At 36.0% G+C, this 72089-nt stretch overlaps 3 protein-coding genes, 1 long non-coding RNA gene and 1 pseudogene across 5 annotated transcripts in view; 3 read left to right on the top strand and 2 right to left on the bottom strand.

Annotated features, from left to right (window-relative positions):
• Positions 1–3754: 3754 nt before the first annotated feature.
• LOC106881189 (ARL14 effector protein) lies at positions 3755–25910 on the top strand. Of its 2 annotated transcripts, XM_014931477.3 has the most exons (3): positions 3755–5000; positions 19167–19288; positions 22347–25910. In XM_014931477.3, the coding sequence occupies exons 1-3, from the start codon at positions 4584–4586 to the stop codon at positions 22567–22569; spliced, it is 762 nt and encodes a 253-aa protein (XP_014786963.1). In that variant the 5' UTR covers positions 3755–4583; the 3' UTR covers positions 22570–25910. The 2 variants fall into 2 exon arrangements, with proteins under 2 accessions (XP_014786963.1, XP_052827727.1); XM_052971767.2 differs by lacking the exons at positions 19167–19288; positions 22347–25910 and adding an exon at positions 9986–10995.
• A 5953-nt stretch (positions 25911–31863) lies between these two features.
• Positions 31864–32420, bottom strand: LOC106881188 (histone H2B, gonadal pseudogene; annotated as a pseudogene).
• A 26-nt stretch (positions 32421–32446) lies between these two features.
• LOC149133278 (uncharacterized) lies at positions 32447–40531 on the top strand. The gene is made up of 2 exons (XR_016243657.1): positions 32447–32584; positions 40466–40531. It is a non-coding gene; the product is annotated as an uncharacterized LOC149133278 (long non-coding RNA).
• Positions 35993–39114, top strand: LOC149133279 (uncharacterized). Its single transcript, XM_089359943.1, has 2 exons — positions 35993–36357; positions 38500–39114. The coding sequence occupies exons 1-2, from the start codon at positions 35993–35995 to the stop codon at positions 38990–38992; spliced, it is 858 nt and encodes a 285-aa protein (XP_089216069.1). The 3' UTR covers positions 38993–39114.
• A 28650-nt stretch (positions 40532–69181) lies between the features above and the next one.
• Positions 69182–72089, bottom strand: part of LOC106881186 (deubiquitinase DESI2) — a 59191-nt gene continuing 56283 nt past the window's right edge. Inside the window, exon 5 of the mRNA XM_089359931.1 lies at positions 69182–70374. Within this exon, the coding sequence (XP_089216057.1) occupies positions 70213–70374 (162 nt within the window). The 3' untranslated portion in view covers positions 69182–70212. The remainder of the gene's footprint in view (positions 70375–72089) is intronic.

The following is a 72089-nucleotide window of genomic DNA, read 5'->3' on the forward strand; positions in this document are numbered from 1 at the left end:
CCACATATATATACATATATATGTATATACATGTAAGCATGTATGCATGTATGTATGTATGTATGTATGTATTTATGTATAGCTTATTGCTCAGGGGATGTTTATATTTTCTAGAATTACTCATTTCAAAGTTCAACTCTATCAGAGTTATACTTACAAATAGTATGAAATCTTATGGGTGAAGTTTAAATACTTGATACTCATTCTCCAATCACATACATTTTATTTATTTATTTATCTGTCTGTCTGTCTGTGAGTGGGGCAAAGGGAAGAGAGGGCGGAAGCATTCAACTTGGAAGTTATTGGCCATGTCTAAAAACATGATAGTTCTGAAAAAACACCTCCACATTTGCTACCCACTTTGCATTCAACTCTACAATACATACACTAGTTAAATCTCCTCCGAAACTTTTCCTTTCCACTTCATCAGGCTCAATACTGAAAGCATCATCTGTCATTTCAAACCACCAAAGCCACTGACCCTAATAATGTTTTCAAACCATGCAACCAAGAGCTTGACTAAATTCTCTCTCTCTCTCATCTATCTATCTCGAGCTATCCTAATGTTTTGAAGTGTGTGGTGTATCCTATTCCCCAAAAGAATAAACCCTCTGACTCCACCAACTATTGTTGTATTGCTCTCATTTCCAACATTTGAAAGGTGATGGAAATAGTCATTAATAACCATCTTGTCCAATACTTTGAATCCCTCTTTCTCTTAATGTCCACCAGTATGGCTTTCATAAAATCAAACCCTCCTGTATCACTCACCAGGAGGTCCTCAGCTGAGAAAAATTTGGTGAAAACAGTGTTTATTGCACGTCAGTAAAGCATTTGACCATATCTGACCCATGAATCTTCAAACTAAACTTCCTGTTTATGGGCTTCCTCTATCTCTCAGTTCTTGATCAGAAGCTTCCTGTCAGATCACAGCACCATAACATGTGCTGATGGAACTCTCTCTCTCTTCAATCTACACTTAGTCAACTCTAGTGTGCTTCAAGGTTGTTTCGAAATCCACATCAATCTTCATATTCATCTATAAATTACATACCCATACCATTACATCTACCTACACCCACCCTATGCAAATGACACTAGTCTTTATTCTTCCTTAATCTTCCATGCTTGGGCATCATCCACATGTGTCTAGACACTCAATGTCAAACTTACACTAACACCATGAACAGAGACCATAAAAATATTCTCTAATGAGGCTGTTCCAATCTTCTCTTTTTCAACAGCACAAAAACACAATTACTACATTTAAAAATAAAAAGTAATTGCTCCCTATCTTCAGGGCCAGTCCTACAATGTTCATCCCTTTCCTCCAGTCCTACAACATGTGTCCCCTTCTCCCAGGCCTACAATCTACTCGCTTTCTTGCAGCTCTTAAATGTGCTGCCTCTTCTCCCAGTCCTACAACAGGAGCTTTCTTCTCCCAGCCTTACAACATGAGCCCTCTTCTCCCAGCCCTATGACATGAGACCTCTTCTCCCAGCCCTATGACATGAGCCCTCTTATCCCAGCCCTTCAATATGAGCTTTCTTCTCCCAGCCCTACAATGTGAGCCCTCTTCTCCAAGCCCTAAAATGTGAGCCCTCTTCTCCAAGCCCTAAAATATGAGCCCTCTTCTCCAAGCCCTAAAATGTGAGCCCTCTTCTCCAAGCCCTAAAATGTGAGCCCTCTTCTCCAAGCCCTAAAATATGAGCCCTCTTCTCCAAGCCCTAAAATGTGAGCCCTCTTCTCCAAGCCCTAAAATGTGAGCCCTCTTCTCCAAGCCCTAAAATGTGAGCCCTCTTCTCCCAGCCCTACAATGTAAGCCCTTTTCTCCCACCCCTACAACATGTGCCTTCTTCTCCCAACCCTACAACATGAGTCCTCTTCTCCCAACCCTACAATGTGAACTTTCTTCTCCCAGCTCTACAATGAGCTCTTTCTTCCAGCCCTACAACATGAGCCCTCTTTTCCTAGCCTTACAGTATACACCTGCTTCTCTCAACCCTATAATTCACTTGCCTTTGCAGTATTCCCCTTTCTCCCAGTCTTGCATTGTGTGCTCCCTTTAAGAATTTTTTCTTCAAATTCCTCCAGTCATCACTCTTTTTTTAGGTCAGCTGAAAAATGCAGTCAAAAAATTTTAATTAACTTGCAAACCAGAAATCTGTTGTTTTATGATTATACATATCACTGAATAAATCTGTTATCTGGCAAAATTTTAAATGTCTCATTCCAAATTATTCGACAAGTCATAACATCACATGATCCTTTCATCTTCCCAACTCTATCCCACATTTTCATCTCTACCAGGGTTCACTTCATCTGTTCTTTTACTGAGATTTCATGTTTTTACCTGAATTACAAAGTTTTGTTTAACTTGTTCAGAATTTGTGTGGTACCTCCAGATTTTAGCACAATAAATAATCACCTAATTTTCCTAGGGTGTAGTGCCAGCCCTGCCCATCCCTAACTAAGCATTAACATGTAAATAGAACCCTCAGTGTCACTACAAATGCTAGGCCTCACCATCATTGAGGATCTCTCTTGATGAATGCACATCTATAACATAGCAAAGACCTGCCTTCCAACTCAGAGTCAGAAAATACTTAAGTCCCCAACAACTACCAAGCCTTTACAAAGCTCATACATTACAAAATTGGCATGAGTTCAAGGGATAAGCTTGCAGATGTGATTCTGATATTAATGTAAAGTACATGCTACTTGTTGATCTGGACTGTCGTATGGAGATTCTTTAAGTCTATCTTAACCACAAAACCTTAATTTATATGTTCTTTTGTCAAAGTAATAATATATTGCTAATTTTTTTTTTTTTTTTATAGGGAAAATTATGATCAACTTGTTCCAAATTACTTGTGCTAACAAATAAATCCTCCTTATCATTGCTATCATCATCAAAACTACTATCACTATCAATATCTTTATCATAAAGTGAATTTGCCAAGTCATTATGCCACAGTTGATACTTTAAGCATTGCAGACTCTTTTCAAATCTCTCTTGGTTTGGTTGTAGTTTTCATTCTTCTAGGATCAGAGAAATTGAAAACAGTAATATAAGGGACTCCATTCAATCTATTAAAAAAAAAACACTTGTACTTAAAGGAATGATTAGTAGTTACATATGATCATAAAGTCAGTGATTTGTTGCCCTCGTCAGTATAACAACCAATATAGCTTTTGTAGCCGCTTTAAAATGTACAAGTGCATATGTTTCGAAGACAAAATATAGTTCTTCAACGAAATAATGAAGACTCCTTTGCGTAGTAATAGCAAAATGCGATAGCCTTAACTCAACCAGTCAACCATAGCTAAAACGCAGAAATAATCGATCCAGAATGGTTTTATTCTGACAATATTTTTCACATTACTATATCTGCTTCGACTGCCTCGTGACTGGCGAAAATTTGGAAAGAAGACATTAATTTTCTCATAAGTGAGAAGATGATTCATATCTATACTGGTTCGCCGCCTAATGTATCACATGGCTAGCCGTGCAATAAAACTAGAACATCGGGAAGTCTGAACATTTGTATATAAATAAAGACGATTCACAAAATTTTACACTTTAATACCAATAATAAATCAAAATTAATCGAATAGTTTCTTTTTCTCTTCATCTATAACACATATATATGAATATAGTTAAAAGATTCTATTAATGTATAGATATTGACGTCTGCTTCCATTCTCTGGAATTCCTATCTCTCTACGCATGCGTACTTGCTAAAGAACTTCCGTTGGCAAATTTGGAATATTGAATTAGGTAGAGCGATTTACTTGAGTTTATTTTATCTTTCGTTTTTATATTTATTTTTATCAACAGAATCATTGCTTAGTATTTCTTGAATTTTGTGAATTAGAACAGGAGTTTTTGTTTAACATGATTAGTTAATATGCTTTGTTGTTCAGCGCCATTTTCAAAGTCTCGCTTAGCAGCATGCATTCTGAGCGATCAAAACAAAATGAGTGGAACTTACAATTTTGCCAAATGTTTACTACTGACAAATTTATGTCTACTCACTGGTCTAGAAAATTGTTTCGGATTCATTCATTAATTCATTCATTTAATGCAAACCAACCATAACAATCGTTGATACTTGGGGTCTTTTTTATCCCCTGTGTGTGTGTATTTTTTTAAAAAATAAATATTAAACGAATATAGATGATTCTGTGTAAATCACAAGCGAAAGAATTATAATGCTCCTACTGTCTTACTTGCGTGTATTTAAACGCCAGAACAATAGAGGAGCCATCGACTTGCAAAGAGTAGCTCAGAAGCAATGAATGAATACTTAGAGACAACAGATGAAGCGACTAAAATGAGATCGAACTGAAAAATTGAATCTGTAACCAAGTAATGTTGATGAAACAAAGGAATTAGCCTCGGAACTTTTTCCATTCTTTGATTTTTCAGTCATTCTTCTATTAACAATGGAATCACTGCTAATATCACTTTTAAATAGGCTTTTAGCCTCCTCGGTTAGATTGCGAAAAGCTTGCAAAGAAGAAAACTGTAAAATGGAACAGACAAAGTAACTATAAGACGAAGACACTCAGTTTCTGAAATGCTTGAAGACGAAGGACAAAAAACAACGATGGATAAGACCAATAACATATCCAAAAGTTCGAATGATCATAGTGTTCCTGTTTCCCCGAAATCTGATCACTCCAATAGTAATGATATTGACAAACAGTGCCAGACAGAAGAGAACACTTTAAGTGTGTCCTCAGACAGTTCGATCGCGAGTGTTAAAGTAACCCCTCCGAAAAAAACCGGTCGCCAGCTTACAAAAGTGCAAGAAATGGACAGAGAATTAACTGGGTGGATAAATGGTATTCATGCCGACGGTAAACTCAACGAGCTGACTCGTGAAATGATCATTGAAAAGGGCCGGCTTATTGCCAAAATGAAAAAGATCTTGGATTTTGCTGGAACAACGAATTGGTACACAAGATTTTTAAGGCGGAATTTCTCCGAGACTGTAAGTATCATCTTTCTAGATTGTTTTTCATATACTTCAGAAGAATCACTTATTTAAAATTCATTCATCTGCTCCGTTTTATTTATTCTTTTCTTCCATATCTCGATGGCTGTAAGATCGCTTTGTCATGACAATTTTAAAGTTTATTAGAATTCTTTATATGCTTGTACTTAAATTTAAGACAAAATGTGTTGGCTGTTACATAGGAGTAGAGAAAGAACGAGAAAAACCATAGAAGTTATCATTGAGCTGAGATCAAACATTTTCATCAGCCACTTTTGCCAGTTACATGTAAATACACATCTTGTTAACACATTGGACTAAATATCTTTCTAAATGATAATTAAGTTATTGTTAACATATTTAAATCTAATAAGCTAAAAAATAAATTTAATTAAGAAATACTTAAGCATGGAAGCAAAGGTGATAGCTCAAGTAGGGGAGACAAATCTAGACAGGTTTCGCGTTATTACACCTCCTCTGCAAAGCATAAACTTTGCCATATTTTCCACAATAGTGATGAGAACCACTAAACAGACATGAAAAGATTTTTTTTTTTTACTCAGATATGTCAGAAAGCAATAGTTTGAAGTTGGTGTTAATGTGTTGACACTAACTTCATAAGTTAGTGTTACTGCAGTGAGCATCAAAAGTCTAATGAGAAATATTTTACTCGTAGTGGGAAGGAAAAGACAACATTAGCTCCATTACTGATACTATTTTAATCATTTCAGTAAGCACAAGACAACTGTTAGATATTTTTTTTCTGCCCATGTTTACACAAACCAAAATATCAAAGTAATTAACATCAGTTATATTCACATATAGTTCTAAAACTTCTTTATTCTCTATTTCTAGACATATGTTAAAATAAAAAGATTTTTTCCATTCATTTTAACTATGTAGTAATAATAAATCAGTGATCAAATCTTTATATATTTAGCTATCATATGTACCATCTGTTTAACTGACAGTAGATTATATATAGAGACTACAGTAAAATAGGAAACAAATAAAACTACTGTATATATTTTAGTAACACACTCTCAACATATGTTCTCTGTTCATGATGATCTCTCAACCATATCTTGACACCTTCAGTGATGTGTCCTTTAAATTCAAATGAACACAGGAAAGAACTTTTTTTTAACCTCCATTTTTATTTTCCTATTTTTAATAATCCATATTCATTTTTCCATACACAATTTATGTTGGATGGTTTTGCAAAATTTGATGGCATGAGGCATTACACAACAAAGAGTAGTAGTGATGAAGTAGGAGGACATATCTAAGAATTTTGAGTACAACTTGAGATGACTGAATAGTGAGACACATTAAAAGATGCATCTTTTAATGCATTCTCACACTTGTCTTCAGTTCTTCAGACAGCTTTTTAATGAACTAATTCTGTCTGTGATAAAGGTCAATGAAATATAATGCAAGTCTTTGGCAATGGGTTGATAGAATTGTTAGAGCAAAAGGAAAAATGCTTTGTTGTGTTTGTCCCAGCTCTTTGCTCTTAGTACCCAGGTAGATGTGTCAAATTTGTATCCCACTGACAAGATAGTGTTTTGTTTTTAAAAAAAATCTGTAGAAAGAGAACTTGAAACTACATTTCTATTTTTACATGAAAACTCCATGACATCAGATAGTGCTTGTTGTGGAAGTCACTTGATGTTGTTCACAATGTGATGTCATAGAAAAGAAAGGTTGGTCTAACACACCACCCAGTTTAACACAATTACTGGTTTAGAGTGTTTAACAGCTTAACACTGTCATGGGTTTTGACTCCCATTTTACTCCACATCTATGTTTTTGATGGAACCATTCTGGTTTGATATGTGATCTGGATCCTATTAGGATAGGTTTAGCAATTCATCTTTTGATGCAGAGCAGCATGTCATTACCTGGATATTACAGTAGGAAAACTCGTAACTATGAGGTTAAAATTATCAAAAAATTTGTTTAAAGAAATTGTTTTGTTGCTATTAGATTTTCCTGATGCCATGTAAAAACTCTGGTGATGGTGCCATGTAAAAAACACCCTGTATACTCTGTAAAGTGTTTGACATTAGGAAGGACATCTAGCTGTAGAAATGAAGCCAAAACAAATTATGAAACCTGGTACAGCCCCTGTCCCTGCTAGTTCCTATCAAGCCATCCTAACCATGCCAGCAAGGAAAACACATGTTAAATGTTGATGATGATATTGGGGTTGATGTAATCAATTATTAGTTTTTACTCTAAATTTGTTGCTTTCTGTTAATGTGACCAAAACATAATTATTATTTTCATGGACCTCTGAAGTTTGCTAGAGGGAATGTATAACTCCAGTTTTCAGTCTGCTCAGCAGGTGTGTTTTCTCATGGACATAATGCAATCTCTGCAAGCCAGTAAATAAAAACACTTGTCTATTTATAATAATATTGTTGTTATTTAGCTCTAGATCAGTTTTGATTCAACAGGCCTATGATCAAAGTCATTCCAACCATGATCGTCCATTGTTTTTGTATTCCTAAAACTAGATGTTTCCATCATTTTGTAAGAGGAAATATAGTTGTTATTTGTAACAGGTTGAGTAACCTTTTTGGCTCATTACAATACTGTTGTTTATAGCAGTGAATTATGCCACCTTGTTGTATCCACTTGCTTTATTTTTTTATCTAAATTTCTTTCTGCCACTCCTAAATTCTTAACTTTTATAAAAACATCTGCAACATAAGCTAATGAGAGTGTCACTGTTTGGTTACTTGACATAGTAGGCAAATCGCCCTCAAATCACCACACTCTGTCATCTTAAGTAAGGAAGGGAGACATTAAATAATCTTGTCCTACACACCACTAAAAAGAGTGGGTGGCCATGACTAGAATGCTATTGACCATAGGCCTGCTTAATCAAAATTGATTTGAATCTAAACAACAACACCTGCAACAGTTAAGTTTTTGAATAGGAGCAACCAGTTGAATCATGGATGTAAATGCATGCCTTTTTTGAGATGCAAGGTATTGTGCATGTAGGAAATGATTTTCAGTGGAAACTTCAAAGAAAAAATAAATTGCTGTTGAAAGGGGGAAAAAAACCCTTTAAAGAGTTATTTGCTGTTGTGGGTGGTCATATTGATGGCAGAGGCGGGTGAGCATCAATGAAGATGGTTATGGTGAATGGTGTTTGTAAATAGTTAAGTGTTGGTAGTGGATATGGTTGTTGTTCTTTGGTGATGTTAACACAAAATAGCAATTAGAGCTGCAAGTAGTTATGTAGGTAATAACCATGAAAATATGATTGTTTGATGTAGCTGGAACTTATTAGAGTGATAATATCTCTGAAGGCTAGAAGCAATAGATATTAAACATGTAATCTCTCTCTCTCTCTCTCTCTCTCATATGTGGTGTTAATATAATGGATATGTGGCTAGAGTGCACTAAATGACAGACTGTAATTTGTAAAGATAATATAGATTAAAAAAGAAATTGATTTAAAATAAAGCGCTTTAATAAGTTTAGAGAAAATATATAATTTTCAGTTTTTAAGTAAGATCTTTTTATCAAATAATTTATCCTGGAGTTTTCTTAAATGTTTTAATTGGGATTATTTGGTACATCTTTAAGATTAATAATTTTACTATACTGCATTCACCCCATTAATTTCAGCACACTAACTTTAAAAGCAAATATTGCATATGCGTGTATTAGGAACAGCTTCTCATTTAGATATGTGCTATTCAAAACAAACTTGTTTTAGTTTTTATTGCTGCTTTTTTTTAATAACTGTACTTGTATGACCACTTACTACTTGTATGCATGTATAGGAATTTTTAGTGGTTAAAAGAATGTATATTGATACCAATTTATTGTTCCTTGTTCCTACATTTATGATTAAGAATGGAGCAGTCATTTCACCTGGGTCATTACCTAAACTATGTTGGATAGTAAAATTGAGAATAAAATTATTTCTAAATCTTTTAACTTCCTAGAGAAGACATGCAGGACAATTCACATATCTATAAAGGTGGAGGGTGTGTTAGACTTTTCTTCATAAAAGTAATATTGCACAAAGCAATTAATAGGATTAAATGGATCATTAATGTCTGAAATAGACATTTTAATAATTTAGTAGAGGAATAATATGCAAATAAATTTTAACAACAGACACAACATCTATTAAAAATAAAAAAGAATCACACAAAGTAAATATATAGCAGCTAAGCAATTGAATAGCTGAATAGATCATTGAAAAGCCTTTTAAGTTGAACAGGATACAATATGCATTACACTTAATCATAAAGTAATATCAAAAGCTGGAACATTAGAAATCTCCCATCAACAACAAACAGCAAACCTGTTAATAAACTATAAATGGCTTGTCTTCCAGAACAAAAGACAAGTTGCTCAATACAGCAAACCCAGTTGGTAAAATAAAGGCTGTAGGTTCAATCTCTGAAAAACAAGAGAATACCAACTGATACATTCAGTCAGCAATACATCGAAGATGAGAAAAGTAGTTTGAGAAACAAACATTTATAAATCTAATTGTGACAGTAAAACACTATATGAAAACACAAGCATCTTATTTAAAATATCACTACTACCACTACAAAAAAAGAAAAGAAAAAAAAAACAAAAAGGAATAGAAGTTAGTTATAGAATCAGTATCTTAATAGCAGTATGTAACTCAAAACGTAACGCTTATATAATACACAATTATAACTGAGACTTTTATACTGGTCAAAAATTCAAAAGCCTGAAGATGGCTAGTCAGACACATAAAGAGTATTTCCATGGGTCTCCTAAACATGACAAAAAAAATGTAATACCAACTGCCAGTACAGAAGTTCTCATCCAGAAGGTAACACAGAAGTGTTAAAATGGATCTTTGAACAACAACAACATTATTATTATTATCATCATCATCATCATCATCATCATCATCATCATCATCATCATCATCATCATCATTATTATTATCATTATTATTATACTTCCAGTTAGAAGGCTAGAACATTGGTGGAAGCTTGACAGGTATTTTTGTTATCAAAACTACTGTCTTCATTGATATTATTGTTTAAAAGGGAGTATAAGACAATAGGCTTTGTCCCCAGAAAAAAAGAACTAAATAACATTTGGGCCTTGTGCCCAGATATTGGTATTTGCGAAATGTTTACACGTTTGCAAGTGAAAAGTGGCGTGGAGGGGTGTAACTTTCTAATCCAAAACAAACCAGTTTGTGACAGCAGGAAAAGTCATGAAAATGTAATTTTCACTGACACTAGTAATAATTTCGAGGACAAAATTGATAACGAATCCAAAAGCACCACAGAATCTATGGACAGCGATAAAATTAACTGCAAAGAACAAAGAAGTATTACGACAGAGAAAAGCAACACAATGGAGAACACACAATCACTCGATAGTCGAATAGACAACAAAATTGTAACTGCCTACTCCTCCAACAGAAATAATGTGGAAAATACCATGATAACTGATATCAACACAGAAAATAACAACTCCAACAACATGGAACAGAGAAGCTTAACAAAAAACAATAACAAAACGAATAACGACAACAAAAACATTGATGAGAACACAACCAATGCCAATTTCAACACCAGCAACAAAGAGGCAGGTGTATTTGGAAGTAACAATAGTAGTAACAACGTGAACTATTCCACCACCACCATCAACAGGGAGAGCAGAATAAGTACATTTACAGCAGCAGCTGCGAAATGCCAACAAAAGTACTATGAGATAGACATCTTCAACAAAAAAGCGATGTCAGCCCTGGCCCACAAACTCATAAAAAGAGAAAAAAACCCAGGCAACCCTCGCAATCCCAGCCAAAATGGAGGTAGAAATTGAGAAGAGGACAGTAAAGTATAGGTGCGTCTCGGCAGAGATGGCACTGAGATCAATCAGAGAGGATGTTGAATTCATTCAAAGAGACTGAAGTTTTGGTACCGTTTTGGTCCTTTTTAAAACAGAAGAGCTGGCCATGAAGCATTCGGTGGGAGCCTGTAAAAGTAACCAGCTTATAATGTACATGGGCAGAAGAACAATAAAAGTTTGAGTCCACGGAATAAACACCAGGTATCAACATATGGTGGCTCATGGGATGCGCGATTGCAGAGGGCAGCGACACTCTCCTCCTAGAAGTCCAACGGATGCAAAAAGAAGACTGGGTTGGGATGGATAAAAACACAAGACTTGGAGAACATCCCAGACCATGTCTGCCTCAAGGACGGGACGAAATTACCCTTGATCACTGAGGGCAGAAAGCCTCATTGCTTTGCTTGTGGTGAAGCAATACACCTACAAGCACACTGTCCTCAGCGAAAAGGTACAAGTGTCTGTAGACTTGCGTTGACACCAATACCAGGGCTGGGAAAACAAAAAAACAGCACCAGCTGTAGACCACCAACAACAGGGAAAGCAGCAAAAATAGCAATAATGGTGGCAGCAGTGGGAGGCATAGCAACAACACCAGCAGGAAAACTGTTGGAGAGGTCAACCACGAAAACCAACTCCTTGCAACCAAGCTCAACAACCCCACCTCTCACGAACAAACATGCAGAAAAAGATACACATAAAACACAAATTCACTTCCACACAGAGAGGAGGAGGTTGCAACATACACTGGTTCTACCACATTAAAAAGTGATGATGAGGGGAAACAGAGTAAATCCAAAAAACTGAAAAGAAGTCACAGAGGTGAGACATCTTGTCCTGCACCAAAACAAGATAACAAAGAAACTACACATACACCCACAACAAATGCAGACACTCAGACAACTCCCGCAGCACCACAAACACCAAAACTCCCACTGCAGACAGAAAAGAATCCCAAAAGGAAACTCACACTACAAATGCAACAAGAACAGCAAAAAGCAATGACGCAGGCAGCTAACTTTATGTTAGTAAGGAGGGCCAACAAAAAACTGATAGCCCTCTTATCAGGAAGGAAGTACATTGAAAAAGATGGGGGGAAATCTTGGACTAGCACATGCAATGTGTCAAAGGATTTAATGATGGTGAGGATGGATTTGGACACTTACCAAACAATGAGGGATGCCTTTCCAGACAATGTAGGGATCCTTCAAGTAAAGGTCAATGGAAGGCTTCTACAAGGGTTCCCAAAGGAGCCCAATGAAGAAATGGAGGTAGGACCACCTGATCTCCAATGGCACCAAGATGGTAAGTAACACTCCTCATCTTTCTTGCCTTCCTTTTAGGCCAATTTGGCTGTGCTAAGAGTAGGCTGCATAAATGCACATGGCCTGGTGTCGTCCTGGAAGCAAGGTCGCTTGCTCAATGACTTCAGGTGGCTGAATTTGGATATAATAGCCATCAGTGAGACCAGGATCGCAGACACATGCACCTTAGCATCCATTTTTGACGATTTTGAGATCTTTGCATCTCTTAGTCGACCAGGGATGGGGGTGGGGTGACAGTGATGTTCAGAAAAGGTCAGGATTTTGAGATATAGTTGGTCTTCCTGGACCCAGAAGGTTAGTCAGTGGTCCTGGATATGAATGATAATAAAGGCAGTACTTTTAGACTGGTTGCTATGTATGCTCCAACTGGATCGGGCAGCCGGATTTCTTCAGACATTTGGAGGTCTTTCTAGTGTTATTGGGCGACTAGAACGCCATCTTGGATGCATGTGTAGATTGGGTGGGGCTAGCAGATAGAAAAGTGGAGTGTGCAAGCCTGCTCAGTCGTTTCCAACTGGCTGACAGGTTGAGACTGGATTACCTGAATGCCCCAGTGTGGACATGGGCAACAGCATCAGGTCATCCAGATCTTATCTCGATAGGATATTTTATTGGCCAGCAGATAGGGATAGCATAGGTTGCCCACAATTCGAACTCATCAGCTATACAGACCACAAGTTTGTGAACTGTACGGTTGACCTAGATAGGCTTCATAAGCAGGCTCCTGGATACTGGAAGCTGAATGCATCCTTCCCGGCGCATCGAGCTTTCGGAGAACAACTTAGCAAGTTGACAGGTGCAGTCAACAACCGATGGTGGGTAGCCCCCAAATGAGAGATTAGAGTAGAAGCTGTAAAATTTAGCAGAGAACTAGTGATACAGAAGACTAGAGTAGAGGGAGACCTAGTTAGGAAATTAGAAGAGGCACTCAGTAGAGGCATAGCAACCAACGTGCTGACAGCGAGATTGGTTCTGAACAAATTCTTCCACACCAAGTATGGAGGTTGCATTGTCAGAGCTAGGGCACGTGTTCTAAAACAGGAGGGAACAAAAGCCGTTTGATGGGCTCGGGTGGCCGAGGCGCAACATGGTAATAAAACTACAATTCGGTCTTTAGGGGAGGGGTCAGGACAGGCACATGCTACATGGGTCCAAGCAGATTTGTGTGGAATTTCAGCGGCACTTTGCTGAACTGTACAGGGCACATGGTGGTCTGGAGGTGGTGATGAACCTCACTTCTTACCTTGATGGTCTGCTGTGGCTTTCAGCCAGGGATGTGGAGTTCTGCCAAATGCTGATAACAGTTGAAGATATATATGACGCGTTGGCTAGTTGCACAAGGGGGGAAATCTCCAGGATTGGATGGTCTGTCCTTCAAGCTTTATATTCATATGTCAGGCTTGTTCAGTGAGCTTTTGCAGAGTGTTTTCTGCAACTGGCAGCAGAACAGGAAAATCCCCAGATCTGTGAGCCATGATGTGGTGGCGCTTCTGAGAAAGGATCTGAACAAGGAGTACATTGTTGATAACTGTAGACCTGTAACTCTGCTAAATGCAGATTACAAAATTTTGGCCAAGGTGTTAGCAAAGAGGTTGGCGCTTGCCGTAGACAGACTGGTGGGTGATGAACAGACTTGCACTATCCTCATCCAATCTATCCACGACAATCTCTACTTCATGCGATACATCATAGAGAGGGTTGGTAAAGAACCTGGCATGGGTGGGGCCCTGATCAATTTGGATCAATCGAAAGCTTTCAATAGGATTGACCATCAGTATTTGGAGGATGTCCTTAAGGTAGCTGGTTTCGGTCCTGTTTTCAGAGGTTGGATCACTGCAATATACAGCGACATCTGTTCGTTGGTCAAAGTAAATAGCTACCTGTCGGAATCGTTTAGCATCGCACGTTCAGTCCATCGAGGATGCCCACTCTCATCTTTTCTCTATGTACTGGTATTGAAGCCATTACTACAGAAGCTGAATGTTTTGAGGGGCATCCCAAGTGAACTAAGATGTGGAAGGTTTGTGTCGGCATATGTGGACGAAGTCACAATGATAGTGTCGGACGTCTCGGAAATTGAGATGGTTGGCACTACCCTAAGGGAATACGAAGTGGTGACAGGAGCAATGATTATCCAGAAGTCAGTGGGTCTGCAGCTTGGCCCCTGGAGAGGCAGGTCCTTGCCAACCAACAGCTTTGTGGTGCGCTGGACGGAAGGACTGGTTAAGTTGCTCAGGATCTGGTTAAGTTGCTCAGGATCTGGTTCAGTCTGGACCTCCAAGTGGACAAGAACTGGGGTGAGATGACAAACAGGGTGGCTAGTCTCATCTAGAAATGGGCCGCGAGGAAGCTGTCCTTGAAAGGTCAGGTGGATGTGGCGAATGCGTACATTGCATCCATCATGTACTACCGCCTGACTGTTGTCTCTTGCCTCACTTCATGGCTGAACAGGCTAGTGTGCTTGCTCTTCTGCTTCCTGTGGAAGGGACAGGTACCGCTTGTCAGACAGTCCATTTGCTGTCAGTACTCATTGCGTGGAGGACTGGGCATGCCATGGCTGATGATGCACAGACATGCACTGAGGCTGCAACATCTCCGGTAATACCTTAACGGTAAGCAAGTATGGTTACTGTTTGTTGAATGCGCTTTTCCATAGCTCATCTCCTTGATGTGTCTACAGTTCTGGATCAGGCATAGACCAAGGCAGGGTGCTTGGCACCTAGAGTGTCTCCAAGTGCTCACAGCCCTTGGCCAGTCAGGCAGTGTGGTCGGTGGAAGTTCCACCTTGAAGTTCTATAGAGGATTAGTGGCAGACAAGAGTGATGACATTCTCAGAGAGGTTCTGGCGTCGGGAGGGATCAACTGGCTGGTCTCTTCCAAAGCACTTTCGGGCTGGGGCCTGTGGATAACTTTCAGAAATCCCTGGCTTGGAAGTGCTACTGGGGGGCTCTGCCAGTTCGCAATAAGCTCTACAGGCACAGGTGTGCAGTCAGACGGGCTTGTCTGAGATGCACGCGGAATAATGAAACTGTTCTGCATGCTCTCATACAATGTCCACACATTGCTGCTTGGTGGAGCTTTGTTGAACAGTTATTCTCACGTATAGGATGGATCCAGCTATCGTCCAACTCCATTGTGAAGATCACCCTGCCTCCTTCCTTTGGCTGGGAAGGACAAGCAGCTTTTCTCTATTTGGTGGCTATGGCAAAAGTGGTTGTGTGGTGGACATGATTGAAAGGGTTGAAGATGGTACCTTCCTCTTCGGCAAAGGCCTCATTGACTTTTTCAGGTTCCACCTGAAAAGGAAAGTGAGGCTGGAGAAGGAGGTGCTGTCACCCAGTAAGTTTGTTGAAAGGTGGGTGAATGTGACAAGAATGGTCCATGTGAATGGGCCTACTCTGTGTGCCTGTAGGCCAGATGGAATGAGGAAGAGAGGGGTGCCTACCTTAGGTGCCTTTGGTGTTAAGGGGTCGAAAGTGTGTGAAAGTATTATTATTATTCAAAATGAAACCTAACACTAATAAGATATTGTGATAAAACAAATTGAATTTGGATGGTAGCAGTGTTTTCAGACAAGACATACAGTTAAGCATATCCCTTCCTGGATATGTCTTAATATCATGAAATTGTCATGTTCATTGCTTTCTTATACAAAGTTTTGAGGGATAAGATACTTAGGTTCTAAACAGAATTCTGATATTTGTATCTTAACTAAAGGTCCTAGCAATATAAGCAAGATGAAAAATAAAATCAGGAGAGTTAGGAGTTCAAAAGTGGATTATGACTTAGCATGATAGCAGTAACCATTCTACTTTCTAAAACTGACTGTGATGCCATTTTGTTTTGGCATATATACATTTCCCAAGGATACTAACATTGTAAATGAAATGAGACACTTTTTTTTATTATATTGCAGACTCACTTAACCAAATGTAACTACTGCACTTCAGCAACTGTACCTTATCTGAAAAATTTTAAAACTACACCATTTTAACTGTGTGTCAAGCTAAATTTTCAACATGAAGAATGAATGTTACCAGACCATGCTTCCAAGTTCAAAAAGTAAAAATTAATAAATTAGTTCTGTACAGAGGAAGGTGTGACTGTATGGGTAAGAAATTCTCTTCCCAACCTGATTTAGGGATTCAGTCCCACTCTTTAGCATTTTGGGTGTCTTCTACTATAGCTCCTGGTTGGCCAAAGCCCCCAAAGCCTTATGAGTGTATTTGGTAGACAGAAACTGAAAGAGAACTGTCATATATACATATCTATAAAATGTGTGCGTGTCTGTTTACATTTTGCTCACTTCTATGAAAGTTGTTACATATGTGCAATGTTGTTGTCAGTTCTCTTGTCAGCACATCATCTGCTTGCTTTACTCTTTTGAAGCCATGTGGAATAAAAGATCCCTTGCTTGAAAAACAGGTAAGGATTAGTAACAGGAAGGACATTTGACTGTAAAGCAGTGCCTCAAAAACAAATTCATCTAACCCATGCATGCATAGACAAATGGATGTAAAAACGAATGATAAAAATAAATGAACAATTCAAATTAAACAATATTAATCAATGTCCTCTCTCTGTTTTTAGTACTAATGCTACTATAATTCTCTCTATGCAGCTCTATCTAAATACTGCCTGTGTCCCTAGCTTTCTTCAATCATCCTTACTGTAGCCATAGGGGATGTAATAGTTACTATATGGAGTATTTTCTTCTAGAGGGATTGATCAGTGAAGTTAACCCAAACAGGATTTGAACTCAAAGGAACAAAGGTAGTTACTGCAAGGTTCAATGCTTTCCCATATCTACTTACCACTCTTCTATGTAGGTGCAATGTCAACTCCAGTAAATAATGATTTGTTCGTATTTTATGAATATGAATCATTTGACTCGCACTGAATTTGAACTTAAAAGTAGAGATGACATCGGCAGAAGAATAATAGCTAAGTTAGTGTGAGCTTTATTTCAGGCTTTCTGAACCTCATCAGTAAAGTGTAAATTTCTCTATACTTGTTAAAGTAGCGATAAGACAATTACTAAATAGATGTACAATATTATACTTGTATTCATTTGTTTTACATCCCTATTCCATGCTAGCATGGGTTAGACATGTTCAGCATCCAACAGTTGGATGCTATTTCTGTTGTTAACCTTTGCCTGTTTTTCAAGTAAAGGATCTCTTATTTCACATATCTTTGAAGGTGTGAAGTGAGTGGGAAATTTGTTGTCAGTAGAAGTAACAGCAGCAACACTGCTTGTAGCAAGTATCATTTATAAAGCACAAATATAAACAAACACACACGCACACACATATAATGTTTCTGTCTACCAAATTCACTCAAGACTTTGGTTTGTCTGGGTACAAAACACTTATCCAAGGTGCTGCACTGTGGGACTGAACATGAAACCATATGGTTGTGAAGCTAATTTCTAAGCCATACAGCTATGCCAACACTTTGAGAGAAAATTAGCACTTTTATTCAGGAACACCATCAGTATTAAAAATAGTTAAGTTAATGATCACTGCTTTGACAAGTTTATGCTTTGCTGAGCAGGTATAATAAGACCAAAGCATGTCTAGGGTTGTCTCCTGTACATAGTAGAATAATATACTATAAGATAGTATATAATTATTATTATTGGTGGTGGTGGTAGCATCAATAATGATAACTGTCAAGAATTGCCATGGGGGTAGTAAGCTCCTGGCAAACTATATGATGCGAGTCAGCTTTGATTCTTGTCTTAGGTATTGCACCTATTCTACTAATACTTATGAGAAAAGGCACAAACATCACAACTACAATCCTTTCACTCTGTACAACAATAGTGCTGATCTTTTATCACAAACACATAAACATCAGGCAGTTAACTTAATGCGGAATAAATATTTTATCTTTTATAGTTGTAGTGGCATAAAATCTTGTAGTTTATTTAAATCATTAAACAGTATAAAAATAGGAAGGTAATCGAAGTCGCCTAACAATGCCAAGTTGGAGAAAAATGATCTGTTCAATATTTCATTATCATCATTATTTTAATGCCCACTTTTCCATGTTTGGATGGATCAGATAGAATTTGTTGAAGTAAATTTTGTACTACTGGATGCCCTCCTTGTCACCAACTTTCACTTGTTCCCAAATAAGATATTTTCTCTATGGTTAGACGTGTTATACGAAAGATTAGAAACAAATAAGTTTTTATGATAGTGTTGCTTGTTGACAACTATTGTGCAATGTCTAGACAAGGAGATACTAGCACTCCTACACACACACACACACACTGTCTGCTGGATCTACTCACAAAATTTTGGTAAGCTTTTTGCTAAGACACTTACCAAAGGTGCCATGTTGTAGAACAGAACCTGAATCACATGGTTAAGAAACAAACTTCTTTACCACAAATTTAATATTCTAGCTTCTTTTTCTTTAAAAAAACAAAAGACCCTAATCACTAACTAGAAGTTTTTCATTGGGAGCTAAAGTGTTTACAATACTACACATGTCAAAGAGGCACAAAGATGAGTAGATAGCAATATTAATACAATAAACTATTAATAAATAGTCAAGATGATGGTGACTGTTAATCAGTGATTAATCTTTTAGGCAAGTCTGTCATATTTCTGAGCTCTAATGAATATAAGAAATGTGTAAAATGTTGCAGCCTATGTAAAACATGTTGCATTTTTTGCTATCTTTTATAGTTGAGGTAGCATAAGATTTTGTTTATTTCAATAGAGCATGCTATAAACTCTAAAGTGCTTAGTTGTTTGCCACTGTGTGCCCAAGGTGCCATACAGTGGGGCTGAACGAGCTTCTTATCCATACTGCCATGACTATTTTTTTTTTACACCAAAATTATATATATATATATATATATATATATATATATATATATATATATATATACACACATACATACAGACGAGAAATTATTGTTATGTTGTATTCTTTTAAATAGGATGTTGGCAAGCATTTGAAAATGCTTTCTCCTATCAATTCTGTCAAATTTATGGAAGATTTTGATCCAGAAAAAAGTAGCAGGGAAATGCGTAAAATGAACCGAAGAATTTATCGAGAGAAGTACGTTTTCTGTATTTTCCATTCTTGAATGTATTTCATTTCTCAATATTGTGGCCTATAATTAAATTTGTTTTTGTGACTTTATTTCTGTAGAATAGACTGACTATAATTTAGTGATGTATCTATAACTTTATATATTGGTATTATGTTGTGTTGAAGTTGACCAATGAAAATCTCACATTATCATTCTTGTTTTAAGATTTTAATTTAAATATGAGCACTTGGAGGCACACAGTCTTATGTGGGTTGATATTAAAAGGGCTAAACAGTTTTTGTTCAGTTTGAGTTTTAGGAAACATCTTTGTAGTGTCACTGTAACTTGGTGGGAGTTTAAGAAGGATGCTTTTAGTTTTTTTAACATCCCACAAACTTCTGTTAGCATTTCTTTGTGTTTATTTTTTTTTATGGTCTGACAGCATATTTTAAAAATAGAGAAAACAAAACACTCTTTAATACAAATAACATCTTTTCCTTTCTATCCATATTCATTACCAGAAAATGTTGCTGTGTGGTGGGACTTATCCTAGCTTTTATAACATTGAAGAGTTGAGAGACATACCTCTCGTTTTAGGACTCTTGAGGGCTAAGACTCTTACCAAGTAGGATGTTAATGAAGATTATCTGGTACCCAGGGAGATGTAAACTGAAAAGTGTATTGTCCAAATACATATAAAATCTCAATATTAAATATTAAGTGTATAAATATCTGAAATAAATTATTGTTAGTAGGTTTCAATTTTTTTCATGTGGTAAGAAGTTTGCTTTTGCACCATATAGTTCTGGGTTCAGTCCCACTGCATAGCCCCTTGGGCCAAGTCCCTTCAACTCTAACCCTGGGCCAACCAAAGTCTTGTAAGTGAATTTGATAGACAGAAATAAAAGAAGCTTTTCATGTGTGTCCCCCCACGTCATCATTTGACAACCAGTGTTGATTTATTTTTGTCCTTATAGCTTGGTAGTTCTACAAACGAGATTAGAATAAGTTCCAGGTTTTAAAAACAAAGTATTGGGTCAACTCATTCAAAGTGGAGCCTCCACATGGCCACAGTAGAATGATTGAAACAAGTAAAAGATAGAAGAGATTAACCTTGTATTTAGAGATGAAATTTTTTTTATTTTTTACTTATATGATGTTCCATTCAGGGTGATTGCTTGTCATCTTGGGAGTGCAAATTAGTACCAGACTGAATTTGAAGCAAACCATTTGAAATATGATGAAGATGTGAATATTAAAATTGCTTTCATATCTAAAGATAAGGTTAATATTGTGTGTATAATATAATGTATATACAAAAGTGAAACAACACTAGCTGTAATATTTTGTTTCAGTGAAACTGCTTAAAGAGATTTATGTGTTAAAAATATAGGGCTTTGTTCAGAATGTTAGTGGATCACCAGATTCACTGTTTCAACCTGATTTGATCTCCTCAGTAACAGATACTACAGATGTTCTGAGCCAATCCAAAAATGCTTGTTCTGTTATAGAAATTTACAAGCAAAGCATTTACTGATTTGTGCAAAAGCTGGCCAGGCTAGAACTAAATTAATATATGCACTTGAAACAGTTACAGGTTCAAATGTCTGTGTGTATAACATTTATAATGTTTATACAAATGTGGAACAGAACTAGCTATATTATTTTATCTTAGAGAATTATTTTAAAATTTATAAACCTATTCTATGAAATAAGTTGATATATTCTATCTAATAAGTACGTTGTTCTTTTAAACATTTGAGATATAAATAGATAATTGGTAAGTAGCTTATCTGATATTTTTACCTTCTGAAATCAAGTATACACTAAAATTCGGTTAAAGAAATCCGAGATTAGGTTGCAAACAATATGATACAGAGTAATAGGATATTACGTATAACCTTTCAGTTATACACCTTGTCTACTGTGTACTCTTGAAACAGTAATCTTTGCCTATACACACACACACGCACACATACAGGATGCGTTGAATATATTATCTAAATTACGCTAAAATGAAAATAACTCTGACATCTCATTTTAACATATATTTACCAAAATTACATAAAAATATCTTGAGATACTATAGAGTAAATTTATTCAATAAAATCACCATTGACTTCAACCACAGCCTCCAGACGATTTCGGAATCTCCTGCAACTCTTTTGGACAGTCTCCTTGTTTAAGTTGGTGAATACTGCTATAATCCTTGCCTTCAGTTCATCTTTGGTGTTACAAGGAGTTTTCTTGGTTTTTCTCTCAACTGTGCCCCACACATAATAATCAAAGGAGTTGCTGTCTGGGGAGTTAGGTGGCCAGATGTTAAGAGTGGTGTGGTCGCTGGAATTGTCTGACAGCCATGACTGGGTTCTTCTGTTTGTATGGCATAGTGCAGAGTCCTGTTGCCAGACATAGGGTCTTCCAGCAGCCACCCTCTTGACCCAGGGCAGCACTACCTCCTCCAGGTGCTTGATGTAGGCCTCTGTATTGAGTCTGAGGCTATGTGGGAAGATGAATGAGGGCATAACGCCACCATCACTAGTGATCACTTCAAACTCCATGATGTTGGCTACATGTTTGATTTTTATCACTCTTGGTACATGTTTTGGGGACACGGCAAGCCAAAGGTTGTTTTGTGTATTCACCATCTGTTCGTACTGGAGCTTCCAGTGTGAATGCCCAGCAGTACAGCATGTCGTTTACAAATTTCTGGCAGAGTGAATTGTGTCTGTTTTCTCACAGACAGTGCACAACTGGCCCTACCATACTGTGTAGTTGACAAAATCAAAAACAAGCAATGCATAGAATTAAAAATATAAAATGGCGACAATTTACCCATCGCACCCTGTATTTATGCATATACATAAATACATACATACACACACATATATACTTACATATATTCATATACATATATATATAAAGAGAGAGAGTGCAATACAACAAATATGTTTGAATATATTGTAATTTTATTCATCTCAAGTTTCAATTACCAAAATATATTTCTGTAAAATATTTTTCTTGAAAGCTAATCAAATTTGATTTGAAATAACTTTTTTATTATTTTTTCATTTTTAATATCAGCATGAAAACCAACCAAATGTATGACGAAACTGGTCGACTTCTTGACAACAGCAAAGATGTTTGTGATTGTTTGGATGAGGACTGTCCAGGATGCCATTTTCCATGTAACAAATGTGGTTCTGAAAAGTGTGGCACTGAGTGTCGATGTAATCGGAAGTGGGTATATGAAGTTGTGGAAATTGAAGGCTCAAACCTAGTGATTAGAAATGTTTCTGTAGCATAAAATCTTCATCTAGTGAATTCGGGGAGAATAGTCCATTCAAATTTTCTCCTGCACACAAAGATTGTCAATTTGCCTTTCATATCCTTTACTTTTTGTTCTACTTCTGCTTTACATATCACATAATCTGCCACATATAATAAAAACTCATTACATTTTCTTCCATTTCATTGCAAACCAATGACCATTGATCAACTAACATCAATCAACATCCGCCCTGAACTTCATTTCATTTCACATTACAATATGGACTAATGTTGTTATACTTGCCAGTATTGTCATTGTTGTTGTTGCTGTTAGTTAGCTACAGTTATGTGTGATAGAGAAGATTCATGGCAATAAAAGAACCAACTGATTAATTAAGTTAGTATGGGACAAATTCAACGTGTCAGGTATGCAGTTCTATTGTCCCTTGTTCCTAGTAAATTACAAGTAACTATGGTAACTATTTTATGACCCTGCCATACATACAGAAGAAGAAACAGCTTATTCAATTGTAGCAAGATATGAACTTACCAGAAAGTTTCTAAACAGCTTATTAGTTTACATTATTATAATCACAACTTTAAATTCTGTGAGTTGGATTGTTTGATATTGTTACTGTGGTTTGTTTGCTACCATACCTTCCTCTTCATAACAGTATTGGTAAAATGAGAAATTTTTACGCTTTTTAATTTTTTTTTTATTTTACAATGATAGCACCACTACCTCAGTCATATTTCGATCTGTGCCACTCAATTTTACATTTTATTTATTTATTTTCATTTTATCAAATTTTGAAGTGCATTGTTATGGTATGTGTGACAATTGTTCATCTTTCCAAAAAGTACCTGTGGGAAAAGTTCAGAGCTCCACAATACCCTGATTGAAAATCACGAGATAAGATATTTAATGGAATAATATTGTCTGATAAATAGTATTGTAAATGCTTTCAAATGTAACACTAAATACCTTTGTTTTGTCATTTATCTTCAAACTAGTTGACTGAATTGGTAAGGCGTTAAATTTATAACATCATACTATAAAATGATTCAGTTTTCTGGGAGGCTAGAGTTAATAGGAAAAGAACCAGTAATATGTGGCAGTATGGTACTAAAGCAAATATTTTCTGAATCCCTCAGTTCAATTGGGCTTGCGTTTAAATCAAGTTGCTAGAATATGAAGCAGATGAGAAATATAAATAACACTATTGGATAAAATTCTGAGCTATGACAAATAGCTCTATTCATGGAAATATTTTAGCTCAACACTGCATAGCCAATGAAACACTCATTAATTTGATTATACTGATGCTACTTATAGAATTGGGTAGCTAAATTGAGACAATTTTCAAAATGTTATATCTGTATAAGTACCTTAGCATATATCAAGTCTAAGATATTAATTTAATGCTTTAAATAATAGATTATGATAGAATTGTAGAATCACTGCAACAAAATACTATTGGTGAAATGAGCTGCACCTGATGTAGCTCTCATTCATCATTACCAATAACAGATTCTGTAAAAGCAACAGTTTAACATACTCTAGCTAAGCTAAGACTACATGAGATGTTCTCCATTCATTTGATGATACCTGTTGCAATCACAAATATGCCAACACCATTCCTTTTGGTTGATTTAAAGTAAAGCCATCACCAGCTTAACCAAGCTTGCTAAAAATCATGGTGTGGGTAGGAAGACAATAGCTAGGATTGTTAATAATTACTTAGGTATAAAGTCATATATTTGTAGATGGCAAAGTATTCTCACAGCCTAATCTAAAGCTATTAAGGCTTAGATGGCCCCAAAATTTCTCAGCTATCTAATGTAAATGATGGGAAAGTTAGAATCTGTTAATGAAAAGACTTTTATTGTTGACCACATCATCAATTGTCACAACTGCATGGTTATTGCATTCAAACCTTCCAATGTTCCTGCTGTCATGCAAAGTAAGAATCCAACCTTGATTATGATGTTTGAAGCTCTTGCAAAGGACAGACATGTAGTTCAACCTCATGTCAGCAAAGTAGGTTTTAACAACACAGCTGGGTATTGAAACATCCTTGATAAATTTCTGATGCCATGGATTATTAAACATTATGATTCAAATGAGATTAACACCAGCACTGGGTTCAAAATTATTTCAAGATGAAACTTCCACTGTTTATTCCTAAAGAAATTGAACCTTCTAACTCATCAAATCTGAATCCATTTGACTTTTGGATCTGATGGGGAAGAGATATCATTAACACATTAACTGCCATTGCCTGTTACTGGAACTTACTGGCAATGCCACGTATTTTATGCAGTCACACTGCATACTGTTTAATTACAAGGAAATGTATTTTTTTGCATTTTTACAATATTTCATAATTAAACTTTAATATTTAGCTTGCATGTTATTTAAATACCTGTGAAACAATGTCAATATACAGAAAATATTTTCTCAAATTATGAAGATGTACCACCAGTGATGCATATGGCAGTTGTGTGAAGTTTGCAATGAACTATCAGTGGTACCTATGGCAGTTAATGTTTTAAGGACAAGTCCAATATAACACCTCTTTATGCTGAAGTCTGCTTTTACAAGGCGTTCAGGTTTTTAAATGTGGATCAAACAAAGAGACTTCTGCATCCATTTCCAATCAGTTATAACTGTTAATGGTGGATTTAGTAATATCTTGTCTTATATTATGACAAACATACAAAGTTTCATGCTTTAATCTTTTCATTTATCTTAGTTACAGGCTTTGAAACCTCTCAAGATAAAGTCTTGCTTCAGCTGCCCAATCCTCTGTATTACCCTAGAGGTAGATGGACTCAGACATTGAAAGCTGTTTTGATTATTTCAGTGCTGGTCACAGGATATGAATTACTGATTTCTTAGTTGTCCAGTGCCCTATCACCTAAGCTATTTGTTTTATTGATTATGCATAAATGAAAAGCAAAATATATCTTATGTAGGATTTAAATGGCCTTTACCATTGAAGTGTCGTACCATCTAATTTGGTTCATTGCTTCTAAACTATTGTCTTGTTAATATATAAATTTTGTCCTTGTGCATATCCTTGTCCATCTCTTTCCATATATACAGCTATACATTTGGAAATAATTTAGTAGTACAAACTTAGTCTATGATGCTTCTGTTTTCAAATTAGTGTATGTAAAAGCTGAAGTAACTGAATTCTCATCACTGTTTTTATGGCAAACATTCAACTCTCACATCATCAGCATACACTAACAGTGACTTTGTAACTGCTGCATTTTATATACAAATCATGAGACTTGTTTCAGTCTTCATTCCTACCTCTAAGTCTTGTATGAAGTATTAATAAACATAAACCCAATCTTTTTCATATCTCAGTTTTGTCTTAAGGATTTCATAAATTTGACTTACCAGCATTTTGGAAATATATGTAAAATCTGTTTCATTGATGTGGATGAGAGAAAGAATAAGAAATATTCCTGTTAATCTCTTCAAAATAAAATAGTTTCACTTGAGAATATAAATTGCTGGGTGGGAGTGCAGGGAGCTAACAACTTCCTGTTGAGGCAAATGTCACAGTCTTCTTTATAATCACTATGATGTTGATTCATTTTGATTAGGCCTAAGTCAGATTTTTACAAGAGAAAACTAGTGGATGGAATCAGCATCAGTATCATACAGGTATTGTCATGGTCTTTATAGATTGGAAAGGAAAATCATTTTGCCATGGATTGGCTGCAGAAGCTTGAAGAATCAAAGTTGATTCTATAAGCTGTCTAAACTATCTGTGATAAATTATTCTTCCAACAATAATAGCTCGTAAGACCTATGAAGAGTCCATGGTTTATAATGTTAAAGATTTCAATTATGTTTTTAACTTTATTCTATACTTATTAAAGGCATAACACTCAAATCCGTTGCAACAAGTGGAATAATAAATATAATCAGCTCTAACTTAAACTCAAGGTTAAACATTTTACAGGAAGTATGTACTTGGTTTAATCAAATGTTAGCATTAACTTTATTTGTTTTTCCTTGGAAGGATGAAAGAGAAGGTCAATTCCAGTAAGATTTGAACTTGCAATGTAAAGGGATGTAATTAACACTGTAAGGCATTTAATCCAACATTGTTAGGTTTTTATTATGCTGTGGCTTTAATATTTATAATAGTAATAATAGGGATAAGATTCCAGTTTGCAGAATTTTATTCGCAATTGTAACCATTTTACTCCTGTCCTTTAAAATTTGAAAACATCACCATTTCATGTTCACCTTCCATACTTTCTCCAGACCAAATCATTAAAAAGAAACTGCTTTATTTAATGTGTTCCAACTCCTTTTGTTTTGAGACAAAAGGGTATGATTTGAAGCTGATTTTGCTGCTATTTCCATGTATTTATTATTACTATTATTTTTAATGACTTGGTTTGGAGGAAGTGATGTGCTCATGATCATTGAAAGCTCTCTATTTGACATGGAAAATAACTGATAAAGAAAAAGTCTCAATTTCGAACAATTCTCTTGTTGAATCAAAATCTCCCTCTCTCCCTTTTTCTTTTTAAGCCATATGTGTCTGTATTTTAGAAGTGCAATGAAGATGAATTTTTTTTGTAATCTAAAAATTCTGTAACTTAAGTTTTTTTTCCCTCTGCTATTTTAAATGCAAAATAAAATTTTCATTGGGTCATCTTTGACATATTTCATAATCAAGAACTTTATGGTGCAACCTTTATTTTGTAAATGATTTTCCTGGTTTGACTGAACTGATTGTCAAATTTGGTGGTGCTTTGAGATACAAGTAAATTCTTCCCAATTGTTGTTTTGTGTACAATATTCATATTTTAGTCAGAGGAATGACAAAAAAAACTTAAGTTCAACTCACAAGCCTGCATTTCATGATATCCTGCTGTTTCCATATTTATGGATTGAAGTTACATGCTTTCTCGAGGAAGTTAAAACTTTGCACTTGATCAACAATTTCATCTTCAAGGCCACTGTCCTGTGGACCATTTGATGAGGTTCACAGCGGTGAGCTGGCAGAATCGTTAGCATGCTGGATGAAATGCTTAGCAGTATTTCGCCTGTTGCTTCCTTCTCAGTTAAAATTCCGTCGAGGTCAACTTTGCCTTTCATCCTTTTGGGGTCAGTGAAACACGGGTCGATGTAATGACTAGTCCCCTCCTCCAAAATTTCAGGCCTTGTGCTTATAGTAGAAAGGATTTGGTCTGAGGTTAAAATTAGGAATGAGTGCTATGGAGGAAATAATTGGCTTCTGGCAGGCTGAGGATTCAACTCCAAGAGCGAAAAGGGAGAGGGATTTGTGCTGATCGTATCATTTGTAGGGTATAAATATAATGATATAAATACAACTGAGAATCAAGACCAAATACACACAACCTTCTGGGAGGTTTCTTTGCTCTATTTGGTGATTACAACAAATGAAAATAGTTCTTCACATAAAAAAAAGTTATTGACAAAATCTCATCTTTAAATTATTGACATCATCTGGAACTTTTCTACATCTAAAATTATTACAAAAAAAAAATGAAAAATATAGGATTAAATTTCATTTTTAGTGTTGTTTGTTTGAAATAAATGTGATTGAGACAGAAAATGCATTACAATATTTAGTTTTATCTTTTAGGTGTTCAGAGTTCAGTCCCACTACAAGTGACTTTCATTACTTTTAGTATCATTGAATATCAAGTAGTATACTGAGCGAATCCGTTTTATCAACTACAAAAATAATTGATCTTACGTCTGTATGAAAATCAATTTTGTGTTGATCCTGCCTGTATTTCTATGATACAGACTTCTTGTTTAAAGTGATCTAAATTATAACCTTCCTTCAAAATTTCAGGTGAACTTATTCTGCCACATTAAATCCAAATTTCAGATCAAATTTTGTTAATCATCTGCTAAAACAAGCTTTAAAAAAATTACAAAGGAGAATGGTTCCAAATTTATCGCTTCTCAAAATAATATTAGTCTAAGGGTCGTAATAGATAATTCATGTTATAAGAAAATACTTAATTACCTCCCCTGAATTTTTTTTTCCTATTTTGTTGGAATTACTTTCTATTATAAAATTTTCTTGAAACTGGCTCTAGTTCAAAATTAGGGCCGGCACACAATTCTATGGCTTCAAACATTGTTGTCCTCAAACAATAGTGTGATATATACCATCTATGTCAAGATTTCAGTTCATCGACCATACATTCTGTAACACTTGTGTCCTAGATACATAACAGTAACTACTATTATTTGATAGCTGCGTTAAGATATTGAATATTTTATTTCATATCTATTTTCCAACCAGAAGTGAAAAATGTTCAAAGAAGGATTCAGTGTTATGTGAGGTTTGATCTAGCTTCAAATACACTATGGCACATAAAATTAAAATCTAGCTTTTCTTCTCTTCAACACCTCAAAATAGGGTCAGAGCATTGAGAAATCACTTTTTCTTGCTTTAAAAACATTACGATGGAAAGAAAGAAATCTGTAGTGATGGAAAGGACGGCTGTTTTATTTTTATTTTAGTTAAGAAAGTCCTGAAGTCATTGCTCTCCGATTCTCTAAATATTTCTACCATACATGTGTGTGTCTGCAATTCTTAGGTTTACATATGAACCCTCGTTATACCTTATGTAATATATGACGTTACTTTTCTCGTAGTTGTGTGGGTCTTTCATCATTCTTAGACATCACCTTCGATAGTTTTAGTCGATTATATTACATTCCGTATTTATTTTAGGGATTTCTTATCGAATTGCTAAACCACATTTTAGATTAAAAGGTTACAATTTGCAACATAAAACACAAGGAACTTCTACAGAATTCATTCACAAGGCATTGTGCAAAGGCCAACTGTCTTCTACTGTAGCTGTAGTCCGAAACTACAGTAGAAAACATTCAACCAAAGTGCTGTGCCCTGGAATCGAACCCAGAACAACATAGTTGCGAAGTGAACGTCTTAACCAAATAGCCCTGCTTTGCGTCTTAACGAACCTGCAATTCTTTTGTGAGTGTTTGCAGAAATTTGATTGTGTGCAATACAAAGTTATGTTCTCATCAATGCAAGTAACCATCAGATTTCTCCCATAAAAAAAAAAAAAATAATCTTCGAAACCTTTGGTATATATATTTTTCCCCCTCTAATTGTAGCAGGCAACTAGTGACTTGGGAAAAAACCCCCAGAAGAATACTTGGTAAATTAGCACAAGCATTCCATGCTAATGCAGTTTCGCATCTCTCCTTAAAAATGCATTTTTTCGGATTCCTACGTTTTAGATGTCCGAGATAACGAATATGCAAAAAAAAAAAAAAAAAAAAAAAACCCCACCACATACACCTCGCTACCACCCCAGCCCTTAAAATCTTGAATTTTTTCGAAATTTTTCTTTCCCTATGTTTTAGTTGACGGAGATTCCGAATATGCAAAAAACCATGTTTTCAAAATTTTAAATTCAATAAGCGTATAGATATGTGTATAAAGAGATAGATATGAATGTCTTCCTGGGGCTAAAAACAACAGTAACACCGTCTTCTTTTGGACAGCCACATTCAGTTGACAAATATATTTTATGAATAAACGGACAGGGATAAATAAATGGATGAAAAAGTTCAAAATTTAAAATTGGGGAGGGGGTGAAATTTGAGCCCCTTATTAATTATTAAACATGAATGGTTGTCTCTCATAAAATGGTGTATAATTCACATTAAATTATTTAGGATTACTTAAGGCAAACAAGTGAAACGCTAATTCTTTTCACTTTAATCTTTCTGTCTATTTAATTTCTATTTGCAATATGTTCGTCAGTTTGCTACGACCTCTGAAGGAAAACAAAATCAAAAATTTAAATGGGGTGAGGGGGTGAAATTTTTTTTTTTTTTGCATATTCGTAATCTCCGGTATCTAAAACATAGCAACCCGAAAAAATGCATTTTTCAAGGAGAGGTGCGAAACTGCATCAGACTCCCCACCCCCGGACTAAGCATTCCATATGTAGTAACCAAAAAAAGTTTATTAAAAAGCATATCCTTAATGAATAGACTAATTTCTGTCAAATGCAAGGCAAATAAATTTAAACGAAATATAGAAAACCAGTGAGAGAATAAAAACATCGAACATCACGATTTGGTCAAAGAAGCAATGTAACAGCAAAGCAAACAGCGAAGCCTTTTTTAGAACGCTTCCCCGTGCTGAGATGAATAATTTATGAGGTTGCTGCCTCCCTTGAATTGGATAACTGATCCCCAATTACCATTACGACAGAGCACTTAGACCACCGATAGTCGGTAAGGCGAACTATCGTATGAAAGCTGATAGATTCCAGCCCCTGAGATCGTATCGCTAGTTATTCAATCACCAAAATCGAAGGATCCGAAGCGGCACGCCGGTAACAAAAGTTCACCACACCTGCCCTCATCTGAAATGGATTCACATATCCCTTTGCTCTATCTATTACCACCATTACAATTACTACTACTTTTTTTCACAACCGTCACTACTGCTGCTAGTACTACTATCACCACAGTATCACAATAACTTGATTCCGCAGGGATAAAATGCAAGGGATGATCAGAATTCGTTGAGGTGTAATTACCATAAAGTTACATTAGCTTGGTACCCTATAGGCTGTTTTAACTTTCTTTAAAATGTATATTCTTAATGAAATTTTGCAGGCACGTTGTCGATGTACATTACGAAGCTTTTGTCTAAGTTGTACAACGTAAACAAATGTTCGCCGGAATCCCTCAATGCAAAACGGAGTGGACAACAAAAACATACTGGAATATCTAAAAAGATTTCCGAACGGTTCACTCAATCGAATTGCTTTCGTTTTGTATCAAGTCATTGTTTACCAACTATTTTGTGTCGGGACATTCCAGACCCTCGCTCCCAACATTTTCCTATGAAAAGTAACATCGTAATCCAAAAGAAGCACCCAGCCAGATGTAAAATAAGGATTTCATCCTACATCCAAATAATCTTAATTTCTATAGACCGAGACCAAGTACCATCGCGATGAAGGGACGTTTGCTTTAACTGCAAACATTACTTACTAACCCGATCCCAATAGTTAAATCCGGATATTGGGGCCAAATATGTACCAGAGTTCGAACTCGTGGGGTGGGGTGGGGTGTAAATTAACAACGTCAAAGTATTTTTTCCCCAGTGATTAGTTCGCCTTTGATACTTAGTAGCTGCTGCAATGTGTCAAAAATCACAACTGAAGAATCAGAATAATACATGAAAACGCTTATAAATTAACACGAAGCACAGTTATCGACTCGAGAGATGACTTATGACATATTTTGTAGGCCCTGAAAAGGGCCGTTGCTTTCACCTAAAACAGGCATTAGTAACTTTCTACTTGCTGCTTGTGTATTTGGTAACAGCCTTGGTACCTTCAGAAACAGCGTGTTTGGCTAATTCACCAGGAAGGAGAAGACGGACAGCAGTCTGTACTTCACGGCTACTGATGGTCGAGCGTTTGTTGTAGTGTGCCAAGCGGCTAGACTCAGAAGCTATTCTTTCGAACAGATCGTTGACGAAACTATTCATGATAGACATAGCTTTACTGGAGATACCAGTGTCGGGGTGAACTTGTTTCAACACTTTGTAAATGTAGATAGAATAGCTTTCCTTTCTCTTTCTCTTTTTTTTTTCTTATCCCCAGAACGTGCAGGTTTAGCCTTAGCGGCTTTCTTTGCTCCTTTTGACGGTGCTGCTGCTGTAGGTGGCATCCTTAGTAGTTAGAATCAGACAATTCTATTTATAGTTGACAGGTAGGCTCACCAGCTCGTTTTCTGGAAGTCATTTTAGCTCTAATGTCATTGGTGGAAATCGATTGCCTAGAAAACCACGTCACCGCACGCTGCTTTATCTTCATGTAAGCAGCCACCTACAGTATCTGGAGCCTATTTAAAGGAAGATAATGGCAATTGATACCTTTGCGTGAGCTCGTCCCATGCAGTAGAAACAGGAAACCTACGCATCAAGACTGTTCATCCTGTGTTGACAAATGTAACAAAGATAATAAAAATGGTAAATATAAACTATATGAATAATATATACGATAAATTTAACTTAGTGAAAAACTGGCCGCAGCACTCGACACGAATTCCCAGCTAATGTGATTCGATTAAACTTAATTCATATGTAATCTTTATCTTTTACTTCCTTCGGTCATGACACTGTAGCCATGCTGGGGCACTGCCTTGAAAAATTTTAGCCGAACGAATCGCCCCCAGTACTTTTTATTTTTAAGCCTAGTACTTATGTCGTTATAGCCACGGGGACGTAAACATACCAACACCGGTTGTCAAGCGGTAGTGGGGAAACACATGGTGGTGAGGAGGCCTGATTTCTCGTTATTTTCTCCCCTGTTTGAAATCATTGCATCATTATTTTGTACTGTGGCATCCTCTTTAGGATTATAGTTGAAGTTGAGAGAGTCCGAAACAGTCAGTGGCAGGTCCTCTTTTCTCAAGAAATTTTTCTTCATGTTGGATAAAAAAAGTCAAAATTGAAGAATTTGGGGAGGGGGAACAATGCCGATTTTTGGCAAAAAATTTTTTTTAATAAATTTGGGAGAAAATAGGTGGGGGCGGAAGATTTTCCTTCTTTTCTGTCAATTTTTCCCCCAGTTTGATCATTTTCAAAATGTCTAAAATGGGGTAAAATGAGTAATCTAATTTCAATTTCTTCTCTTTAGCTACATGAATCTTGAAAGTTGTTTTGACGGTGATTAAAACACGCGGACAATATAAATTTTGTATCGATAAACAGCGTACCGCTAACCCACATGGACATTTTTTACCGAGTCGACTGTTTCCTCAATTAGTGGGCTTGCACACTTACTCACACGTCTACAAAATGAGATTTGAAGTTTCTAAAAAACATTGTGCCCAATTTTATTTTTTTACAGTAGATTACAATATAGTAAAAGTCGGGACACACTTATGGGGCTACGTTAGATGCTCGATATTATAACTTACCCTTCACAACACTCGATGTCGGTCGGTACTTTACAAATATGTAAAATATAACTCCCAAGCACGATTCCTTAACCGTGTGGCATCACGATCCAAAAGACAGAACCGACTAAATTCTTTCAAAGAAATAAAGCGGGTAAGGTAAAACGTAACATAAATACATATAGTTTGTTGAGAAAATTTAACGTTATAGAGTGGGTGGCCCTAAAAAGGGCCGTTATTCAGTATACAGTTGAAATTAAAGGTTTAACTTCCAAAACCAAAGTTCTTGTCATTTAAAAGAATAGACAACATCCATAAGCAATGACAGTCTTCTTTTGGCGTACTCAGCTTAAATAACCATGCCGCAGATAACAACATTCTCAATAAATACATTCAATACGGACGTAGCAGAAAGCAATAATGAACATAAATCACGTGACTTTCAACAATTTTGATTGGCCGTTCCGCAACAACACCAAATTCTTTGCGGGAAATTTGCTTGAGTGTTATCGTACATTACAGTACTACCAATAAATAAAGTAGGAGGGATGAGTTATGTCGCCGCTTCAGACCCCGTTTTTAAGTACGTGTCTTGATTGCTTTCATCGTAAGGTTAGTTGTTACATTGCTTTGCTGTTATTGCTATAATTGTGTTGGTTGTTTTCCCGTAATTGTAACGTTGTTGAAATTTTTACATATATTGTGAATTGTGATCCTCCCACTTCGGGGGAAGAAATATTGTATGAATTGAATCGAATTGTGTTTTCATTAGTGGGAAACTGAACATTATTTTTCTCCGTTATACGGAATTGTTTTGTTTAAAAAAAAAAAGAAAATATGGCTTCTATGGAAGTACAAAATAATATGAATTTTGCCGTGGCCGTGAACTGATTAATTTAAAGATTGAAGAAATTCAAGCCTTTTACGGGATGATCTCCGAAAAGGATGGCGAAGCTAAAATCACACCACCCAGCGAATTGCAGATCAAAATAAAGGAAAAAACAATAATATATAAAACATATAATGCAGAAACCGAGAGATTTGAACACTTGGAGGGGGGAACTATAGAGAAGTGTCTTGGCACTACAATTAGAAAAATTAAATATCTAACAAGAGGGACAAAATTTGCCACAATAGAAGCCTGGTTCGAGTCGACAGAGCGGGCGAAAGAATATTCGGCTCGGACTCTGCAAAGTGGCAAAATACTATTACTCCCTTTATACCTGGGGAGAAGGACGTCCTGGATAAAAATTAAAAATATCCCCCCCCCCCCTCAGGCAGAGGTAGGCTGGATCCTGGCTACCCTGCTTTGCAAGAGAGAAGACAAAATTAAAATAATCCAGATAACCAGAGATGGACCACAAAATTGGCGGGGTCAGACCCTCGTGATTCTGGCCCAGGCCACGAGCAACGACCTTGAAGACTTACCAGAAATAATAGTCATGAAAGATATGAACATCCCCATACACGTAGAAGGCAGGAAACCAAGATACTTTAAGTGTGGTAAGAAAGGCCACATAAAGGAGAACTGCCCAGGAAATAAAAAAGTAAACCAGCCTACCTCTGCCCCCTCCTCCAAGGAAGATGACCCCAAGAGGGAACATCAGCATTAAAAAAAAAAAACCCAAAGCAAAAGAGGTTGTACCCGCAGCTAGAACCAATACAGAAACCAAAGAAGGTGCACTCCCGGCCACGGAGGCCGTAGCAAAGAATGCAACCACCAAAGAGGGTGAACTCCCGGCCAAGGAGGCTGTTACCAGGAGTTCACCCCATCAAGAAGTGGCGCCTACAAGAGGGACCACCTCGTACGAGTACATTACAGATAGCGAGGAGGAAAAACAGGAACCTACAGACGGTTATAAAGTTTGTTCAAGGAAAAGACCCAAAAAAACCGACTCCCCGAATAAGGAGCAGGATAGCGTGGGCTCAACAGATAGAAAAGGAAACTCTTGCCTCATCGATCTGCTGAAGCGTTTCAGGCTGGCAGATCGATACAGACTTGACCACCCCAGTGTGGACCTGGGCAAGAAGTGACGGAATGGTCAGGTCTTACATAGACAGGATAGTGGTAAGCATTAGAGATAGACACAGTTTCAGTTGTCCACAATTTACATACGTACCCTACACAGATTAGTGACGTATAGGGTGATTATAGATAAGATACATAGACAGGGATCTGGCTACTGGAAGCTGAACAAGACTTTATTGAATTGCGAGGTTTACCGTAGCTAGATTAAGGAGTTAGTGAAGAGGGCACTTACCGGCGCTGTTATCAACAACCGGTGGTGGGGTGCCCTCAAAAAAGCCCTTCGATTTGAGTCAATTACATTTAGCAGTTAAGTCTAGAATAGAAAGGGATTTAGTTAAGGCATTGAGAACGGGCTCTGCATCACAAGTGTTGGCGGCGAGATCGGCACTGGACCGATACCTCAATGCCAAACATGAAGGATGCAGAGTCCGGGCTAGGACATGTGCAATGGGACGTGAAGGTATCAATATTGCTAGATGGGCTCGCTCGGAAGAAACCTGTCGTGGCATCAATGCTACGATCGGGTCTTTGACAGATGAGTCCGGACAAGAGATCCAAGGACAAGAGGAGAAGTGTAAAGCCTTTCACAAGCACTTTTCCACATTGTTCGGGAGGGATGGGATGTTGGACTATGGGGATGCCTTACGGCATTTTCTGAACGGTAGCCCGCGTCTTTCGACATGTGACGCTGAGCACTGCGAAGGACCAATCACAGCCAAGGAAATCAGAGAGGTGCTGTCCGAGAGCCCCGGGGACAAGTCGCCGGGTCTGGATGGTCTTCCCTACGAATTTTACAGTAGCATACCAGACTTGTTCGGGGACATACTGGCCAGTGTGTATACGAATTAGCAGCAGAACAGGAGGATTCCCAAAGCTGTGAGCTGAGGAGTAGTGACACTGTTCAGGAAAGACCCAAGCAAGGGGAATAACATTAATAACTTTAGGCCCATAACTCTGTTAAACACAGAGTTAAAGATTTTGGCCAAGGTGTTACCCAAGAGAGTGAGGCTTGCCGTGGGCGATCTGGTGGGAGAGGCACAGACATGTGCCATCCAAGGAAGGACGATACATGACAACCTTCACCTCATTCGCTACACCATAGAGCGGATGGGTAAAGTTCCTGGTAAAGGTGAGGCCAGTCTAAGGCAGTCAATAGGATTGACCATCGGTATCTGGCGTGGTTGGACTGGGCCCGACTTTTCGTGGCTAGATCGAAGCCTTGTATAGCAACATTGAATCAGTTGTCTGGGTGAACGGGTTCTTCTCGAATCCATTCGCGATCGAGTGTTCAGTTCGCCAGGGATGCCCCCTGTCCCCGCTCCTGTATGTATTGACTCTTGAGAGATTGGGGAATGTGGGAGGAGACCCGCATGATCTATGTTACGGTAGAGGAGCGACGGCATATGTGGATGATGTCACCGTCATCGTGTCTGATGAAGGGCAGCTACCTCATGTAGAAGACTCCATCAAAGGATACGAAGCAGTTGTAGGGGCAAAAATTAACCAGGATAAATCAGTCGGCTTGCAATTCAGCACTTGACGTGGTAAGTCGATGCCTCCCAACAGCGTCGTTGGATGCTGGATGGAGGGCCCGGTTAAATTGCTCGGAGTCTGGTTTGGGCCAGATTTCCAGATGGAGAAAACCTGGAGCAAGGTGACGGCCATAACCCAGACCTGGTCTGGGAGGACGTTATCCTTGCTAAGGAGGGCCAAGGTTGTACAGGTGTTTATAGCATCTGTAATAACCTACCACCTAACCATTGTGCCTTGTCCCGGTGTGTGGCTGACTAAATTGGAACGGATCCTTTTCCGCTTTTTGTGGAAAAGGAAAACACCACTTGTGAGGTGCTCCATCAGCTGCCAGAAACCGCAAGGATGCCGTGGCTGATGATGCGCTGAGGCTGAGAGATCTCTGGCACTACCTGGATGATGAACAGGTGTGGTCACCGCATGCCAAGCTCCTTTTCCCACAATTGACATCCCTTGGGGACGTAGGCACATGAATCAAGTAGGAGACCTAGAATGGCAGAGGGAGTGTAGACAAGCACTCTGTTCTCCCAGGCGAGCAGTACCGGCAACGGGGCTACCACTGCAGATTTTTATAGAGGGTCGCGAGGGTTAGACGACGTCCTAGGGGAGGCTTTGGGCTTCGATGAGGAACAGCAACTAGCCTGTTCAGAAAGACATTCGGGCCAAGGTATCTGGATAATTTCCAGAAATCCCTGGCTTGGTTGTGCTACCCATCAGCCTTGCCGGTTCAAGAGAGGTTGTTGAGACATGGGTTTGGCACCTCCCTATGCCCGAGGTGCAGGTGCGTCAGTGAAACTGTCACGCACGCCTTCATGCATTTTGAGGAGCTGAAGCAATTGATAATCTATGGCTCTCGACTGAGTCCATGATTAAGGTCGTACCGCCTTCCTCCTTTAATAAGGAAAGGAAGGCATCTTTTCTCTGCGTAGTTGCCATACTGAGAGTGTGGATGACTCGTGTAAAAGTAATTGAGATAGGCAACTTTATCTCCGGACACGGCTTGATAAGTTATTTTAACTACCACCTGACAAGAAAGATCTGTCTGGAGAAAAGAAAGATACATCTGCCTCAAAGAGTGTTCCAGAAAAGATGGATAACTGTAGTAAGGAAGCTGAGAGTGAATGGGGTCGTGCTAGTGTAACCGGTCAAGGCGAAAAACTAAGGAAAAAAAAGAACGAAAAACTAAGGAAAAAACCGGCGGGTTAAATAAAAACCCAAGAACTCTATTTTAATCATTTAATTTTTATTTCCGATTTATCGTATCGATTTATTCAATTTTTACCATGATTGTAACCCCAGCCCTGTGTAAAGACTGACTTTTGTTCTGTCCCTTCTATGTATGCCCCTTTAGGCAAGTAAAGAAATTCCGCCATGTGCGCCTATTGTTTGTTGTTGGCATCAACCAGAATTATCAGCCACTGAAGACATTTGCAAAAGCAAACGGCTCGTAAATCTACCGGAGGAAAAGTTCCTCGTAAACAACTTTCCACTAGGACAGCCTGGAAGAGTGCCCTAGCAACAGGTGGTGTTAAAAAAACCTCATCGTTACAGCCAGGTACTGTAGCTCTCCGTGAGATCAGCCATTACCAAAAATCTACAGAACTTCTCATCAGGAAGCTTCCCATCCAGTGTCTTGTACGTGAGATCGCTCCGGATTTCAAGACAGATTTTCATTTACTGAGCTCTGCCGTGGGGGCTCTTCAAGAAGCTAGTGAGGCTTATTTAGTCGGTCTTTTTGAAGATACCAATCTGTGTGCCATCCACACCAAGCAAGTGACCATCATGCCTAAAGATATCCAACTCATCCGCTGTATTCGTGATGAAAGTTTAAGTGGCAGGAGTTTCTGCTTCTACAATGGCCGTTTTCAGGACCCCAGTATTTTCGCTGGAAATATCTTCTACCTGTTATTGATGTAACGATAAAGTTTTTATTTTTAAGTCGAGGGTCACCAATTGTAACGATGATAATTTGTGTAGTTACCAATTGTAATGAGTAAGATTGATTAGGTACACAATAATATGAAATGTCAGAGTTAGCAGTTGTGACGATAAAAATTTGTTGTTATAACGACATGTTGCAGGATGTGAAAGATGAACAATACATGGAGTTTTAAGAAAGTATTTATTTACCGTTACGTTACAATACTTTGCCTCGACGGGCAGGTTATGATAGATCCAAAAGCATGCGAAGTAAAGTTTGTGTTTGTGTCCTCTTCATTGTTTAGTAGTAATTACAGAGAGAGATAGAATGATGTTGTAAGAGAACAGAATTAGAGCTAGTGAGAGTTGTAGGGTGTGGGACATTGTCTCACAGTTGCTGACAGTAAACTTCATTTCTCCCTCTGGCTAAGGTTCTAGCTGGTCAACCAGACTTCCTTCTCATTGAGTCGTCACCATGTGACTGAACTCGTTGAGTCATCACCAACTGATTTTTGCTTGAGGTCTTCTTGCTTTTATAACTATCCAGATGGATAGACATATCATTGAGAACAATAGATTTAGTTGGTGGTCTTGTTATCTCTATTCTATTCTAGCTTTTGGTGAAGTAGAAAGGGTCAAGTGGTAAAGACGTTATTTCGGCCTAGCTAAAGGCAATCTTGAAAATGTAAAACTACTGTCACAGAAAAACCATTGTTCCACCGTGGGAAAAGTTCTGTTGCAGTGTTAATTTAAATTTGGCTATGGTGGATCGAATCCACTTCATGCATGCAAGATCCACTACATTGATTTGAGTAGGGTGTTACCGTTTTTAGTTTGTCTTTCGTGATCGTATCTCTGCAAAATGTTTAAATTTTCCAAGCTATCCTGTTCATCTTACCTGACATGTGCAATGATTATAAGCGACTGTTAAAAAGGTATGGACGTATATAATTGAACATTGTAATCTACATTAAAAAACATTTTAAAACTCCCCATACACCCAATTTAATCATAGTTTCAAAAGATTGACAGTCCGAATCTGCTGTTTGATCCGGAATTTTCAAGGTGTCCTTAGAAATCTCTGGAGCATCTTTTAAAATTTTTTTACCCCGCCATCTTCCTCTCTTCGGATTGATTTTAGTCGATTTTGTGGACACTATGCACTTAAAAACTATAGGAGAAGCCTTTTCAGTAAAACAAAAAATACTTTCAGACAAAAAGGTATGTGATTTAAGTGAGATTTGACTTGTTTCTAGCATATCCCATGACCTGTAAGGTGTAGGGTTGATAAGAATTACATTTTCAAAAAAAATTTTTTTAATAGCATAAACTCGTGCTATTAATGGGGAAAATTCGGCATTCTTTCGTCCTTCTACCAAAAGAATGCCGAAAAACCTTTACTTGTCAGAGTAATGTTTACAAGTACACCAGCATGCAAAAATCAACCTTTTTTTTTTCATTTATTTTCAGTGGATTTCTGTTTTCACTGACGGAGATTCCGAATATTGAAAAAGCATGGAAGAGATACCTCGACGATTGCTTTATAATCTGGACAAAATCTCAAAACACTGCGGAAGAATTCAACACCCTCCTGAACAACCTACACCCATCCATCCAATTTACAAAGAAGATGAGCAGTACCAAATTACCATTTCTAGATATAATGGTAGTTAAAAAGAACACCGCCATTACCACAGATATATATTATAAACACACAGATACACACCAATACCTGAATTTTAAATCGTGCCATCCACCCCATACAAAACGTAACATCCCATACTGCTTAGCCAGAAGAATCTGTACTATTGTAGAGGATCTAAAGACCAGTGCTATATCCAAAAGATTTAAAACTTAGACCAATTATAGCTGGCCCAGTATGCCCTACTCACCATCTAAGCAATTTCATCGACATTCTTTTGAAGCCACTATGTACCTACATACCCAGTTTCATTCGGGATGACATTGACTTTCTATCCCATCTTCCCAAAACCACTGAAACAAATTCAATCCTACTGAGCTTTGATGTAGTAAGCCTATACACCAATATCCCACATGATTTAGGAATAAAGGCGGTCGAATACTGGGTAGATAAACACAGAGAAGCAATTCCCAACAGATTCACGGTGACATTTATACTAGAATCAGTGAGATTTATCCTGGAAAATAATACTTTCTTCTTCAATGGAAAGAACTATATCCAAATTAAAGGCACGGCTATGAGAACGAGGTTTGCTCCCATTTATGCAAATTCGGTGATGGGTTACTTGGAACAAAAACTCTACCAGAAAATAGAAGAGAGATACAACACTGAATTTAGGAAGTTTATAGAAAAAGCATGGAAGAGATACCTTGATGATTGCTTTATAATCTGGACAAAACATCAAAACACTATGGAAGAATTCAACACCCTCCTGAACAACCTACACCCATCCATCCAATTTACAAAGGAGATGAGCAGTACCAAATTACCATTTCTAGATATAATGGTAGTTAAAAAGAACACCGCCATTACCACAGATATATATTATAAACACACAGATACACACCAATACCTGAATTTTAAATCGTGCCATCCACCCCATACAAAACACAACATCCCATACTGCTTAGCCAGGAGAATCTGTACCATTGTAGAGGATCTAGAGACCAGAAATCAGTGCGTGATGGAACTGAAAGAATTTCTGCTGAAGCAAAAGTACCCGTCACTACTCATAGAAAATGGTATTCAGCGGGCTTCGAAAATACCCATACAACAACTGAGGACACCGCAAAGAAGAGAAAAACAAGAAAAAATCATACCATTTATAGTGACACACAATCCATGCCACCAGAATATCTTCAATATCGCTAAAGCGAACTTACCAATCCTTGCACAGTAAGGAATTGAGAAATATTACAGATCAAAGTATAACTCTCAGTTAGAGACAACCTAAAAACTTGAAAAAGCTATTAACAAAGACAAGGTTTGACCTCAGCAACAAAAATCAAACATTCACTGTGTCCAAATGCAATGATAGCCGATGCGATACATGCCAATAAATTCTTACCGGCCCATATATGAACACAAAAACGGAAAATATTCACCAATGCGAACACGAACTGCAAAAGTAGAAATCTAATCTACTGCATCAAATGCCCTAATTGTGAAGAACTGTATGTTGGCCAGACAGGTAATGCACTATCGGAATGCTCACGTATGCATCGACAGCAGATTAAAAACCCAGATGTCCGCCAAATACCACTGAGTAACCATCTGGCAACATGTGGTCGTGAAACTTTTATGATATTTCCATTCCATAAACTTTACAACCTGAATGAAATTGAGAGAAAACGCAAAGAGAAGGACTTTATTAAGAAATTCAAACTCACTCTTAACAAACAATGATTAAATTAATTTTACTTGGGGTTTAAAAATCTTATTCCTATAACTAAAACACAAAAAAATCTCTCAAATGTCATCATTTCTAAAAATAAACTTAGCATCATCTCTAAAAATAGCCAAACACCTACTACTGCTGTCCAAAGGAATATGTATAAAAGACAAAAGAACAGCCAGTCTACTATAGTGCATCTGTCAGATGGGACCTTGATGACTGCCATGAAGCAGGAAAGTATACTAGTCCTTATATATTTAATACTCAATATTTCATATATTCAATAAGACATTCAATACTTCATTTCATTTTATTATTTATATTATATATTCCATATTCTATATCCCACATTAATTTTATAAGAATATAAATAAAACATAAAAAAACAGACATAGTTTGGCGTAGCCTGACCTTTCTTTCTTGGTTCGACTACCATCTGTGCAACATCTATATTCCTCCCCATGCCTGTCATCTCTTATGTCCCTGCCATTAGGCTTCACTTCCACACATGCCAGCTTAATTTAATTTGTCCTTAGTCGAAAGACACCTGTTGTTAATGTGTTGTTATTTTCATTTGTATTTGTGTACCATTTCTCCGTTTTTTTGTTTTTTTTTCCGTCCTTGTTTTCGTATGCATTCGCTGCTTTCTTCCAGGGAATCTAGTGCTCTTAGCTTAGTTTTTCCTTGGGGCTGGCCAGATTGGAGCAATCTCGACTATAACCAGCCAAAATTGCAAAGATAATCTGTAATTCGACTGAGGAAAGAAAACTTCGAATGGCCCGTCCTTGTTTTTTCTTGTCCCATTTTTGTATCATCTGTCTGGATGTTTTGTTGTCCCCTTTTTTGTGTCATCTGACATTCGGGAAATAGATTCAATTGGAAATCGCTATAAGCAAACAGAAACAGAGCTAGCTTAAATGAAAATATACTGTTCATCATGAAGCAGAGTTGTGACTGATATCATCTAGAATTTCGCAGAGCAAAATGGGCAGAAATGAAATAGGCTGTTCATGATGTAGTAAGTTGAGAGCAGCTAAAAATTTAGAGCTAGTGGCACAAAATTAGTGTGAAAAGGAAGGAGCTGTCATGCTGCTGCTGGTCCTCCATCTTTCCACTAACTGATTAAAATTCCTGCTTCACTTCATGCGCAGCAAACTGCCTCTCATATTCATATGCATCCAACCTTGATTGGCTGGTGAATGCCATAGCACAACTGTGCTATGATATGACAACTAAAACAGCTTTCCTGACATGCTACAGTACCCCAGCTCAGACTACAAGTCAATACAAGCAACAGTAATGCAGCAAGAAAAAATGCAGAACAAAATGTTTAAACAAGGGAAAAACATGAATACATTAGGAAAAGCAATATTACAAATGCAAGAAAAGGCAAATATACAAAAATGAGAAAATGACAGGCACTTAGGGCCAGTTCATATATGTACAATCTTGCAAGTCTTCTGGGCCAATGGACACAATGACCACTGTGGGTTATCATTCTGTGTGTTGGCAGAGGTAGGGGAGATGTGTGGCAGGGTGTATAAGGCTCCGGGGTATGAGCATCTGCATGGGCCCTTTTAAGTCTATCAATAGAGACAGTGTCTCTGGAACCATTGCAGTAAGTGGTGAAATGTTTGTTAGAAAGAGAAAGAACATGATAAGGTCCTGAGTAAGGTTGGGTGAGGGGACTTCTCATGGCATCATTTCTGATAAAAATGTGGGTCCATGAGACCTTGGGACTGCATGTTTTATTGTTTGGTGCCAAGTATTCAACGGCGGAAGGTCTTGAAGATATGTTCAAAGGTGGCTCACATAAAGCACAGGATCCTGAGTCAATACATCTACTGGGACAAGCATCTGCCCCAATAAAAGCAATGGAACGCTGTTCAGCAGCTCAACTGGAGAGCATCCGAGATCTTCCTTGAACAAAGTTCAAATGCCAAGGAGTACTATGGGGAGGTACTCGATCCAGCATTGATTATCAGGATAAGTATGAAATGCAGCTTTCAACTGTCAATAAAAATGCTCCCCCATTCCATTGGATGCGGGATGGTAACTTGTAGTATGTATCTGATGAGCACCAATGATATTGGTAAGCTCTGAGAAGAGATGGGACTCAAATTGTCTACCATGGTCTGTAGTGATGGTGCTACGGACACCATAATACAATATCCAGCTCAATACCAGGGCTCATGCTACAGCGTAAGCAGAAATATCAATTAGACCAGCAAGTGTAACTATCAATACTAGTAAGGATGTAAGTAAGGCCAGGGTCCAACACAATCGATGTAGATGTGGAGGAAATGTGCATCTGATGTGCTGAAGGTGCTGAGGGGCACACAAATGTGTTTATGCACTTTTAACCTTTGACAATGGAGACAAGATTAAGACCAGTCAGTGATGTCATGCCTCATGTTTGGTCAGAAGAATCTAGTTGTAACAAGCTTCACTGAGGTTGAGGTTTCAGGATGCAGTAGATTATACAGGGCTTCAAAAACAGCTTGTCTATGGGTCTCTGGAACAAATGGATGAGGTGAATCTGATGATACATCACACAGGGTCTGGTTGGCATGGGGAAGTATTTGAATTTGCATGTCACAAATTTGGGAGAAGATTTCTTAATTGAGTCCAGAGGAAAAAAATATTCAGGTCGATATCTGCAGTGGATGCTAAAGAATTAATCAGCAGATGGGACAATGCATCTGCAGCAGTGTTTGTGCACTGGAGATGAGTTGAATATCATTGGTGAATGGCAATATAAAGTCAAGGTGTTGAGTCTCGCTTGGTGAGTACTTTTCTGGCTTGGAACTGCTTCACAGAAAGGTAGATCGGCAACAGTTCATGACTGAACATGCTGTAACGTGTTTCAGCTTCTGAGAAAAAAAGCAAGAGGTTGCAAGTGTTGCTGTAAAACAGCACAAATTGCAGTATCTGATGCATCTACCACAAGTGAAAGCTTTGCATCAGAGACAGGGTGTGCAAGGAGAGATGCTTTAGGGACCTCATGTTTTACAGTGTCAAAAGCTTTGATTTGAATAGGAGTCAGTGAAATAGTTTCATTCTTCTTGCATTGGTTCTTGTGAAGCTCATTGAATGGAAACAGGAGTCCAGCACAGTCAGGAATGAATCAATGATAGAAGTTAAGTAAGCCAAGGAAGTGGTGTAACTGATGAAGAGAAGTCAGAGGGGGAATGTCCTCAATAGCTCGCGCTTTGTCTGGTAGAAGTTGAATGCCATCTTTGTCTATGAATTGACCAAGAAACACATTTAGCCGGGTTAATTCACACTTTATATTGGGTAAGGCACTGGAAAAGTAACCTTAAATGACAAGCATGTTCTGCTGAAGCACTGGCAATTAGGAGATCATTGATATAGGCATAGATGAAATCCAGTCCATGAATGACTTTGTCTATGAACTGTTGAAATGTGCTGACAGCATTTCGGAGGCCAAATGACAGTCAAGAATCTGAACGAGCCAAATGGGGTTGTTACTGCCATCTTCGGAATGTCTTCAGGGTGGACATGGATCTGATGGTAAGCCTTTATCAGATCAAGTTTGGAAAACAGTACAGCAACGCAGTGAGGAAGCAAAATCTTGAAGGTGAGAAATTGGATACCTATCAGGAATAGTGATAGCATCGAGACACTTAAAATCCCCAGTTGGACACAGAGTTCTTGAGAACCATGTGAAGCAGAGAAGCCTACTGACTTGTGGAAAGGCAGAGATTCCGAGCTGCAGTATGTAATTAAACTCGGCTTTCGCTACCTTAAACTTTTCCAGAGGCAGATGATGAGGACAGGTAAACACTGATGCACCATTCCTTGAGATAAAATGTTCTGTGGAGTGAGCCAGAGTATTCACTTGGAAATTCAAAAATACCTTTTCTGACATGCTACGAACTTGACAGTCATAATAAATTGTATATAAACAACAACGTTCCCAAAACTTTCCTTGAATCTGTTGTGGGGAAGAGATCATACCACTGAGATAAATAGACTTGATTCATAAAAAAATATATATTTCCTTTATGATCTTCAAGAGTTGGACCACAAATACTGATGACGGGGCAGGGTTCAGAGATGAATAAAATGTACTTACAGAGGCTGGTAAAATATTGAATTTGTTTATCAAGATAATTCAAGTCCTACATACAATAAAAATTCATGAGTTTACTCCTGGCTGAAGAAGATGTAGGTACGAATAGTACTTGTTAATAAAAAAGGATTAAACTGTTTAATTTCTATGTGGTCTTTGAAACCGCTAAAACTTTAAGGACAAGACACAATGTGATAATGTAGTCCTATATCTACCATAAATGACAAGATGGACATGGTTAAAATACCTTTGATTATAGGTTTTGCTCCATTAGGTTTCATCCAGGGCTAAACTACAAATGTGTTTCATTAAAAACAAGAAAAGATGCATTTTATGTAAATTTTACATCAATATAAACTTTTGTATTTTTACATACATGCATAAACACAGACACAGAGATGGACAAACAGAAATAAATACTTAATAAAACTTAAAGAAAATTAGAAACTATATTTTCTATCAATTATTTTTTTTTTCTTGATATTTCTATTTTAAATGAAAAGAATGCTTAGCAAAAAATAACAGACAAAACAAATCAAATGAAAAGTTGGCTTTTATTCAATAACTGGATGTATATTTTAAAGCCAGAATGGCAGTGTTTGAAGATTTCTTCAATTAAAAATAGCTTAACTGCTTCAACATCTTTTAATAAAGATCATCATTATTATTACTGTTATCATCATCATCATTTTCATCATCATAAACACTAAAGCCAGCTCTATATTATCTGTAATGTCATAAGTAACTGGTTGACACTGCAGATAATAAGAAGCTGAACTGATTTTTTTTTTTTTTTGCCTAAATCATATCTGTGCCTCATATTTTGAGTTCAAATCTTGCAGCAGTTGACTTAATATTTAATTTTTCTGGAGGAATAAAATACCAATGATGTTTTGGTAACGAATCAATAAACTATATGTTTTCTTCCTATCAAAAAAAATTTGTGCCGGGTAAATAAAAAAACTATATATACTATTATTTAGTTTTTTTGACCATTCCAAGTCAATTTTTTTCTTTTCTCAATTGAAAATATCAAAAGAATATTTTTTTAACAAGTGAAAAAAAATCGAAAAAAGAAAAGAAAATCTTGGCTAAAAACATTTACATGCATACACACACATACATGCAGACATGCATATAAATACACACACATATTTATCTCTCCCTCTCTGTATGTGTGTGTGTGTGTATATATAAATATGTGTGTGAGTGTGTATTTGTATAACATGTATATATATATATATATGTATAAATCTGCCTCAACAAATTTCATCTGATCCATGCAAGCTTGAAACAATTAACATTAAATGATGATGATATACACACATGTACAGATACATGCTAACACATATTTATAACAAAGAAAAGGCTTTCAGCTCAGTGCTCTTGTCAGACTATAAGGTTTTCCAAACAGTCTATATATATATATATATATATATATATATATATATATATATTTAGCAGAAGCAACAGAGTGACTCAAGATCCAAGAGTTTCTTGCATATCAAATTCATCAAGATTTAATAAGTGCTAACACAAGAAACTCTCAGACCTTGACTCACTCTGTTGCTTACTGCCAAATATCAATACATACACTCATATTTTGAGTTCTATTTTCCCTGTTTGCTTCAACAAACCAATTATATATATATATATATATATATATATATATATATATATATATATGGATGAGGAGTCTGTGGAGTGCTCAGCCACTTGCACGTTAATTTCACGAGCAAGCTGTTCCGTTGATCGGATCAACTGGAACCCTCGACGTCGTAAGTGACAGAGTGCCAACATGGATGAGGAATACCATTTTCAAAGTTAGTGTGATTCACTAGTGTATTTTTTTAGTGTAAATAGTTATCGACGGTTTCCACTATACCTTATGTTTGCTCATACAGTTAAACCATCCATAAAAATGTTTCTTTACCCACCAAAAATATACTATGAAACTACACATACTTTCAAATTGTATGGCCCTCCTACAAGTGAGCTAGAAAATATGAGTAACTTGGAAAATAGAATAAACTTTACAGTCTCATAAAGGCAAGGAAGCTGAAGCTTCGAAATTACTATCAACTTCTTTGTTAAAATAAATACGAACTCTACATAAATGGATTGAGATAGTCAAACTTGAACATTTTAACTCATACTTGAACATACTTAACTCATACTCGAACATTTTTTAAATATAGCTATACATAAAAACAACATTAATACATACACATATATATTTATTCATTCATTCATACATGTATAGATGCATACACATGCATGCAGAACATGTATATATACACACATGCATATATGTATACATTCATATAAATATATATGTACGTATATATAGATATACATACATATAAATGTATACATATACACAAATACACACACATATCTACACATACATGTATAGGAAAATAGATGTCAAAGCATGTGTATATATATATATATATATATATATAGATAGATAGAAACTCATACACACACATACAAATATATAAATAATTAATATAGATAGCAGTGAGCAATGTGTTACCAAAAAGGAAAACTATAATTGTCATTAAATATGACAAAGGGTGTTAGAGCACCTACATTGTATAGAAATAATATATGTACATTTATAGAGATATATACATACACACACATATATATGCTGAGTAGTTCTTAAGGACGAAAGGCGCAGGAGGAAGAACTGCAACACTACATCATCAAATCCTGACCAGACCTTCAACTGCAGCCACTATGGCTGTGCCTGCCTGTTAAATATTGGCCTGGTCTTCGTTTATTAAGCCAAGGCAGCATCTATATTCATGTATACACACATATATATGAATATATTGCCCCTTATCACCTTCTTGGCCCACTTCTATTTCCTTACCAGTGACTATGCCTCCACTTGCATTCCCCCTTCACTGTGTTCACATCTACCCCATATCTATTTGTCATATGCCACTCACACTCTTGTGAACTTACCTACTCACTCCCTTTTGTGACCTATCCCTTTCACTCTTTTACATCCACCATGTACTTTGCGAGTACATCCTCATCATCCTCTCTTTCTTTTCCAGCTGGGGAAGTCATGTATTTCCACTTTAGTAAGACACCCTCTATCTTACTTTCTGAGTCCCCAATACTATCTCCCTGCACAGTAGAGGTGTCATGTCATATGAGCCAATTAGTGACTGGAAAAATGACAGTACCACTAAAAAAGCACTCAGTACAATCTGTAAAATGGATGGTGTTAGGAAGCACATTCAACCATAGAAACCATGCTAAAGCAAACATTGAATCATGACACAATTCTTTGGCTTGTTGGCTCCTGTTGAACCATCCAATCCAAGCATTCCATAAGTCAGAAAATATAGGCATATGTATATTTGTCAATAGAGTGGATATATTCATTGAAATATACAGTATTATGGATCCATTGCTGCCAATCTTACCAATTGGTTTTGCACCAAATATTAAGTAATGAGACAGTTATACAACTCTGCTCATTAAAAATGGCAACTATTTTCTGTTACTGAAAGTGAGAAATTGTCACTTCTAGTTTGTGGGTGTTGTGAAAAAAATAAAATGAAGTCATGGAAGACAAGCAAGGGATCTATAAAGAGGTATGTCTCTTGTCCACCAAAAAACCTGAATAAGGTGTGCTGTATTAATAAGCATGCAGAAGGTATTTTGAAGGGGTTGATATATGTAGAAGCAAGTGGGTACCCAAATCTTTAACCCTACATATGGGAGCATATACATATGTCTGTGTGTATGGTTTTGGTCAAATCTATGTTGGCTCTCAAAATGTAAAGGTGGATGAACTGATGATGGAGGACTTAGCATTTATAATCATGGTGGATCTCCTAGGTAAGACAATACATATTTTCTCATGTGAGTTAGGTTAAAAATTCTGCTCCTGCAGTTTAGATAGGTGTCTGGGTGAAGAGAGTTTTTTAACACAAATCTTTTCTCAGTTAGACATAGCCTGCACTTTCTACTAATTGTAATATAAGTCTTGCACATCTCCAGGATTCTTGACTTGGCACTTTCCTTCAATGACTATAAATGCTTAGCTAGGGCTGTGACATTGCATCTCTCCTAAATATTAAGTCTGGTTGTGAAAGGACCTGTTGCATGTTTGACTGCCTGCTGGAGTCCTTTGATGTCACCTGTGTCTCATATACAACTATCTCTGTGTTGCAGTAGCTGTTAAGAGAACATGTGGTGTTGCCTCTGTCTTAGGTGTGAGTCTACTTACTAATATTTTATTTAAATTGGATGCACAGCTAAAAGAAACTTTTAAAGTGTATCTATTATTTTATGGAAGCAATTCATATGGAGAACACATTTACCCACTAAGTTAAGGAAGATCTTACCCACACTAGCTTTTATGTTAGGGATAAGTGGGTATGAACCACAATAATTTCAGATGGTGTTTTCTTCCAGTGGGGTTAAAGTCAGGTAACTAATCCCATCCTTAAAACAGCTGGCAGCCAGAGCCTTGCTGTAGTATGAAGCAGTGGCTTCAAAAATCTCTTCACTTGAAGACAGGTCGGAGATTCTTCTGCTGACACCCTTCACTAAGTTCTTGAACACTACAACTGAATGATAGAAAGCTATGCTATTGTATGCCAGCTTTTAAAGTGTACAATAAAGCTTTTATTGTATGTCAGCTTCTTAAAAGGCTTATAGGCACTGGATTCCAAGTCAAAAGTCACATCAAAGAAATCAACTATCTTCAGGTTGGTTTCTATTGTGACCTTGAAGTTAAGAGAATTCAGAGTAAGGGTTAGGTCCTTCCTTTAGCAAAGGCTGAAGTTCTAGAAAACACCCAACCATTCAGCAAACTGTAGCTCTACTCACTCAGGTGCTGCAAATGATACTATTTATCCCCCTTTACTTCATTGTATCCCTCCTAGTGTCCCTTATTACCTCCTCCATCTCCATGACCTACACCTATTTTCTTCACTTTTCCTTCCTCACACTTATATTTACTGCATCCACCACAATCCTCATCTCTAATCACAAAACATCCTAGCATCCTTACCTACCCACCCACCTTTTTCTGTTCTTCTATCACTATTTTCTCTCATATTCACCTTGTAGCCAAAAAATATGCCTTTCACCATCTCTCTTTTCAACTGTGGACGCCATGTATTCATCTCTTCAGCAAGACCCTGTTCCTGTCCCTATATAACACTTTCATCTTCAATTTAATACCCAACTCAGATGAGGGGGAGGGTCTTGTTTTGCAACTACTTGGTAACCTCACTAGTGCTGGTGCCACAGAAAAGCACCCCCAGTCCACTCTCTAAAGTGGTTGGTATATGGGAAGAGCAACTCATTGAAGAAACCATGCCAAAACAGATATTGGAGCTTGGTGCAGCCTGCAGCTTATCAGTTCCTATTGTATGTGTGTGTGTGTATATATATATATATATATATATATATATATATATAAACTTGTATAACCATACTTAACATATTTGTGTACATTCAGTCATAAAAAGATATACACTACAGAGATTGTCTCAATAGAATACTTATTAAAAAGATGTGAAACAATTGGGCTATGAATGATGTCAGACCACAAAGCACATGTGTTTCTGCATTATTGTGCATCATCAGCTATGAATACCAAGTCATTCTTCATAGCCACCAAGGAAAGGTTGTTCTTATATTAAACCAGCAAATAGTAGGTTTGCTGTTGAGTGCAAAGCTTTGTCAGGCTGGAATTAATTAGCGGTGTACTAAGCAGCATGGAATGAAATATAAGAGAGTAGAATTATGTTTAGCATATTTGTGTATACTCAGATATGGAAGGTCATGCTGCAGAAATTATCTCAAGAGAAAAATTCACCTTTTTGACAACACATGCGAAAACACAATATTGGACTATGTTTGACATCATCAGACTGTAGAACACATGCATTTTGGCGTCATTGTGCACCATCAGCTAATATATCATTTGTTGTTCTAATATAAGAACACCCTATTCATGTGACTCTGATTAATGACTAGGTGTGGGTGTATATATATATATATATATATATATATATATACAAACATATACACAAAGATAAATACACACACACACATATATATAAATATATATGTGCATATATCATCCATCCATTCAAAAACTCATCTTTATATATATATATATATATATATATATATATGCATATATAAATACACACCAAAACACATACATACATAAACCTATATAACACACACGTATTTGTATAGAGACATAGTCATGTATACATGCATACATTCACCCAGTCCTACACACATATGTAGACACACAAACATGAACATAGACACATTTTGTATATGGAAGAATTGGACAGGATTGCAGAAAGCAATCAAATTTTAGTAAGAAATCTCAAAGTGAATTTATTTGAGATGGAGCCTTGCTTGAGGGTAACATACAAAATATAGTTACATATACATGGAACTGGTGGAGGAAACAAACGCCAGGGGAGAATACAAGAATTTGTAAAAAGTTAACAGATCCTTCAACCATATAAAAAACTATCTTACTGTTGTATCCACATAAATGGTTAGACTGATGGTGATAAAGAAATTTTTATAACAAAACAAAAATACCAGATCAATATAAAGGGAAAAACACATACATATATAGTTATAATAATAAAATTTTCTATAATATACATTCGAGGAGGACGAAAAAAACAAAAAAACTGGTAGTTAGGAAAATTTTCAAAAAATTCTAAAAATGATTTTTAAATTTAAGGAATTATACAGCGATTAAATAATTTAATTATGAGAAAAACATTGAAGACAACAGCATTAAGAATGTTTAATAAGATAATTGTCAAATATGTTTTTCACAGATTCATTCAGTATTTATTCAAATTTTTATTATCATTTCTCCAATAAATATGTTAAAAAATAGTCAAAGAGGGAGCTTTAGTGCAAGTCACTAAGTCACCAAATCTGTACTCTACTGGGACCATATGCTGTATCTTAATTTCTAGAACAAACTGCTCGTTACAAAGTTACAAGATGAAAGCTAAAATTCTAACAGGTCTATAAAATTCAGACAGTCACCAATCTAGGACACCATCATTAGCTGATGAAAGAATATAGTAATAAATACAAATACATATATATATATATATGTGTGTATGTATATATAAATCACCATAAATCTCTAGCATGCTGGTACTTCATAATCTTCATAAAAATTAAAATTGACAATATTTATGAAACACTCATGTTAATGTAGCAGCCAAGTTTTCTCTCAATCAAATCCTTACCCCCTTCAATATTGCAATTAGTTATTCCATGTACTAACCCCAATGAAACGTTTTGCCTGACATAGCTGGGCTGGTCAACATTAAAAAAGGTAACAGAATAGGCCTAATAAAATCAATGATACAGAAACACATACATACTCAATGAAATGTCTCTTTATTCTACAAGGAAGAAGTATTCAGCAATTTTTCCTATTATTTGGTCATTTTTCTCAATCTTCTGACAATGTCAAGTGAGAAAAACTTCAGATAGAAACACAAAAATATATTTGTTTTGAAAAAAAAAACAAAAAAAAAACCCAACACCAATTTTCTCATGCTACATTATCAATGGTACAATGGATATTTCATTATTTGCATACGAGTCTTGTGCTCAAATCTAGCATTAAAGTTGCTTTTGTTTCAAAGTAGAGTATTTGACATGGGCTCAGTTGGCCTAACTTTTGTGAATAAATATCAGATCTTTTGGAAATGTGCAAGCTCCCAGCAATCATCTTGCCATTGGATCTCATCTCTAGTTCTGATTACAAGTGGCCTATAATGGCAATTGTGTAACAACCTGTCACCCTTATCAGTTGGATATTCTCCTCAGGTATAAAGAATCTCAGCAAGTTTTTATTTAAAAAAAAGATTTTTTTATATTATTACTATTATTAGAGTGCTGCACATCATATGATAGGAAACTTTGGAACTATATTTTGGCTACCATGCACAGAATCAGGAAATATGGCATACATACAATAATTATAATTTAACTTTTATCAAATTTCTTGGTGCTTATACAAAATGATGAAATGAATGCTAATTTTTTAATTTGAAATTAAATGAAACAATATTCAAAAAGTAAAAATCAAAATTATATTCCATGTTGAATTTTTTACTATGGAAGTTTACATATTCACCTCATGTCCCTCTGTATATATTTACACACATACACATCCGCTCTTTTCCTTCTGTTTCTATGATTCTTTCTCTGTTTAAAACATTCATTTACTCATTGCCTGCCACCAATCTAGTATGTACACTCAACCTGCAGCTCTATTTTTAACTCTCTGTAAAAGTGTAATTGGGGAAATTAATCAACCAACATTAATATTAGCTATCATATAGAGATTATTGTTAGGACAGTATGACAGACTAAATGTCTGAGTTATTTCCCTTCTCCCTCCCACTGAAGTTGACTTGTTTCTCCAGTACCAATGAAATTAATTCTACACTTCCCTCAAATTTGTGGTCCTTTTGTCAGAGTTAAAAAGCATTATTAGTGTTATCCACAATGTTACAATAGAACAGAGTGGATTTGAGGATTAGTTTGTTAAAACAATCCAGCAATATTTCGATTATTCCCCAAGGTTTTCCTGCGACACCAGTAAGCCTATTATTTTTCTGCCAGAAAATAAAAACTGCATGGGAAGGGACAACTAAGTATCCAATTTTTTTTTTTTCATCTAAGTCAGAAATGGCTGATAAAATCTGCTGTAAGACTTATCAATATTAATCTTAGTTGTGGATTTTGAACAAATTCAGATATTCATACAAGTATTCTTAAAGTAGCAGTTTACTTAAAAGGACACTTATCCCTAGTAATGGTTTTTTAGATTGACTTGAAGGCTAAAACCTTTTAGGGATGTGAAATTGCAAGATGTGTCTTTCATGCTTTTTATTTTATTTTTTCTTAATAGTAGCATTGGAGCCACAAGTTAAGAGGAACAGTTGCAACACTGATTTGAAATCACACCACAGATTTATTTTAGCTTCCAATTACTCATGGTAATTATTTTGGATTTGGGTATAAAATTAAATTTTTTAAGAGTAAGCTATAATCAATTGAATTTACCACACCAAATTACTGGTACTTATTTTATCAATCCTACAGAGATGAAAGGTAAAATTTCAAATGTGAACTCAGAACTGAGATAGATTGAGATGAAAGGCAAAGTTTCAAATGTGAACTCAGAGATAGCTTGAACTGTATAAAGTACAATTCAAAATCTGTAAGAGCTGTTGAGGATGTATGCTGGCAATAATTAATCTATAGGGAAATTGATAGAAGAGTTTAATAGATTCTTCACAGCAGTTGAAAATGTTTTAGACCCTGGCTTGAAATATTAGTGAGTGTGTGTATGCTTTAATGCAAAACAAACAAATCTTAAATATAAATTCAACATGATAATGCATTTTAGAAGCTACCTTTTGGATTTTATTTTGAGTTAAGTGTCAGTGTTTAGTCAAATAGATATTTATGTAATACTTCTAAAAGCAAATTGTTGAAAAGAGAGTAAGCAATTACCACCAATGTACATATAAGTTTAACAGCATGAGTGAAATTTCTGTCTACATCTTTGCAACATATATTAACTAAATTCACTCCAAATACATTTATCACTCAATCCCAATTCATTTCACCTTCTCTTTGTTAATGTCAATACAGAACAGGTGTATATCACTTGAATATACTCTTTCCACCTAAATTAAAAAAGAAAAATTATAGAAAGCAAAATAATGGTTCAGGACTTTACAATTTTGAAAAGAAATTATGCCAAAGTTACATAAATCTTTGATGGTCAATAAAACAAATTTTTCAGAAGCAATAATACAAATTTCATTAATTAGCTGAGATAATTCAATACCTGATACATGAAAACCAATGATAAACAGTACATTTTCTTAATTTAAACTTTACTGGTGTAAAGGCAGGTTTTTTTTTTTTTTTTTTAATTCTAGGTTTAACAAAGAGAACAGCTGAGTGGAATGATATTTAGATAAGGGTCCTGGACACAAACTATAGACTCCTTTTCTCTAGAAAAGAGCTTGTGCGTATTGCCTAAGAAAATGTAGGCATAATGTAGCCCTCATTCTGTTATGTACTGTTTTAAGACACTTCTTCCTTGAAAATGACCAAAAAAAAAAAGACAAATAAGTTATTACTATACGTTAAATACATGCTTATGTGCACACATGACTGTTATTGATGGAAGTCTTAATAAACCTATTAAACTGAGTGGGAAATAAAGCATCCTACCAACCTTAAGAGCCAGAATGGTACATTCTCATTTGAATTAAAACCAAGAGTGTTGATTTAAAACAAGTAGAGACATCCCATATGACTCAAATCAAAAGCCAGCATGAGAAAGCACATTTAAAGTTTTTGCTAAATATGATGAGGAGGATATTGGCATAAACATGCCATGTGTGATCTGATAATTTGATAGTGTTCAACACCACAAAAATGAAAATCTATTAATTTTAGAGGTAAATCACACTTACCTTTCTTAGACATCTCATTCTACAACTTAGCATATTCAATAAAGCACCATATTCTCAAAACGAAAGTATATTGAAGATACTTGGCTTACACTTGAATGGTAAATAATACTTTACAAATATACTCTACAAGAGAAATCTGTAAACAAATTTCAGGATGGTACACCACATTTATGTACCAGCATTTTATGAGCCAATGAGGGAGCTTCTAAGTGATTACTCAACCTGTCAGAAACAGCAGCCAGATTTCCCTTAAATTGTATTCGACCATCTTAGAAAAGAATGGTTAATACACTATGTCAGCTAAATACAAAAAAAGATGTGATGATAGTGATTTGCATACTTTTGATCAAAGCCATTTGGTCAGCTTGATCAGGGCTGATACGGAGCTAAACAACAACAGTAACTAACAACTGACAACCTTCTGAATTTAACTTGTTATCATGTGATATATTTACTTTATCAGTTTTATCATTCCAATAGTTTTTGATGGTTCTGAAATGGTTCCCCCCACTCATCCCTGTTTGAAATGTCCTAAATCTCCCCCCCCCCCAAAAAAAAACTTGAAATCTTCCCCACAAAAAATACTATGCTATGGAAAACCTTTTTATCAGATATAGACTCAACATGTCAGTTTTTATACTAACAGCAGTAATTTAATGCATACCTAATGTATATTTGGATGATGGGAAGCCAAACGAAAATCAAAACTGATGTGTAACGCCCATTATTCTATTACTTTCAAAGTCAATGGTCGAAATGAATGTAGTAAATGATATTACTGTAGTTCTATATTTAAGAGATGAGGAATTATGTACATTATTTACATTTGATGGATATTTGTCCTCATCTTGTTTGTTGTTAGCACATTTCGGCTGATATACCATCCACCCTTCATCAGGTGTCTTGGGGAAATTTCGAACCTGGGTTCTCATTCCTAAGGTATTTTTCAATGTTGTTGTTATTATTATTATTATTATTATTATTATTATTATTATTCAGGTTACTGCTTGGAATTGGACTCAGAATCTTGGGGTTAGTAGCCCGCACTCTTAACCACTACACCATATGCCCATAGGCATATGGTGTAGTGGTGGGCTACTAGCCCTAAGATTCTGAGTTTGATTCCAAGCAGTGACCTGAATAATAATAATAATAACATTGAAAAATACCTTAGGAATGAGAACCCAGGTTTCAAATTTCCCCAAGACACCTGATGAAGGCTTGGAGGGTATATCAGCCAAAACGTGTTAACAACAAACAAGATGAGGACAAATATCCATCAAATGTAAATAATGTGATATTACTGTAATTGTGAGACACAGGGTTGCACTTACTCTGACATTCACCAAGCATTATTGCCAATCTATAGGCAAAATACACAAATGGAAGGTTTCAAATGGAATGAAAATCTTCCTTCAACTAATAAATATTGGTAAAGTGACACCTGTTGTATATATGTGTATATTTTATTAGCTAGATCTGGAGGAAGGAGTAGTACCTTCACAGGTCTTCCCAGACAGGTAAGACTGATGCTGTTAATGATTTGTCTTAACTGATACAAATCAAGAACTGCAAGAAAGATGTGCAAGGGAAAGGATTGAGAGTAGTGTAGGACTTAGTAGAGAAGAGAATACAAGCTGCATGGTGAGGAGAAATGGGTGAATGAGCAGTGGCTAAATGAGACAAGCTAGCCTCAAAGAGCAGAGGCCATTATAGTAGTGGTAGAAAAGGCAGAGAGGGGAAAGACAGCACAATGGTTGTCCATAGCATGTCAGTGAGTGATTTTAAGCATATAATTGACTTTTCTCTGGATGCAGTCAAGGACGTTTCTGCGACTGTGTAGCAACAGTACTGACCCGGATCTATGAGCAGTATTCCATTGTAAGCCTTACTTTGTAGAGAACTGGTAATTGTTGGGAGATGAAGTATTTTCTAGTTTTATTACAGGTATTGTTTATGAAAAGAGATCTTCAGTAAATGAACCCAAGCACTTGGAGTGATTGCAAGGGCTAAATTTGTGTGATTCAGCCCCCCACCCCCTACTAAATCTATACAAAGTTCAGAATAGGCTTACAATAGAGTTCCACATATGGATGGTGCTGTTGCTACATACATACACATATCACACAAATACATAAATTTATATTAATGAAAGGTGTCATAGAGTAGAAGAGATTCGATATAATTTACCAAGTCCATGCTGTAAAGTAGTTGGTGATAAGAGTTTTCATCCATAAAATTCCTGACATACATAACAGACAATTGGTTTGTCAGATAACAAAGGACTGTACTGAGTAGTGAGACTTGTTCAATCCACACCAGAGTGAAAAAATAAATATAAAATGATGATGATATGCAGTTTATTTGGAAGAAATTATTCCCCCAAGAAGCTTCTTAACCCTTATATTACCATATTTCTGTTGAAATACATTATTTTGAAAATAATAAAAAATTTAGTAAAATAACTGTCAATTATTAAGCTGACATGTAAAACATAAATTAACATGAAATTTTGACAGAAGGCTTTCATTTAGATCACTTTAAAACAGGAAGTTTGTCTCATAGAAACAGGAGGTGGTCTCAGGTTGGTTGGTATCAAAAGGGTATGTATCATTGAGAAATGTTTGGAGAAGAATATGCTGAAATTTTCAGTGACAATTAAATGAAAAGCATGTAAAGTGAATGCTAAAACACCACTGTGACCTATAAAATCAATGCCAGAGGTAAAGAAATTTAGTTAAAAACCTGTGGCAGCTCTTAGCAGTACAAAGATTACTGATATAGTATTGATATAAAGTCCTGATATACATCTTAATTAGTTGAGAAAAAAATTGAGTAATGTAACTGGAGTCACAATGATAGAAGTTTCTTCATGGACACTGGGAGTTTTAATGAGAAAATGAAAAAAAATTAATTTTAAATGAGATTAATTATAATATTGGGTTAGTAACATGGTATGGGTATAAACTAGCAATATAATACTTTGTAGGAGAGGAGGAATGAAATATTGGCTAGATGATAGAAAAGTGATCTTACAAGAATGAAAAATATGTATATCTTAGATAAGGATATATATTTGTCAGACTTTCATGAAACAAGATTATGCAAAATTAAACACTGATCATGATTATAAAATAGGATGGTCACATGCATAATACTCAGTGTCTTGGGTAACTTATTTTTTGTTTTTTAAATCAAATACATTTCATTTAGCTTACATTAATCTTTGCTAGTGTAGTATGGTGTATAATGAGCTCTTTGACCAGAGGAAAATTTAATCTAATGAAGGATTATTTAGGTTTCAAAAAGAAATTGTAATTGATGACTCATAACTATATACATATACCAAGATGGACAACTCAGGCACTAAGAAGGACAACTCCTCATACACTTCAATTAGAAATTTTAATTTATATACACTGAATTAATAAGGCAGGGAAGACTGTTGATTGCACTGATTTATTTCCCCCAGTTCTCCAAACCAAGAAACCCTTCCCATGCTATAGACGGCACTCAAGTTTGAGCATATCCATCAAAACAAACTATTTCTCTTTACTTCCTGCACATGCAAGAATATGTAGTAAGAATGTCCATTCTTAAAAAAAATATTAATAAATCTTTGAACAACCCTTGCAGGAACTAATAGCAACTTTGCATGTGGAGAACCCAGTTCGCTTTCTCTAATCATTACAGGACACTTGCACAGCTTAAACTCTGAAACTTTTTTACACCAAACTTAAGTAAAAGAAAAAAAATGTTTGTATTATTTTTACAAATGAAATAGAACATGCAAATCATAAATTATTTTATTTTTGATAAGAAAAACATGATTTCTATGAAAATTGAATTGAGAAGTAATTGGCTCCACAAAGTACATTACTATCAAACATTTTACCAAGTCCAGCAATGAAAAGTATAAACTTGCTCCATGAATTTGCAGTAAAAAAAAAAAATGTCAAAAAATCATATTTAATGTTTCTGGTCTAAATTTCTTCTATTTCCCCTGATCATAAATAAATATATTTAAACATGTCTGACTTGGCTAATGTAGTATATTTAACCAAACATATTTGATACCAAATTATGTATACAATTTGTGTAACACATTCAACCTAATGTATTTCATTCAATAAATGTCAAGATAGCTTGTGCTACATGAAAATCAATGGAGGTTTTTAGTATGATCAAAAAAAGTACAGACCAACATATGTAAAAAATATATCGGATCAGATATAGAAGTTTTACAAAACTTTTAAAAGATTTTTTTTAAACATTTAAAGAAGTTATTGATTTCCTCCGGAGTTTCTAAAACACAACAAAGATAATGAAATCATAAGGTTGTTTTTCTAAAAAACAGAAAATTTATAAATACATTTCCAGTCTTGTTTATAATAAAAGGTTAAATGTTGTTGCATTTATATTTTACTAACAAATAAACATGATGTTCAATCACTATTAAATTTATGTGGATAATGAATTGTCAAAATGAAATAACTTAGTTATCCTACATATTGTGAAACAAATAATGGATTGATAACATTTTAAATTTACAGTTGAAAGAAACATTCATTAGTTGGATTTTATATTTTCAGCAGTTTGAAAATTTTAAAGCTGATATAATTTTTTTGTTGTTTTTCTTTTTAGAATAACCCTAGACTGACTGCAATGGGAAAATACAAACTTGTGATAACTATTCTTTAAAGGGCATAAATATTCCAGGTAGGAACTGAAACTTAGTGGTAAACACCTGCCACAATTGTTTTTTTAATTATTTTTTTAAAATGGATTCAAAGCCTTGGAATAAGTTGAATGAGATTATGTAATGCTCTTAGCTTTTGAAAGATGTTAGCAACATAAGCCTACTAGTCTCTGCTGGGAATTAAAAATGGATTGCTGGCCTGGTCTGTCAGAGAATGTAAGTCCCACCACCACCACTGTTGCTGCTGCCACCACCACCGCCACCTAAACAGGCATTTTTTACATAGATATGGTGACTAACAATTATCATGGACATGAAAAACTCATATGAATTCATGCAACAATATTAAGCATAACAAGTAATGCTAAATTCTGTCAGAATTGAAACCTTGTCACTGATTACATTTATCCTGAACTTACTTTTGTAACTTTGCCTTAGCCTGCAACAATAATAGTTATAGCTAAATTAATAATGCTTTACCTAATTTTGATGATTGAGACTTACAGGAGGTGGGGGGGATGAAAAAGTTTTGATATTTATACCTTTGCAAAAACAATCAACTGATTTGGGGATTTATTACTATATAAAAGTGCCTGCCAATGATTATCTGATGATGATGTGATAATATGCTGTTTATTTTTAGCATGTTACTGCTACCCTGGTATGGAAGAAGATGAGAGCTAGTTACTAACTGCAAAAGTTAGTAACTGGCTCTAACTGTCTGCTGTTCATAGACAATTTGAAGCTTTATAAAGCTAGCAGAGGTCAATTGAACTCCTTGATTCAGGCCGCAAGAATTTTCCCACATGACATCCAGATAAATGCATTGTTCTTGAACCGAGGAGAGGGTAAAAACATAAGAAGCAGTGGATTAGAACTCCCATATAATGAATGTATAAGTGAATGGAGAAGTAAATAAGTATCTTACTATTTTATAGGCCAAATGATGAACATCAAGATGAAGGGAAAGATTTCTTCTGAGTATACCAGAAGAGTGAAAAAAAGCTATGTAGATTGAAGCTAAGTGAAGAAAACCTGATCAGAGGCATCAACACTTGGGCTGTAAGGAGGGTATGCTATTGTGCAGTAGTTGTGGAATAGATAAAAGAGCATAGACAAGAAAAAGAAGATAATGGCCATGAATGAGTCCTTTCATTCTAGAAGTAATATAGCCAGACTTTACCTACCTAGGAATGTAGAAGAGGTTTGGTTGGAATAGAGGACAGAGTTATGATGGAAACTAAGTCCTTGCATGCCTATCTTAGAGATAGTGATGAAAAATGTTGCAGGCTGCACCGAGTGAGAGAGTGATCAGTGACAATGGTGAGACTCTCCAAGAGTACAAACTGAGGACTAATGAAGAAAAAAAAATCATCAACTGGAAAGAGAAAGTCCTATGCAGAGTTTTCCCAACAAACAGTGAATGAAGCTGATGAAAAATCTTCGATGTGGTTATGACATGGATTTAAAAAAAAAAGGAAACAAGGATTGATCCTTGCTGCTCAAGAACAAGCTTTATGAACCACTTCAATCAAGTGCAGCATTGATAGAACAGCAGAAAAAAGTAGATTATATGAAAAATCATCTAAGACATATAATTAGTACATGCTCAAAATAGCATTGTGAAAACACTGGGAGTTATGTAAAAAGTATGGATTAGAATGTCCAACAAGTGATACAAGCATCAACCTTTGCCAATAGCAAAAAATGATCAGGTGAAATTCATGTGGGATATGTCTATCTATACAGATAAGAAACTGCAACATAACCAACCAAATATCACTCACCTATGGAAGGAGTCCAAATAATGGACCTCCATTGACATAGCAATGCTGGCAAATCAGAATATTGTGAAGACAGAGAATGAAAAAGTTGAAAAGTATCAAGACCTAGCATTGGAAGTGAAATGCAATCATAGAGTGCAAATGTGAGTGTAATCATGATTGATGCACTTGGGACCATCTCAAAGAAATCAGTGTTTTGGCATGGAAAAATGAAAATACCAAACTTCATTGTGTTGAGAAAAGTGTTGAATCTCAAAGTTGTGGGAAGAAGCTGAGATATGACATAGATAACTCAGGAAAAGAAAAAGGGATAATAATAATGATTTCTAAAATGGGTGCAAGGCCATGCATTTTTGGGAAAGGAAATCACACTTAGCAGCTGATGGGTATTTATTTTATTGATACAAGAAAGATGAAAGGCGAAGGTGGGTTTTGAACTTAGAATGTAAAGGGTTGGAAGAAAACACTACAATGCATTTATCTAATGTTTTACTGTTTCTATCATTCACTACCTTAATAATAAAGTTTGCTTCCCAACAGCAGGTTTTCGAATTCAATCCCACAGCATAGTACCTTAGGCATGTGTCTTCTACTATAGCTCCAGGTCAAGTATATATATATATATATTTATATATTCACAAGGTTTATCATCATATCATTGCTTAATGTCAGATTTCCATGTTGACATGGGCTGGGTGGTTTGACAGGAGCCAACGAGCCACATTACTATGCCAAGCTCCAATGTCTGCTTTTGTATGGTTGTATGTCCTCACTAATACCAAGCACTTCAGAGAATGCTAGGTACTTTTTATGTGTGGCACCAGCACTAGTGAAGTCAGCAAGTAACTCAAGAAAAGACCCCTGAACTAAGGGAAGATGTAGCATATACAAACACACACACACACATGTATATGTTAAGTTGCTCTTGTGCTACTGGTGATATGTAACCTAATACAACTTGTTGCATGGTTAGGTCACTGGCACATTAACTGGCAACTCCAACAAGCTTGCTTGGTGAGGAGGGGGATTTTGGGACTTCTGTAGGATGAAAAACAAAACCCATTAAAGGGCAGTGGAACACAGGAGTGTCAATGGTCATCCAATATAGTCAAGGGTATATGGTACTCACCAGTTATAGTGAAAACAATCCATCTCTAAAATAAAAACCATTCAGTGAGGGCTTACAACCAGCTGATACTGTTTTGCACAGAAAAAATTATGACATGATGTTATCGTTTTGTCTATGGATAACTGATAAAAAAAAAAATAATATATACTTATGTGTGAGTGTGTATACATTTGGGTCTCCTTGCTTTGACAACATGTGACAGTGTCATTAATATCAAATATTTTGCACAAGCATGTCTGGCACTCGGAAACAAGTGAAAGTTGGTAACAGGAAGGGCATCTAGCTACAGAAAATCTGCTTCAATAAATTTTGTCCAACCCATGCAAATATGAGAAAATGGATACCTGTTGAGGCAAGTGAAATCAAAATCGAATTAAATTTGACGACTGGCACCCATGCCAATGTCGTCTCCTTCATTGGAAACAAAACTCAACTTGCGAAGACCTATTGGGGCAAGCGAAAGCGAAACCGTCAATGGCACCTGTGCCCAGCATCGCGCCTTCCTGGCACGTGTAAAGACATTCGAGCGAGATCGTTGCCAGTGCTGCTGAACTGGCTCCTGTGCAGGTGGCACGTAAAATACACTATTTTGAGTGTGGCTGTTACCAGTACCGCCTGACTGGCCTTCGTGCCGGTGGCACGTAAAAGCACCTACTATACTCTCGGAGTGGTTGGCGTTAGGAAGGGCATCCAGCTGTAGAAACTCTGCCAAATCAGATTGGAGCCTGGTGTAGCCATCTGGTTTCACCAGTCCTCAGTCAAATCGTCCAACCCATGCTAGCATGGAAAGCGGACATTAAACGATGACGATGATGATGATGATGATGTTTTTAATTTAGGCACGAAGCCAGCAATTACGAAAGGAAGAATTAGTCAATATACCATTGACTCCAGTACATGACTGGTACTTTATTTTATCAACTTCAGAGAGATAAAAAGCAAAGCTGACCATTGCTGGATGTGAAAAAGAAATGAGAGAAATACTGCAAGACATTTTGCCTGACACTAACAATTCTGCCAGCTTGTTGCCTTAATAAATAATAATCGTTTCAAATTTTTGGCACAAGGCCAGCAGTGTTTTTTTTTTCATTTGAGGGAATGGATATCAATTGATTGTACTGACCAAGTACTTGACTGGTACTATATTTCAGTGACCTTGAAAGGGTGAAAAGCAAAATGATCTCAGTGGTATTTGAAGTGAGAATGTAAGGAGCTGGAAAAAATGCTGTCTTAGCATTTTCTTCTTATGCACTACTGATTTTGCCAATTCTCTGTCTCCATGATAATAATGGTTTCAAATTTTGGCACAAGGCCAGCAACTTCAGAGTGGGGGTAAGCTGATTAGATTGACTCCAGTAATTAACTGGTACTACTTTTATCAACCCTGAAAGGGTGAAAGGTAAAGTTAACTTCAGAACACATAAATAGAGACAAAATACTGCTAAGCATTTTGCCTGGCATGGTAATGGTTCTGCCAGCTCGCTGCCTTAATAATAATAAAAATCCTTTCTACTATAGGCACAAGGCCTGAAATTTGGGGAGAAGGGACTAGTCAATTATATCAACCCCAGTGTTTCGCTGGTACTTAATTTATTGACCCTGAAAAGATGAAAGGCAAAGTCAACCTCCGTGGTATTTCAACTTTACTAATAATAAATTGGTCCTTTTTATATCATGGTGGAGGTGGTGGCAGTAATAGTGGTGAAGTGTTTCAATGGTACTAAATCACTGGCAGGACAAAAGGCTTAGTTGACTCTGGAAGGATATAAAATCAGAAAGAAGTCTAAAACTTTATTGTAAGACATTTTGTATAATATTCTGGGAACTTGAGTATCTAGCTGATGTAATGATAACAGTTGAAAAACAGAAAACCCAACTTATAGCTAGTTGAGACAGAATATGTCTTCCTCATGTGGCTGTAAAGAATAAAGGGGTTGGGGGAATCAAAGCAAAAGAGAATTGGAATCATAACAGGATTCGATGTATTATTTTGCAAAGGATGTTGAGAGAGAGAGAGAGAGAGAGAAAGAGAGAAAGTGTGTGTGTGTGTGTAGAGAGAAGAGGAAAAGAAAAAATACAGAAATCTTAGCATATAATTATATTTAGAGACACAATCAGATGTCAAGTAAAAAAGAAAATATATATATTTTTTGGTCACCATCAGCTTAATACTTAAGACAAACTAAGTCAGTTTCGACTGACAGTAGTCTGTGGAGGCAGTTCTAATATACTAGTATCGTAAATGATCTTTCACATTTGCACAGATCAATCTATGGCTACCCTTTAGTATCAGAAAAGTAAGTCTTCAGTAAAGAAACACAGAGTAGGAAGATTGAGAAATGTGAGAATGTGTTTAAATGTAACTGTACATTCCATGCAAGTATATACATATACATATATATACATATATACGTATATACACATATATATATACATACATACAGATATATATATACATACATACATACATACATACACATACATATATACATACACATACATATATAAATAAATACATACATATATATATATATATATACACATACATACATACATATATATACATATATATATATATATATGTTTTCGACCTAGTTTGGATTCTTTGCCATCAAATTTGAATTCTTTGCAATGAAATATGAATCCTTTGCAATCAAATTTGATGGCAAAGAATTCAAATTTGATGACAAATAATCCAAACTAGATCAAAAACATCTATATATATATATACTCACACACAAATATATATATATATATATATATATATATATATATATATATATATATATATATATATATATATATATATATATATATATATATATATATATATATATATATATGGTAACACATCAGATAACATTAATTAGTTTTTATATATGTATAGATATATTTAGCCATATTGTAAAATAATTTTTCACACACACACACATGTAACACAAGGTTGTATTGAGCACATTTTTGATTTTAATAAACAAATACAGGCACAATTTTGCCATATGTGATTCTGACAGTAGCAAAGTTGAATCAGAACCAGTTTGACTAAAATTACGATCCCCTAGTTGTCACGCATGCATGGTCTCTCTAAGAGTCTAAGAACAATATTATATTAGAAAAATGCTCAATATATATTCTTATCTATGATTAGTATAGAGATTTTATGAGTACATATACATACATATGTAAACAATGTACCTAGGGTACAGTACAGGACATTTCTCAAAGCCAGTCTGTGAAAGAGACATTAAACTACCCCTTCCATTTGGAGACTCAAAGTGGCACTTTGGGCAAGTACTTGCAATCTCTCATCCACACCAGGGTTATTATGGGAAAGCTCAAAATCTGAGAAAGCAGAATGAGCTGTGACAGCTGATCATGGATACAACACTTTGGTACTTTGAATCATCTTGGACTCCTAACCGTCAGAACAAGGTATCTCACTGTCATGATCATGAAATCATGAAAGGAAACTGATGTACTACATGATAACCAAAGCCAAACAGGTGTCCCCCAGATCATGAATGCTGCATTGGTATACAAGAGCATGTATGGATCCATGGAAAGTGGATAATCATCAACTCTAGAAAGATTGGTGATGTCACTGACCTAGCTAGACACACATACACACACACACAGACTTGATTTAAATATCAAGTTCTCTGTACCCCAGTAAAGATAGTCTTACAATGAAAAAAAATCACTGGTTGAAAGGTAGTTGCCACTATGAAAGGTGTTGTTGGTAGATGTACTTTTGAAAATAACCTGTAGAAGACACCAGTGCAGGAATTACAGGATATTAAAAGGGTGCCATTGTACTTTGTTCCATTGAAACAAGATTTATTATGAAACAGAGGAGCCAACTATGCTGCTAGTAGATTTGAACATGCAACGGTTAATTTTGTTTTATATCTATATATCTACCTATCTATCTATCTAGGTAGATAGATATGTATTTTGAAATAATTATCTTTTTTTTACATAGATGTGTTGATTAATAATAGTAACTGGATTTCACCAAGAAAAAGGAAAAATATAGTAGAACAGAAAGAAAAAAAAAAACCAATATTTAGACAAAAAAAAAAGAAAGAAAGAAAAATACAAACATACATGCATTCACATCTCAAAATTCTTAAAAATCAGACAAACACTGATGAAGATAATTTCTTCAAGATACATGGTGAACCCCACCTCAAAATAATAATGATAATAATAATAATAATGATAATAATAGTTTCTAATATGGGCACAAGACAACAACTTTTGGGGGACTGGGACTTATTTTTTGATTCTGGGAAGATATAATAATAATAATGATGATGATGATGATGATGATATTTCATTCATAGGTCTCAGATTTCTAAGGAAAAGGCAGGGAATGGAAAGTTGTAGTGTTTATGGCACCAGAAGTGTATTAGTGATATAAGTTAAAGCAGTTCCAAGTGGAAACTGAAACTAAATATGAGTCGGTCCACTTAGAACTTTATCACTACACAATGGTGACCATTATCACCACCACCACAACAACAACAACAATAATAACAATACTAAGAAAAGTTATGGAAACAAAGATATGTATTTCAAGAGGTATCATTTACTCAGAATGAGTTAACATGTAGGTTACAGTTAGCCACTCTTGGACGTTTTCTGATATTTAGTTTGGTCGAGTAGCAATAAAACAAAACATGAAATGGATGAGGAGGAGGGGGCCCAGATACCAATACAGTATTGAAGCAGGTCACATGATGAGATTTCAGCTAAGGACCCAGAGCCTGAAGTTTGATATAGTCGTGTCTGTCCTTTTTTTGTTCATTCTCTAATAGCTATGAATTAATAAATCTTACATAGATACAGTGGGTCAGTATATACAGTTGGAGATATACATACATGCACACACACTCACACACACACATTACATTTTGTACTTTTCTACATGTACACACAGGTCACACCCAGTCCTGCCAAATGGCTTTCTCACATGTAAGTGTGCACATGCTTCTATATAAATATCTATGTACAATCATTTTGTCCAATAGAAACATCAGCTCCTTTTGTAACACTCTTTCTATCAGTTATCATCATCACCATCTTTATTATTATTATTATTATTATTATTATTATTATTATTATTATTCATTATTTGGCACTGCTTAAGAAGGAAGAAGTCCATAACTTTGAGGACCTATGGCAGGCAATGTCTTTTAGAAGGACTGTACACATACAAATGGTATTGTAGAAATTTTAAAAAAAATGATTATGTGCTAGGAGGTCTGCACATCAATTTATTCCATAACAAGGAAAGAGGGGAAAAAATACTTTGAAGAAAAGATTAAAAAATTTTTTTTTCTTCTTTTTGGAAAAATATATTAACCTTTTTATGGTTAAGAACTTTTGTTGAAAATGTGTTAAATGAGAAAGTTTAATAGTAACTGTTCAGACATTACCATACATATTACTTTGTTCAACTTCTGCATACAACAAAAAAAAAACATTCCTTAGAAAAAAAAATAATGCTAGCAGCAAGAGTTCTCGCCATGATGGTTGCTTGATTTTGAAGGTGAATAGTTTTTCATTTTTATTAACAAGTTTCATTGTTCCTCCATGTCCGTATGATTTGGATCTTGTAAAACATTCTGTAATGCAACTGGTGTCAGCCATTCTTTTGGTAATGCTTTCTCTAGGAATGGTATACAAGTACTCATGTATGCAAGACGATTCACCCAACTGGGAACAGATTTGCCACATAAAATCTGAAAATTAAATGCAAAAAAAGTTAGTGTCTTTCTCAACATAACAAAGAAAATTTTCATTTACATAATAAACAAAGACTGAATTATGGAATGTAGTATGTTAACTAGGCTAATGTGTGTGTGTGTGTGTGTGTGTGTATGGCTGTGTGGTTAAAAAGTTTACTTCCCAACCATGTAGTTTTTAGTTCAGGTCCAGTGTGTGTGGCAAGAGTCTTCTACTATAGCTCTGGGCTGCCCAAAATTTTGTGAATGGATTTGGCAGAGAGAAACTGAAAGAAGTCCATTTTATATATATATATATATATATATATATATATATATATATATATGTGTGTGTGTCTGTGTGTGAGTTTGTCTGAGTGAATTCATATTTCCTTCATCTTCATGTGTGTTTGCTTGCTGGTTCTAAACAATGGCTTTGCTAATGTTAATGTTTACTTGCAGTCCACTCAAAAGTAAGTCTTGACATGTCTTGACATGTACAATCTTTTTAAAACAAAAGGCTCATTCACATAGTGATGTTTGCTTCCACTTCCCAGGGTAAACTTGTTCAGGCTGTTTGTTGTTTGATAGATTATTACCTGGAAACAAGTGGGGATTGTTGATAAGAAAGGCATCCAGCCATAAAATCTCTGTTCCAAACATGATCTTGTCTGGCCCATGCAAGCATGGAAAAGTAAACATCACAGCAAAGATCCTTCCTACTTATCTATTATATATATATATACACACACAAAGTTGCTTATACAGTCATGAAATCATAGCAGTATGCAAGAGTAGATAAGGGAAACATTCACACTGAGTTGACCTTCTCAAGAGAATCAGTGATATATAAGAAGCCCTTCTGATTGCAAACAGAAAAGTAAAACACAGAAGTCAACAATTCATAAAAGAAATCAACTGAAACTTAGCTTTTTGTGTCATCTTAACAATTAGACTAAATCTAAAGGGTAACAGAATACAGATAGAGCTGTGCCAATTTAAATAATGCCTCTTCTGTAGTTAACTCCTCTTTCTAAGAAAATTTCTCTGAACAACTAAACTTGAAACTTCTATTAATTATAATGATGACAGCTTTTACATATGCTTCAATTAAAAAAAAAAAAAAATATTAATGAAATTGCAGCATTTGTTTTACTGTTAACTTCATCTCTAGAGATGAAACATTCTTTTAATTTTTTTAATTTTTAATATTTACATTCACATAATATTTTGATTTGTTTGATCCTCAGTCATCAAGTGTCTTACTCCTGGATATGTATTTAGTATTGAACTGGATTCAAGCTAGAAACTTTGTTTCTAAACTAATGTGTAATAACATTTTTATCAATCAAGTTATTGAGACATTGTACGTGAGCTGTAGTAATAGAAACAACTTTAGTTTGAGTTTACATGGGAAAAAGATAAATAATTAATGTAGCTGTGAACTGGCAAACCAGCTCTACAATATATAAAACAACATCATACAATAGATCAATGGGCACAGTTAGGGCAATGTGATTAAGAAGTTCATTTTGAAGTCATTGTTTGGTCCTATTGCATGGCACCTTCAGTAAGCATCTACTGAGGTAAACATAGATCTTGTAAGTGAAACTGGGTAAAAGGAAAGTTTAGAAGTCCATCAGAAGACAGTGTCTTTTCAAGGGTCACCCACTTTAAAATCATCTGGCCCTTGGATGTCTTTAGTGGAGTTTACTCTGTCGCTAGAATTTGAA

Source organism: Octopus bimaculoides, chromosome 11, assembly GCF_046866305.1.
Source record: "Octopus bimaculoides isolate indiv1 chromosome 11, ASM4686630v1, whole genome shotgun sequence".
NCBI classification, from domain to species: domain Eukaryota; kingdom Metazoa; phylum Mollusca; class Cephalopoda; order Octopoda; family Octopodidae; genus Octopus; species Octopus bimaculoides.

Excerpts from the sequence above, each read along its gene's own strand:
- LOC106881189 (XM_014931477.3), top strand. The coding sequence starts at position 4,584 with ATGCTTGAAGACGAAGGACAAAAAACAACGATGGATAAGACCAATAAC. Across the intron at positions 5,001-19,166 it reads GGCGGAATTTCTCCGAGACT|GATGTTGGCAAGCATTTGAA; the intron begins GTAAGTATCATC and ends TCTTTTAAATAG. Across the intron at positions 19,289-22,346 it reads CGAAGAATTTATCGAGAGAA|CATGAAAACCAACCAAATGT; the intron begins GTACGTTTTCTG and ends TTTTAATATCAG.
- LOC149133279 (XM_089359943.1), top strand. The coding sequence starts at position 35,993 with ATGGGACGTGAAGGTATCAATATTGCTAGATGGGCTCGCTCGGAAGAA. Across the intron at positions 36,358-38,499 it reads TACAGTAGCATACCAGACTT|ACATTTGCAAAAGCAAACGG; the intron begins GTTCGGGGACAT and ends CAGCCACTGAAG.